The following is a 72,089-nucleotide window of genomic DNA, read 5'->3' as shown; positions in this document are numbered from 1 at the left end:
GATGGCCCAGGTCGAGATGGCAGAAAAAGGAAGAAAAAATAAAAAAAGTAGATAAACATGGAAAAAGAGCAAAGACATGTAGGCGACCTCCAAAACCAAGCCATGGAAAAAAAGCGCAATTTTAAATGAAAGTCGCCTCAAAAAACTCGGAAAACTCTTGTAAAAGAGCACCAGGCTCCCTCCTGTGCCAATTGTAAAATACTAGACGGCGGCTATGGAGGATGGAGCTTGGAGGTGGAGGAGGCTTGAGGATGCTTGAGCTCGCATGTAGGATCGTGGAGCTACCGGAGTGTGTGAGAGAGGAGGCAACTCATATCGGCATCAAGGTAAGCTCACTACACTCATAGGATCGACGACGCGTCGGCTAGGTGAGAGATAGCCATTAGAGCTCGCTTTGAATGCTTGAAACAATAAGCAATCCGTGGGTCTTGGCGGTTGAGCGAAGGCTCCCACATTTTGGTTCCATTGCCGGGACCAACGGATTCAAGCTTGAGCACTTGCACACCTCATATCAAGCATTGAAGTAAGGGATTCATCCCCAAAACAGAGCTTAAGATAGGTAGGAAGTTTGGATGTTTTTGATCTTCGAAACAAGTAAGTATTTTGGTATATTTTGTTTGTTTGATGATTGGGAAACATGGAGAAATTAGTTCAGTTCTTTGCTTTCGATTCTTGTTGCTTTTAGAGTAGGTTAGGATTAGGAAATCGCACCGGAGAAGGGTAGGGTTTACTGTTGCAAAGCAGGGTAAAACATGGCAAGAATCATGTGAAACTTGGCAAAAAGCTCGCTTGTGATGCCTAAGATCAGCAAGTGAGTAATTGGGGGCACCAACACCATACCCAAGAAGGGGCATAAGAGCCAAGAGGCCAAGGTAGAGCTCATTTGTGACCATTTCAGTGAGAGAGAGAGAGAGAAAGAGAGAGATACCGCCCGATTCGATTCGATCGCACCATCGACGAGCCCATCGCCCTATCCAAGTATATGAATCCCTTCCCCTATCCCCCTAGATAGGATCTGGAGGTTTGTGCTTGATACGATTAAGTAAAGCACAAGAAACTATCAAAATCAAACTCTCGCTGTCGACGTGCGCCATGCTCGGCCCGTCCGAATGGTCACTTCTGGGCCGAGTCCCAAAATCGGCCCTCGGCCCCATTTCGCTCGATCCACTTGGCCCGAAACCCTAATCGGCCCTCATCCAGACCTACTCGGCCCGTCCGAGTCAACCATTCGGATCATCGACCAATTCGGCCCGCTGCCACATGTCAAACTCGACCCTCGGGCCAATTGCCTTGGCCCGTCCGAGTAACCTCATCCGAATTGACCGCTCGGCCCGTCCGAGCCAATCTGTCCGAGCACCTTCGTCTGAGTCCGCGCCTCGACCCGTCCAAGCCCACCTTGTCCAAATCCCAAATTTGATCCTCGGCCCATGCGCTTCGGCTCGTCTGAGTAACCCACTCAGACCCTGCAATTCAGACCAGTTGGGCCCAGTGAAAATTTTCATCAAATTCTCATAAATTTGACATGACCCAGCTGAAGCTCGGCAGTGCAAACTGTCTAAAGTCCTTCAGACACTCAGAAGTCGATTCTGGCACTTGGAATAGACAGAATCGGGAGCAGCTGCTTGGCAACTTGAAGTAGGCAGCAGCGAGACCCAGAGACAAAGGTCTGCATACGCTATCATCGTGGGACCTAGAAGAAGAGAGGAAACTAGCCCGCAAGGCTTTGCAAAGCATATTGAATACAATAGGGACCAACATGCTAGGAGCCAAAGGCAAAGCACGGAGTTGCATGAGGTACAGTGACTGCTGAACCTAGCAGGAAGAAACCGAACAGATCACGAGAGAGCCCTAGAAGGAGACTTGACGTTGAGTGAGCTTCTCATGAAGCGAATGTTAGATAACACAGTAGCAGAGCAGAGTGCTACAACACTAGCGACATCTCTGCTCGTAGGATTAGGAGCAAACCAAGGCTCAAAGAGCCAGTCTAAAATCTCCATTGTTGCCAAGCAACTCGACAAATACCAACCCCATGATGATCCATATAGCCTTGTAGAGCAATTTGAACAAGTCTGCGAAGCCAATGGCCTCAACGACCTGGCTCAATGCTCTCAAGCGTTCAGGCTCTGCCTAGGTGACAAGGGGAGGACTTGGTATACAAGCTTAGATTTCGCAGAACAACCAACTTCAGTGGCCTTAAGGATCTCTTCATTAAGAGGTTTGCCGAGCATGGATACTCCGACAATCTAATAGTGCGCTTGATGAACGTCTAGCAGAAAGAGAAGGAGGATATTCGCGACTACGTAACCCACGTGAGGAGTCTCTTTAAGAGAATCCCTATGGGCGAGCGACCAACTGAAAGAGCAGTTTTTACTGTATTCATCAGCGGAATCCGAGATGAGGAGTTATATAAGGCTTTGGCAAGCAATTCGAGCTTGCAACGAGATGCGCTAGCTAGAGTGTTTGAGGAAGCCATCAGAGTCGATGATCAGCTGAAGGAGCGGAGCTCCAGGAGCGCGAACCTAGAAGAGACTAACTCGCAAAGCTCAGAGAGAGCGTCAACCTCTAGTGAGCGATCGGTCCCATCATCCCAAGATAAGGGAAAGGCCACCGAGTTGATGTAAAGATGGAGTTGGCCAGGTTACAAGACATGTTGAGACGACCAACACACCCACACGTCCAATGCATATATTGTGGTGGAAACCACTTGCTAGCCGAGTGTCAAGACCCTAGGTCAAGACCTTGTGCTAACTGCGGTAGGTTCGGTCATGACATCACGCATTGTAGATTACCAAGAAGACTTCCGTATTCGCAACCCTACGGCCAGCCTTACCTAGCAACCAGGCCGCAGCCATTCTTCGGAAGGGGGCTCCCATTAGCCCTTCCTGCGCCTAACGACGTTAAGCCAGCTATTCCTAGGATGGACATAAACACTACTGGCATACCCAGACCACCTGGTCCTTACGTAACCCATCCATCAAGCGATGCTCCAGTCCACTATGTGGAGGAACCAAATGAGGAAGAAGCTTACATATGCCCCTACATCTCACATGACGATGAGGGCAATGCTGTCCTCATGGATTATCGCCCCATACAGATAATGCTGTTAGGAAGAGGACGAGGTAGAGGCCTAGGAGGGCAGATGCAGGATCTAATCACCTGTTGGACTTGTGGTCACCTTGGTCATGTCTCATCACGCTGCCCCGAAAGGGAGCAGCAAAACAGAGACAAGGCTGACCAAAGATGTGCTGAATGCGGAATCACCCATCTCTTCGTCGATTGCCCAAAGAGAAAACCATCTTCTAGCTCAGCCAACATACCATATGTCCCGTTGGGGCTGTTTGGAGTCGAGAACCTTGACTAGGAGGCAATACCTATTCCCTTATAGGTCATGACACGTGCCCAGACAAGGCAGGCCGGCATGTCACTGCCAGGACCTAGCAACCTCGACGTAGCTTCAATAGGGAAGAAAAGTCGCAGGCGGAAGAAGAAGAGGTCGAAAGCTAAAAGCGCACTAAAAACGGAGAGTGCTACAACTCTGCCTGCTGGAAAGAATGTCTCAGACGCAAAGGTAGAGACTTCAGCCCCTAAGACGGCCGAAAAGCGAAGCGCTAAGGTAGGGGAATACCTGCATCCGAGGCGACAGTTACAGGCCATAGAAAAAGTGAAGCAATGGATTAAGGAAGCTCAAGAGCATCTAAAAGACGTTGAGCCCATCCTAGAGGACGAAATCGATGACCTCTCCTGTATAAGCACGCCAACCTCACCTCCTCAACCAAAGTCGGGAGAAGCAACATCACCACAAGTAGTGCCGCTAAGGCCAAGCCTTGGCGCTACAGGGCCGCGGTTCAGTCACGGCCACTAGTTAGGACGATCCAAGTTAGAAGAGAGACGAGCACCCAACGATCTCCTGACCATGTTGGTGACTACCTCGGTAATACTTAGCCTGGGAGATCTGCTTAGGTAGCACCCCACCCTATGGCAAGATCTTAAGCAATGGGTTGAAGGGTCACAAGAGCAAGTCACAGTAGACCCTCATGACCATGATGCAGAGACGCAAATACTGAGTTTGACGCTACACTCTATGCCTAAATCCTTACATGTCAATGCCTTCTGGGAGGGTTCCGAGATGCATGCGGTCTTACCGGTTTTAGCCCTAGGCAATACAACGAGAAAGGGAATCGTGGACACGAGAGCTGGGGTTAGTGTGCTTAGCCATGCGGTGCTTCAAACTTGGGAAACCCTGCCTGTCAAAACTGCTAGGTTTAATCTCACATTAGCAAACAGTATGAGAGTCAAGCCATTCGGGGTGCTTAAGAATTGGCTAGTGAAGATCGCAGGTGTCCAATTCTCTGTGGACTTTATAGTCATGAAAGGAGTGGACTACGATATCCTATTAGGCCGACCCTGGATGCGCAACGCTAGAGTCATTGAAGATTGGGGTAACGGCTTGATCTTTCTTGGCAATAGAACAGATGTCATGAGAATAGAGATGGACACTTAAAAGACCTCACCTGTCAACTTAGATGCCATCTCTGCTATGCTCAAGGGTAACGCCCAGGTCAAGAAGTCCTATGGGCCCTTGACCAAGTATATCCCATGCCCAGAGGATGAGCGGGATTGGATGCATGTCCTTGCTACAATCGACCTGCCGTTCTCTGATCACGAGGCGTATGAGCAAGCCATCAAAACAATCGGCAAGTCTAACGACACGCCCTCCGCACCAGTCTGCATGATGACAAGAACCCTTCGTGGGAAACCTAAGCCTATAAACTTCCAAGTCCCGACCAACAAAAGGGAACTCCAGGAAATATTGGAACACTTAACGGACAAGCTAACTGGCAATCCAGCTGCAAACTTCAAACCACTCCAGGATCTCTTAGATGAATCCAAGTGGCAATGGACCAAAGTGCAGGACTTAAACCTCATGTATAACTGGGCCCTAGTTCTTGACCAACGACAAGAGATATACCAAGCCCTAGGAGACGATGAGCAGTCTAATAGAGAGGACTCTCACGATAAATATAAAGACTGCCACTCCTTCAGTGACAAAAGCGAGGGCGAGGTAGACACCGTGGAATACGACACGGAGGGGCAAGAAATAGAGCAAATACGAGCAGACTCCAAGCCGCAGAAAAAGAGTATCTTCGGGATAAAGCAAGGAGTCATGCGCATGGAATGCGACCGTGCCTGGTTGGAACGCTTAGAGGCCATAGATCTTGGGCAAGCAGGCCTAGCCCAGCCAGGAACAACAACAGTGCTTATGACAGAGTCGCCGTCCGAACTGCACCCACTAGGGGAGACCACCTCTTCTAGTGACAGCGAGGAGTTCAACTCTGAGTCGGAGATTAGTTCGGATAGTGACCTAGAAATCCCTAGGCTGACACACCAAGGGGGATCTACCCGTCCACCTAAGACGCATAAGATTGAGGCAGAGAAAGGCAAACCAACCCAGGATACGCAAACGGAAGAACAACGAAAACCGCAGGACCTCCCTAAATGATTTACGAAATTCATAAAAGGGGATAGGGTAGTAGTTCCGTTAGGTGCCAAGCGTCAAGGGCAAACTAGTGAACCAATTGAGGGACCAGCCAAGGTCAAGGAGATGAACCTAGCCCAGGAAGGGGAGACACCCCAACCAGTATTCATTGCCAATGACTTGACTGGGGAAGAAGAAACAAGTCTCGTCGCTCTCTTGCAAGAGTACATGGACATGCTCGCCTGGTCCTTAGACGAGCTTAAGGGGGTAGATCTGAGTGTCATGACTCACAACATACCTATGACGACAGACGCAATGTCGGTCAAGTAGCGACCATACCCTATGAATCCAAAACACGCTCATGCTATCAAAGAGGAGATTGATAAGCTAATGAAAGCAGGATTCATTTACAAAATTGAACACACAAACTGGGTGTCACCCATAGTCATTATGATAAAGAAGAATGGAAAGATCCAAGTGTGCATCAACTACAAGAAGGTGAACGCTACTACTAAGAGAGACAGCTATCCATTACCATACACTAAGCATATTCTTGAGAGAGTGGTAGGCAAGGAAGCCTACAGTTTTCTGGACGGCTTCTCGGGGTACAACCAGGTGCAAGTGCATCTTGCGGACAGGCACAAGATTGCCTTTGCCATGAGTGGGGCATCTTTGCTTATAGAGTCATGCCCTTCGGGTTGACGAATGCCCTTGCCACCTTCCAATGCCTCATGTGCGCCATCTTCAAAGACATGCTTTGCAAGGAGTTGGAAGTCTTTGTTGACGACCTCTGTGTTCACTCAACCTGGATTGAACACTTAGACAAGCTCCGCGCAGTCTTTGAGCGGTGCCGCTTATATCGTGGGTAAAGCATGGATGCATCTTAGGGCACATGGTGTCGAAGAATGGCATTGCCACTGACTTTTCGAAAGTCAGGGTTATTGTCGACCTTCCACCCCCAATCAACTACAAGGGAGTTCAATGCTTCCTAGGCCATACAGGGTACTACCGGCGGTTTGTACTGAACTATGCATTGATTGCGAGACCCTTGTACAAGCTGATGATCGTCTTCTAATGGACCGAGGCATGCCAACAAGCATATGAGGAGTTGAAAAAGGCTCTAGCCACCGCACCAATTCTACGAGCCCCAGATTGGACCATTACTTTCCACGTGCATATCGATGCTTCTAAATTTGCTGTGGGGACAGTGTTGTGCCAACCTGGTGAACACAACCTAGACTATCCAATGAGCTTTGCTAGTAAACAACTCACTGAGACAGAAATAAACTACTCGACAATAGAAAGAGAAGGGTTAGCCATGGTGTTTGCTGTGAAGAAATTCCGGCACTATCTATTGGCCATACCTTTTACCTTTTTTGTGGACCATCAAGCCCTACTCTATCTAGTAAACAAACCTTGTGCTACAGGACGCATAGCTCAATGGCTCCTTCTGCTCTTGGAATTCGACTTCTTCGTGGTTGTACGAAAAGAAAAACAGCACTAAATGGCTGACCATATGTCGCGCATTCCCATGGGAAAGGCCGCTGGACAAGGCATTGTTGACGAATTGCCCGACGCCCATCTCTTTACCCTGTCCAGTGGCGGCGGGAGAGAGTTATTCAAGGCTGATCTAACGCCATATTAGACGGATGATATAGTCCAAGTGCTTGAACATGGATTACCTGATCGATCGATAGAAAAAGCCTGACTTAGGCGATTGATCCTTAAGATCCAACCCTATCAGCTCATCGCAGGCCAAATCTACAAGCTGGGGCAAGATGGATTGTTGTGCAGATACGTATGCGAATATGAGATGCACGATGTGCTCTCAGAAGCGCACGACGGCATTGTTGGAGGGCACTTTAGCGGAGACACGAGAGCACGAAAAGTGTTGCAATCTCAACTGTGGTGGCCCACGCTTTTTCGCGATGCAGTCCGATTCGTCAAGCATTGTGATGAGTGCCAACGGACAAAAGTCCCGATTTGCAAGGACCAGATGGAATTGACCCCTGTTATCGCATGACAACCCTTCAAAAAATGAGGAATTGACTTCATCGGACCCATCAGTCCTGCTGCCCAGTATTCACAGGCCAAGTACATCATTGTGGCCACGGACTATCTCACAAAATGGGCAGAGGCAAGAGCGACACGGAAAAACAACGCTAGGACGACTGCCAAGTTCTTATGGGAGTAGGTGATCTCATGATTCGGCTACCCCATCGAACTGGTTAGTGATCAAGGCATGCACTTCATCAATGAAGTGATAGCACATCTTCTGTCCACCTTTCTTATCATTCATCACAAATCCTCGCCATAGTACCCTCAAGCAAACAGTCAGGCCGAATCCACGAATAAGATTATTATCAATGTCCTGACCAAGGTGGTCTCAGCCTCACGCAGCGACTGGGACAACAAGCTGATGGCAACCCTGTGGGCTTACCGCACAGCTTATAAGACGGTTGTCGGTCAAACCCTCTTCAGGCTGACCTACGGAACTGAAGTGATTCTACCATTAGAATTTTTCGTTCCTAGCCTGAGAATAGCACTTCAAGAACGATGGGAAGGGAAGGGAAGGAGGCATGGATGCAACGCCTGGTCGAACTCGAATGCCTCTCAAAGACTCGCCTTCTAGCCACCCATGCGCTTATATGTGAGAAGGCCCGACGCAAAATTTGGTTTGACAAGCATGTCAAGTAGCGTGACTTCAAACAGGGCGACTTAGTACTCCTCTACTCAATTAAGGGACACAAGCAAAAAATGAAATTTAGAGGTTTTGGACCTTTCAAGGTTCGTGCGATCAGCCGCATAGGCAATGTCGAGCTCGAGACCTTGGATGGTGAGGGAATATGCTTCTTCAACGGCAGTCGTATCAAGAAGTACTACCCCCCCACCCATCCTTTGCACAAGCCCCCGATGCTAGAACCGCCTGTCAAGATACGAGTGGCCACAATCATGGAGGTTGATGATGAGGATGAGGAAGCTGTAGAACCCGCATATCTCCATATTACAGTCATGGCAAAACAAACATATGCTTTCAATGCCTTGATCGACGAGGGAGCAGACTTCAATGTCTTGACTCACGATCATTGGACGCAACTTGGCAAACCACAACTTCAACCCACTAATGCGAATTAAGCCCATATGGGGCCAATTCCTACGCACTTCTCGGCAAGTGTAGAGCCACCGTTTCTATTGAGTCTGAGACTATTTCAATGATTTTTTACGTGTTGCCAAATGCTAAAAACGCAAGCACGGAGTCGCTGCTGGGGCGAACTTTCAAAAAGTAGACTCACTGTAATGTTGATTATGAGTCACATCTCATCCACCTCGCAATAGGCAACGTTTGCATTGTCACAGCTTTCAGCAAGGGCTGCGCGAACTCATCACTGTCCGCAATGCCATCGGTAGAAATATCCATAACTAAATCCAAGGAGGGGGGTAGTGCACGGCCGCCACCTCCCAGATTCCATGAATCATAGCCCACAATAGCAAAACCTAAATCCCAAAAGCCTAAATTTCAATGGCAGCCTAAGTAGTCGCAATCGCCACCTAGGAGTCAACGCTCCTATCTTCATGAAACCAAAAACTCTAAACTTAGGAGGCCAAGACGCAGTCACAGAAAGCGCCGCATGATCAAGCAAAGATGGATTCCTAAAACCCTCTTGCATGTGCAAGGTTACTACATGGGCAACACCTGGCTGTGGATCCCTAAGGCCTACACGGCCAAAGGTGCTACTCGTATGCCACCCTCAAGCTTGATCAACCCAAGTCCCATAAGCCCTCCAAACCATTCGCCACAGCGCCCTCCAAAACCACAGCTATCCGACCCATCCACGCCTAAACCCAAGGAAGTCACACAAGCCTATCGGCCCAAACAACAGACTCCGTCACATAAGTCATCACCCGACCAAGTCAACCCGACTCCTCCAATCCACCCTGAATGCAACAGCCCGTCCGTCATGGCTGCCCCTAACCTACCCATAATTCGAGCAGCTCAACCCCAGACTCAAACACACACCCAACCGCAACTCGTTGTTGCCACCAGCGCTAGTTCTAGCAAACCGCAATCGCCCGTCGGCCTTATGCCATCCTATGAACACAAATCCTTTTTAGCACTGGTCGCCGACCTCGCGAAGGACATCGAGGATGACGTGGTGAAATGCATTAAACGACTAGACACCACCTTCATGTCGTTAGCACTAAGCTATGACCGCTTGGACTTAGGATTATTAGAGAAACCCTTTGCAACTGAAGTTCAAACCATGCCCTGCTCCTGGGAAACCTTTGAATTAGCATTCGCAAACACTTCCCGCTCCGCTGCTGAATTGATCAACAGCGAGATATCCAAGGAGCAAGCCATCAAGCAACGCCTCATCATGTCATATGATCAGTGAACCACTTCGGCGATCACTGAGCAAGAAATCACAGTGTTATCAAAGCTCGTTGATACCAACTCCCCATTCTTGAAGCATTGGTACACTCTTAGACTGCAATGGGAAGTCGAAGGGTGCCGCATAATGACCAATGCTGAGCAGCGTCGCGCTATCAAAACGGTAGAATATGACCCCACATATGTCGTGCCAACCTCATATCGATTGTTAACCACTATTCGGGGCCGTCCCATAGAAGAACACATCAAAGCACACCCCTACCTCAATCGCTTGTTAACCGAGAAAGAGTTACACATTGCTAACCGAGTCAACTCTGGTGACTTCCTAACAAATGTTCTCACATACATCACACAAGTGGGGATTAAACCCTCTGATCTGGACTGCGACGCTCACTTAGAGTACAACCCCCAATTCTATGATTGGCTCCTTCACAAGTAAATCCTACGCAACCATGCCAAATGCCCTCGCTTTTCTGACTCTAAATCCTAGGAAGGATTCTTCTTAAGCTGGAAGGGGAGGGGGAATTAGTGAAACACATAAACATATATTATGAAAAACACGCAAAAAGTTAAAGGCTGAAAAGGAAAATCTATAATGGTTCTTAATGAACTCATTCAAAAAGCATAGAGTTTCTCTTTTTATGTAGTCAGCAAATTACTATGTGGAAAGCACTAATGAAAATTTCGGTTTATGACAGGAACGAAAAATGTCGCAGCAAGACCGAGCCCACTGGCTCCGATTCACGGAAGAGGAGAAAACGCAGTATAGCATCACCTTGGAGAGCTGCGCCTACAACCAATTGAAATTCCGAACTATTCATAATGTAGAAGGATTAGTGGCCAAGGAAGAGGCGGACAGGAGAGTCGTGCAAAGTTGCAACTTTAAGAAGTACTTGGAAAGATTCACGCAAGAACCCGACCACACGAGCTGTGTGGAATTTCTCAGGTCCTACAACCCCGACAACGAGTGTGGCACTATCATTGTGGGAAGAGGACAGAATGCCAAGCAAGTATTGGTTCGCCTAACCCCGACCTTGGTGGAGAAGGCACTAGAACTGGAACCAAAGGTGGAAAAGAAGCAGAAGAGAGATGTATATGCCATGCTGGGTATGAGAAAGGAGGACGTGCTGACAAACAACGGCATTAGCATATAAGACATCCCCAATGCAGAGGCCAAGTTGCAGGCGAAACTCATACATGCACTCTTTTCTAGCCAGTGCTACAACGCGTTGATGCACCAGATCAGTGTGCCAATATTGGAGAATGTGGCGGCCCATACCCTACACAAAGTCGACTGGAACGGCTACATGTGCAAGACATTGACCAGGCAGCTAGAGCACTAGCCTTAGGAAGTATGCCCACAGGAGGAGAATCCCTAGCGTCGAAGGCCGCAGAAAGAAAGAAGGCTTCCTCCAAAGCCTCGTTCATCGCCTATGGGAGCACCTTAATGGTGCTTATCCAAGAGGCCGTGAAAGGGACATAGGAGGCAGAAGAGGGGGAGGGGGAAACACCTGACAAGTCACCCCCTCACCAACACCAGGAGAGGTCCAGTGATAGGACTGAGACTGAGGAAGAAGGGGAGGAACAGAAAAGTAAAAAGCAGGTCAAGGAGACCAAGAAAAAGACGGTGCAAAAGAAAAAGAAACAGGATGAAGGCCGCAGGAAGGAGAAGGAAGACTTGGAGAAAGCGAAAAGACAATTCCTCAGGGAGGCCGAGGAGAGAGAAAGGAAAAGGACGCATGAAGAAGAAGAAACAACAGAGCAAGTCAAGCAGGCTAAAAAGGCGTCAAAGCAAGAGGTTGAAAAGAGAAGAAGAGAAAAACAGGAGGAAAAAGAGAAACTAGAGGAAGAATACAAAAAGGTCGAAAAGGAAAGAAAAAGAAGAGTCGCGGAGGAGGAAGAGGAGTTAAGAAGAAAGGAAGAGGAGGACTTGGCCGAGGCTACACGCCGATCCATCGAGCAGCAATGCAGGGCAAATGATCCAGAAGCCTGGAATTAGCCGAGGGAAAAAGTGCCTAGCTCCAGCACGTAGGCACCAGAACTCGTGCCACATGCAGTTCCTGAAGGAAAAGGAAAAGCACCCCTTCCATCCTATCCCCACCCTCATGGCACCCCCCCTAGACCCACTACGCTCACCCCTAGCATCCCCACCAGCTTGGAAGTGTCCAACCTAGTGGCATGGATGCAATACTTCATCAGTAAAGAAATGGCCCAAGGGAAGAGCATGGAAACCATGACCATGGAACCAAAAAGGCCAGCCACAAATGCATAATCGAGGCAGGACCAGAAGCGTCCGCGTATGGAGACCTCAACCACCCCCACCCACGCAACAATGATGCCACCAGCCAATTACGACGAATACGTCGCTGAGCTACTCTCCTAACTGGAGAGGGCAAAGGAGGAAAAAAGAATGGCGGTGGCTGAGTTGTGACAGAGAAACAGTCAACGGCGGCCTTCCAACTGGAGAAAACCTGCATCATCGCCATGCAGCAATGCCAAATATTTGAACTCAAGCAAGAATTGAAAGCAAAAGAGGACAAGGAAGAAAGCTACAAATAGCGGCTGGAGGACGAGAATCAAGACTTGTGCAAATGCAGCGAGAACACAAGCTCTTGATCATGCAATATGAGGAGCTCATTGCAAAAACCGCCAGAGTCGAAGCGCTTATGGCTGAGCTCAATGCCAGGGACGAGGAAAGAAAACAGAACATGGAGTAGCAGCAGAACAAGATCGAGTCACTGACCGATCAACTGAACTCCAAAAAAGAAGAACATGAAAAACTGATCAGAGAACAGGAGGACCAAGAGCAACGGCTCACGACCCTGGTCCTAAGGCAAGGAGAGAGCCTAGAAGAGATGAACAAAAGGGCAGAGGAGTGGGCTACGCAGAATGAAAGAAGAGTGAAGACACTGGCACGACGCCTTGCTCTGGTGGAAAAAGAGAAGATCATCGCAGAGAGCAAGGCAGAAGCCGCCCAGGTGGCCTTCGGTGCCCAACAGAAGGCCTTCCTCAACACAATCATGGACACCACCCGCCCAGAGGAGGGAGAATCGTTGGAGGTGGCACAAAAGAAGCTTAACATTGCACGCAGAGCCCTACATGCAGGACTGCAAATGCCACCCCAACCTGCGGCGGTTAGACTGAGCTTGGAAGAGCAAAGGAAATACCTACTGCTGGCCGGCCTAACCCCCCAGGAAGTGGATGCCCTAGGATTTGAAGAGAGAGCACCACAGGGAAACCGGCAGAGGGAGGAAGACGAACTCGAATTCAACATGGGCAGATTCAGAGAAGATGTGATCCCATAACCCCCCTCGTCGCACGATCAGGAACAACAACAACTCGACCCGCCCCTGGACAGACAAGCCACGCTTAAGGAGCAACAAAAAAAATTGATGGAAGAAGCCAGAAGGCAGCTGCTGCAGGCCAAGCCAGTCGTGCGGCCATCCGCATCCCTCCCACCATGCCCCGATGACCTTCCAACGCAATTCCACACGGAGCTGGTGATCTAGGAACGGCAGGAAATCGAAAAGGACCCTTTTTTCTTTCAGCTTCCTTATGCCTAACAGCCTGAGAAGGGTCCTGCCGATCAAAGTAATGGAGGAGGTGATCGCGGCTGGCAGCTGACTCGGCAAAAAATGGCTGGACGATAGGGCAAAGACCCCCACTCTGTGGGGCATGGAGGAAGCAGAGTTTTGGCAAGACAAAGTGTTCGAGGTGCCGCACATTGTAAGGGGCTACAACTACCAACCCCTCTGGAGAAGGTGAATATGCGATATCAACATGCTCACCTGGATGGCATTTTGCAACACTCTACCCTACGAGAGAAATGGCCCCACATTCATGGCGTATCCTCGTAGGGTAGGCGTGGATTTTGTTGCCACCCTCCATGGGCGGCATGACTTCCCCATCATCTACAATTCCAACGCCACCTCCTTTGAGAATTCCCTCCTTTTTTATTTAGGAAGCCTAACCGACTTCATGACTCGCTTTCTCGCAGAATTCTCCTCCTGTCCCGATCCTGCTTTTATAACTACGTGTAACTACCTTAGGCTTCTTAAGCTATTACTCAAGCAAGATCCGGCACCGCACGACAATGACTTGTCCCCCCTCTTTTTTTATCCCAATGCTATTGATAACTGCGCTATGGCACGCTTGATGATGAGAGCTAGCTTACTGCCCTCCTTTTGCCTAGCTCTCCTAGAGGACATGAGTGACAGCCAATTCACTAGGTGTAATCACCCCTTCCTTTCCACCACCTCTCTCCACGTCCGCATGAACCTGAACAATTTTTGCGCAAATCCATCCGCCCTCCTTCCCCTCCTCATTCAGACGAAGAGGATTAGGCCTAGCTATCATTCATTCCATTACAAAAAAAAAAACAAAAACTGACTAGTCAACATCACCCACTGGTAGAAGCACTTACCACCACATAAAGCACAATCACTGCACCTAGGGGTTCTTAAGTTAGGCGTGTCTGGTGGCTTTTGTCGGCCGGCTCCACTCCCAACCCCCTAGCCCTTTTTCTCCCCCACTTCACGCTTAGGGCACATCAAGGGCAGGACACACCTAGGGAGGTAACCACTCACCTATGGTTAGACATGTCACCCTAAGCCACTGGCACCACACCCCCCCTTGGCACAAATGGTGTCCTCAAGTGTGGGACATCACCCAGGCCCCCGCCTGCAGTTAGACCCACCTCCCCATTCCACCAGCACGAGCACAATGCACTAACACGCTGAGATAAACACTCCCCTTAGGAACAACACCGCACCTTCTCCTTCCAAACATCAGAGAGTGACAAACCACCGACCTCGGAGGCCCCGTCAACCACGCAATGCCTGTTTGGCTCCTCCAACAAACAATGTCACAGCTCCTACAAGCACCTAAGTCTCCAAGTGGCCCTCACCATTGCACCACTTGGCCAATTGCCTGCTAACCTACAACAATACAGAAGTGCCATGGGACTGGCACTCGTCTAGGAGGGGGGTAATGTTAACCCCAAATCGAGATGGCGGAAAAAGAAATAAAAAAATAAAAAAAGCAGATAAACATGGAAAAGAGCAAAGACACGCAGGCGACCTCCAAAACCAAGCCAGGGTAAAAAAGCGCAATTTTAAATGAAAGGTGCCTCAAGAAACTCGAAAAACTCTTGTAAAAGAGCACCAGGCTCCCTCCTGTGCCAATTGTAAAATACTAGACAGTAGAGGCATAAGGCTAGAAGATGGACATGGAAAAAAGGCCTTGCCACAAGGGCCAGTCATGTAAAAAAGGGATGGGTGCCCATGGCATTTTAGGGTTTGTATACATAAAGTTCAAAAAGTGCATGAGAGCTCATTCTTTTGGTGTGTGGCAACAAGAGTCTTCTTCTTCTTCTCTCCCCCTCACCTTCTTGCTTGTGTGTGCTCTTGAGAGAGGGAGTGTGAGTGTGAGGGAGTGAGTGTGTGAGAGTGAGGGATCAAGAGGGTGAAGCTCTTCACCATCTCCACTCCTCTTCTTCTTCTCTTCTCTCCTCTGTTCTTGCGCGCGCGGCTATGGAGGATGGAGCTTGGAGGTGGAGGAGGCTTGAGGATGCTTGAGCTCGCATCTAGGATCGTGGAGCTACCAGAGTGTATGAGAGAGGAGGCAACTTGTATCGGCATCAAGGTAAGCTCACTACACTCATAGGATCGACGGCGCGTCAGCTAGGTAAGAGATTGCCATTAGAGCTCGCTTTGAACACTTGAAACAATAAGCGGTCCGTGGGTCTTGGCGGTTGAGCGAAGGCTCCCACAATGGAGTTTAAAGCTTATATTTTATCAAATGAATGTAGGATAGCACACGTGACTAAGCTAGTGGATGTATTCAATAAATCATCCATGGACAGAAGTACCAACACAATGTCACTTTTGTATACCTTATAGTAGAGTATTGTTTATATTACTCTTTCTAAAACTAGTGGCTATAAAGCGCTGATTAATCCTTACATATCATGATCGAGGGACTTATTTCAACCCATGCAAGCTTTTCTTTAACCTGAAAACCAAGTTTTCTTACCCTACTTTTGCATAACTGGATGGTTGAGCCATGTATAACTATTATTGCAATGTCTCATTTAAGAAAGAATTGTCTACATCCATTTGATATATATTCCATACATTTATAGTTGCAAGAAAAATAATAAGCCTAATTGATTCATTTTGGCAACTGGAGCATATGCTTCATCATAATCTACCCCATGATTTTGATAAAATCCTTTTGCAACTAGCCTAGATTTATGCCTTTCAATCTTTTCTTCTTTACTATACTTGCTTGGTACTAGGAGGGAAGTTAACCTCTCTTGGGTGGTAATGAAGATGGAAACTAAAATAAGTCTTAATATTTTTCTGACAACTTGCTCAATGCTAAATTCTTCTTCTTTGAAGTGCATGTCAGCTAATCTTTGTCCTTTTTGGAAAGAAGAAGGAATGAATGAATGCATGACTTAGCATTGATCTCTCTCTCTCTTCAACTTCTTCACATAGATAATCCCCATTAGTTTATGATCATGTTACTTGTTGTCCACTCCAATAAAATTTCATTTGCATTAAATTCAAATCCATGGTAAACCTTCCAATTGTTTTCAACCAATGACTATGTTAATAGGTCCCATTTCTAAGGCTACAAGATTAGCTTGAATAGTACATGATGGTGATAACTCGATAGGAGTGCACATGCACACTTCATGACTAGCTTTGCCCTACCCTTAATGGCACATCCATATCCTTAATTAGTAGCTTCAGCCCGTACAAAGATTTTGGATTCACAAAACTATGTGTGCTTCTCATATCCACAAGAAGATAAGCAACTCTATCATTCAGAAGCCCTTTGAATTGAAGACTATTTTCACCTTTACTATCCATCCATGCATCATGAGAAATAGTGCACAACATCCAATATTTGGGACTTTGTTGTAAGGGTTTTGAAATCTTCTTTCTTGCCTAAACACCTCTCTTTATTGGCCGGAATTCTATCCCAACCTTGAAGACTAATTTGAAAAAATATTATCCACAATTTAGGCTAAAAAGAAGATATATCTCTATGATATTTTTGGATGTACATTGCAACAAAATAAATTACCTCATGTATGGTCTTGGGCTACATGTCACTAACCTTCAAAGAAAGATGAAGATCAAGTCCATATTATATATTTATTCAACTTTGCCAAATCTATAATCCCTTCCACATATATTGGTAAATTGAGAATTATGTTGGAATACCCCCTAATGAACATTCCTCTTCTTTTCAAATAATATAGCCTTCTTTACAACTTCTCTTTTTTCATATAAGACACAAATACATCAAGGATTGGCCTCTTGAGGTGTTACCAAGTGACAAATCTTTCACATGTGCCTCTGCCAAGTGTAAGTATAGCCTTCAAGGTGAAGGGCTACACAATAGATCTTTGATTCATCCTTCCTAGAGTAGAGTCTAAAGTACATTTTCAAATTATTGATCCACTTTTCCCATTTCCATAGGTGAAGATTTGTCACCTTTGAAATTTGGAATACTCATTTTATCCTTGTACTTCCACATTGTAAGGTGGTGGTGGATTTGTATTAGGCTTTCCATAAGATTGCTATCTTTATGACTCTTCATTTCACGAATTTTGCCTATAGAAGGGTTGTCTATTTTGATTGCTACAAAAATCATGAGAAGGGGACTAACTAATTCTATGATTAGAGGTTGATGGATGCTCTCTAGGTGCTTGATCATGAAAATATCTTCCATCATGCCTTTCTTCAATATTTACTTCCACTCTCCTTTGCAATGTAGCAGGATGAGGTAGAAATACTTATAAAATGAATTACACCCATTATAGACATCTTCAGCTCTAGTGTCCTCTTCTTGCATGAAATCATTTATTTGGCTCAACTATGGCCTTGCCTTATTCTTTGGCTAAGAAGTGTCCCTGATTTTAGATGGTTTTTCCTTCTCAAAAATATTTGACTTAAGTTGTCGAGTTGAAAATTGATCATGTGGAGGTGGAATAGGATCATTAGTAGACTAAGGACTCATGCATCTTACTACCCAAACCTTTAATGATATCAATCAACTCATCAAACCTACTATCCATCTTTGCCAAGGATTTATTTAGTAGAGGGCTATTGGGGGTAGAGATGCCTTTGCCTAGTCGCCCATGTATTACTACACTAACAATACCCACACTTGCACACTGCAGATGGTGGCCGCCCATCACCGTCACTTCATTCTTTAATTTTTCAGTGACATTTGAATAAAGAGAAGGCTGATCACACATTGTGACTATTGGAGTTCCCACATTATGTGTGTCTTTCTCTCTTGCTCTTGCTCCTTCCACCATAGCACTTGCTCCCACTAGTGCTTCCACTTCAGGACCTCACCTCCCTCCAACTGATATCAAAGCCTTCTTCTTTGCGATTTGATATCTTCTTCTTTGCTACATTGAGCTTGGTTCCACTCTCAACTTCCATTCAAATACCTACAACAATTATCTCTTTGTTGGTAGCCATAGCCACTCCGTTCGAGCTTCCTATCAATTGCATTCTTCTCGGGCACTCTTTGAGCCTTCTCGAGCAAGTTGGAGCAACCCCCCATAGCCCTCACCCTACTGGTGCAACATCATGTTGTGTATAGTAGGCCCTTTTTTTAGTAGTACCTCATGTTTTTCATATCCTACAGCATATCTTCTTCATTGGACAGCTATATGGGAGCTATACAAGCACTTATACACTTAGTTTTGATGCTTGGCATTGATCCTTCCACTCTTGGCATTTGATTTGAGTGTAAAGCTTCAATTTCGGATTGTTATAACAGTTCACTGACTATCATAAAATAGGGCAGTACTTATGTTTGATGTCTACACTCATTGCCATTGGTTGGATGATGCCCAATTATGCCCGATTGATGCTTATATATTCGAGGTTGCTATGTCATTGCTTGGAGTTGATTTTGGACTTATTTAACCACTTCATTTACTCTATTTTGGCTGAAGTTTGCTAGCTAGAAATACAGGGTAGCACTCTATTTGATGCTTCTATGGTCAGTTTTGTTGGTCCTATGAGGCCCACTTATGCTAGGTGATGTCTACATGTATGGGAATGCTATGCCCGTGTTATGGATTGGATTAGTGTATTCATTGTTGTATACAACAGAGCTAAATCTCTTTTAACATAGATTTTATATGCCTATAGCTCCTAGCCATGATTCGAGTGTTCTATATGCACTACTAATGCGTACCATTGATGCTACTACATTGGTATATCATATGCCCATGATTTGAGGTGTCTTTGAGCTTGATTTGAGTACTGATTTACTCAAATTTGGCAATGAATTTACTACTGTAATAACCAGAGGCTGAAGCCTACTTGATCAGTGTATGCTCTACCTATTGTTCACAGGTGTTTCCCGGGTGACTCATATGACTACACGGATATAGATGGAGGTTGGCACATGTCTTGTATTGCTCCAAAATGCATTTTGAGCTTTGATCGAGCTCCATCTTAATTGGCATTTGATTGACATTGGTCTATAATGGCATACTTTATGACAATCATTATGCCTATGGTTTATGCTTAACCCTTCAGTTTCAGTACATGCTTTGATGCATATGTCAGAAATGCATACTCCTTACATTGTTTGTGTTTTATTGCCCCTTGGAGCTTCAGTTGGGCTTTCATTTGCATACTTTGGAGCCCCTGGATGCTTATTTGGGTTGTCGGAGATTTAACATTGATTGTTGCATATGTACTAGATGTTATAGGTGATGCTTGATTGATCCCTTGCACTAGATGCTCCGTTGATACACAGTCTTGGCTCCATGATGCCTTATGTATTCACATGCTATCTTTGAGCCTGGTTGCTCGATTGACATCGATCTTTCTGCTAGTGGGAGCTTCATGCTATCTCTAGATACTACAAAGCTTGTGGGTTATGCAATTGAGCTTCTTGAGTAGATGAGACTAGGATCTCTTACATGTTTATGCTCTTGATAGATACATGTCTACATTGGATGCTTTTGGGCTAATTTGATCCATATTCTCTTTGAGCATACACCAACCTTTGTCAGGTCTTATCAGATAGGCATTCATCTAGCTTAGCTTACTCTTTGAGTTATTTATGCTAGGGCTTGTATCATTCTATTGGCATCCATTGCCTTGACACATTTGGGTGTTTGGCTCATGGTTCTTGGCTACTATAGTGTGTGTTGCATGCCCGCTTCATGTAGGATCCAACCTAGCAGTCATACTTGACTTTGGATCACTATTAGCTCATTTTTTGCTCTCTTTTTCTGCTGTGATTTATCACAGCAAGTTGTTTTATGCAGACTGTGATGTATTTACTGAGCTTAGTCATGTCATTTTGATGTACTTTTGGTACTATTTGGTAGATAGCTAGTCATTTTAATAGTTTCTCTTATTTTCAACTTGTTTTAGCAGTTGGTTTGGCATGTTTACTACTAATTACAACATGCTATTTTTTGCATAGTCTGCCTTTGTTCAACTCAGTATGGCTAGTCATCTCGAAGATACGACTTTGTTTAACATTGCCAAGTTGGATGGCACCAACTATGGCTAATTGAGGTCTCAAATATGGGAGGTTTTGGTGCAAAAATTGTAGATTAAGCCACTGAGAAACAAAGGTATTAAATCTAAGAATATGGATGATGATGACTGGGTTGATTTAGACGCACTATGCAAGTCCACTATCATTTTATCACTCTTTGAAGAGGTCCACTATAATTTTTTTGAAGATGAAGATCAAAGTGCATGGAATCTATGGGAAAAGATTGAGGAGCTTTATGCAAAGCAAAGCCTTGCTTCGCAGATGTATTGGCTTGAATAGTTGATGGATCTTCACATGAAGGAGGGAACCCCATTGTATGCTCACTTTAGTCAGTTTCATTCTATCATGAAGAATATGCTTCAACAGGGTATTGACTTTCAAGATAATCTACATGCTTTGTTTCTGCTTGGCACTTTACCTGAGTCTTGGGATGTATTTCGCACTGCGATCTATACCAATAAACTCGATGGGCTAAAATTGAAAGATGTAGAGAGTGCTCTTTTGACTGAAGAAATTAAAAGGAAAAACAATGATGCTTCCCACAATTCACATGCTTTATTCGTTACATGCGGTAGAAGTGGCAAGAAAGATAACGATAGTCGTGGGAAGGACTATTAGAAGTCATGGTCTAAGTCACTTAGATGTAGCAAGTCCCATGGATGTAGGTCTGATCTTGCATGCCATTATTGTGGGAAAGCAAGACACATACAGCCACAGTGCCATAAGATATGTGATGCAAGTGAAAAGAAAAGGGGAAAGACAAAGTGCAAGAGAAATCCAATGATTGCAGCATTATACTTGCAAAGTCTAGTATAAAGATTGATGAGATAAATGTCATGCAGCCTGAGGAGTCTGATGGTGACTACATCTTAGCAACCTCTTCACGTGATTCAGCTGATCGAGGCTCATTCTATGCATGCACAATGTTGGCTCTTGGATTCGGGTGCATCTTTTCATGTGACCTCTATCGTGAGTGGTTTCATACCTATCACAATGTATCTAGTACTGTGCGCTTAGGTGATAATCGGTCTCTTGCTATTGTTGCCATTGGTGATGTCACTCTACAATTTCCCTCTGGTAGCACTTTTGTTCTGCATAATGTACGTCATGTACCCACACTGACTAAAAGCCTTATTTCTGATGGGCAGCTTGATGATGTACGCTATAATATATGCTTTGGTGATTTTGCATGGAAGATAACTCGTTGCAGGCTTGTTCTTGTAAGAGGTGCCAAGTTTGGCAATCTCTACCCCTTGGGATTGTATCTGGTACTATTGACCATGTTTTGTCAATGGGTTCTATCACACATGTATCTCTCTGGTGGCATGCTCATCTTGGGCATATGTCGCTTGAGGGAATGAAAATGCTTCGTGCTTTGTAGTATCTTTCGTCTTTTGACTACTATATTTTGAGTCGTGTGATCATTGTTTATGTGGCAAGCAGACTAGGAATTCACATAAAAAGTTTGGTATTCCACGTATGGATGAGCCTTTAGCTCTTGTTCATTCAAATGTATGTGGAGCCATGCCTTGTCAGTCATTAGGGGGTGCAAAGTACTTTGCCGCATTTATTGACAAGTATTCATGTAAGGTTTGGACTTATTCCATAAAGCAGAATTTTGATGTCTTGGCCATCTTTTAGCATTGGTTTGCTCTCATCAAGAATTAGTCTGGGCATAGGCTAAAATGCCTAAGGATCGATAACGGGGGTGAGTACATCTCACGTGCCTTTGATTAGTTTTGTGACGAGTAGGGTATTAAGCATTAAAATCAAATATTTGTGTCTATCCAATGTTGTCAACATGGGCTTCCTACCAAAACAATGTCATTGCGTGTCTTCAAATTAAATTTCAATGCTATTGCTTGAAGAAGATGAAAAATCCGCAGTGTCTAATCATCAACCAATGTTCCTTTATTACCAAAAAGGATTGTCTTCATGGGAATTGAAGCATTTAGGTTGGCTGCTCTCGGCCAACCTCTAATTTTACTCTAGACCATCTTGACTTGAGGACACTCCCATAAGAGATGCACTATGGTTTCTTCATGCCTGATGCGCTATGCAGTACAAGGAGATAGGGATAAAATTTGACAATTTGCCTCTCAAAGCTAACCTCTTACTAGGATGCTGCTTTCCCTAGCCGCATGATTCTTGCCTTCCATGTACTTAATCTTGTCATGGGAAACTAACTCTTTCATCATGAGCTACCAACCTACATGAAAACACATGCTAAAGTGCCACTACCATAGCTTCTTGCCACCTTTGGTTTCCATGACCTTGGCTAGGTGCAAATCTCTTACTTCAAAGGAGATCAATTGATCACCTTTAATCCTACATGCCAATGTGGAAATCCATTCCCTTTCCTTATCATTCCATCTATAATGTTATTGAATCCACCTATTATATGTTCCATGAATTTGCATCTTTATCCCAAATGTCAATCCACTGCCTAAGGCCTTTATAATGAACAACTTTAGACAGTTTTGGCTTTTCCTTCATAAGAGCAAAGGGATGGTCATATGCAAAGGGCAACAACTAAATTCTACTAAAAAGCAAAGGGTCCTCTTTCCTATTCCAACCATATCAAGCCACTTGGTCTCTTTAAATAGCCTAGACCATGCCTTAACAATAGTTTGAGCAACTTGAGATTGGGCCAATTCAGATCCAACTACCAAAGCATTTCTATCCAAACTACTATTCACATTTCCTTCTCTTCTCTCTTATTAATGATTTTTAAGAAAAACACATATCTCTTGTCTCTCATCAATAATTAATTTTATCTCCTTTTTCTCTCTCTTATACGATAGTTATTTTTATCTCTCTCTCCTCCCTCTCATCTCCATTGAGTCCTAATACCCTTCCAATAGAAATTCTTTATATTCAAAGTATCTAGACTATATTTTGATTTTAAAGACTAGGCAAACCATTGATGAATTACTTAGTCAAGGTGGATTAGAGTTTGTATGAGCAATAATCTTTAAAGCTATGTCTTTAGTCCTATAATATACACTAAACAAACCTACCTTGATTGTTTTTTCTATGTGTATGTGTGTGTGCATACATGCACACATGTGCGTGTCTCATTGAGAACTTTTTTTTGTCTCTCTCTCTTATTCAAAAACTATTGTCACTAAAAATCTCTCTTTCTCTTTCTCTCTCTCATTACTATATATACATATTAATGTGTGCATGTACTTGTGTGTGTATATTGGAAGTCCTAACGTGTGCACACATGTATGATTAGTTCAAAGAAGTATAACTATATTTTATAGCGTATGAATATTAATATTACAACAATATGACGTCAAGTTAACAAAGACATACACGATGAGAGATTAATATGATTCTCTCTCTCTCTCTCTCTCATATTAAGCATATTGATTGAGCATCAAATTCAATATCATTTCTTACCACCACAATAAATAATCCACAAATGTGCAAGCTTTAATAATGAGTTGTTATTTTTTAACTAATGTTTAATTAGGTTGCTAGAGTCATACATAAAGAAAAATGTTTATTGAATGTTTGGAATGGATGCAAATGTAGACATGTTTATACACCAACCCCTGCTTACAGAAGAAAACTTACATCTCATATTTGGAAAGAGAATAACTTTCCCAATGTCGCCCATAGTGTGACCAGCAAAGCAAAGAATTTGCTAATTCTTAGAGCAAATGCATTTTATTTTGTTGAGAAAATATAGACATACCTCGATTGGTTAGCTATGATCAAAATTATGATAATCTTTAACTACCATTGTCTACTAGTTTGTGAAATACTAGTACTCTTGCTAGAGGTCAATGTAATATAGATCTAGATTCAGATTGCTTGCAAAAATTGTTTTGTATTGTAAATGAGAGAGAGAGAGAGAACTATTAGTTTTTAAGGCTATGCCTGATGGATTAGTCTAAGAGCACTGCCACGCCTTAGGGCAGAGGGGCTTTGACGGGCAAACACAAGGTGAGACTTGTGTGGACCCCACACTATGACAATTTTAAAAAGCATTTACAAATAAAGAATTGAATTAGAGTAGATTAATAATAGCATTTCAAAAGGGAGGGAGAGAGAGAGAGATTGGTGGATAGCTGCCATGTAATTCTACTTCTTGAAGTAGAGCTAGTAGCTCTAATTTTGGTGATGTAAGCTTGCTTTACTTGCTAGAGTCCCATTTTTTGAGGAGATCAAGCCTGAGCTACCCTTGGTGCAACTTCACCCCATTGAGGTGTGCAGGTAAAAAATGTGGCATGGCTCTAAGTAGTGTTTGTATACTCTTTCACTTTATGACAATATATTTCCACTTGATACCGCATTAAATACCTATATATAACCTTAGATGCTGCGTAGGGCAGTGTCTATTCTATGCTTTTGAGTGCTCTCGTCCGAAGAGGCCTGTACAGGGACGATGATATTCAAAAAAGACGTATGCAGTCTTCAAGCTTGCTGCCCGCACCAGAAAGCGGGGAGTACAGCTTGAGACGATGAAAGGACAATGTCTGCTACAGCTTGGAGCTGTGACAGCTGCATGGCATCCCGCCTCTTTCCATTTCATAGCAATCGTTTCATCACTGTCTCCACCTCTGACCAGGCCTCGTCCTTTTTGGCGCCTCCAGTCAAAGACCTGAGCCTCAGAAGAGCTAGCCTTCGATCCTTATGCAGGTCGAAGACACTGTTGGAGCGAACCGGCAATACAGATGCTTCGGGGGCTGAGGACATCCTCCCTGCATTGCGGAGGTCCCTCCTTGAAAGCCAGTGGGCAGCCCACTACCTGCAACACATTGGTGAGTCCATGGACTGTGCGGTACAAGCTCATGATGTTGCAACGTTGGAAGAATCCAGAGCAGCTCATGAGTGCTCATGGCAGCAGCACAGATCGAGAACACGCCCTTGTGTGGAGGGCTCCCGAGGAATTGTCAATTCAACCGAGTCTTCTGTTTGGCAGCATTCAGTTCACATTGCGCGCTTGGAGGAGCTGTTGGGAACTGATCAATCGGAGTTGGGAACTGGTCAATCAGAGTTGCCAGAGTCAGGCACCTCGTGTATTCATCAGCAGAGACTGAGTGAAGGATCATGCTCAGATCATTCATGGACAGTCGATCAGCCACTTAAGATTAGTACATGTTCTGAGGCTTCTATTAAACTGTACAACTCAGAACGAATGCCTATTGTGAAATCTGGGCAACCCTCCGCACGCCAGCGTAGATTGAGAGGCCGGACGAGGACAAAGCTAGTTGCCAATGTTAAGTCGGAAATACAAGCCACAGAGTCATGTAGGACTGAGTTGGATGATATGCTAGTACATCCACACAACAGGAGGAGGAGGAAAAACGATGCAAAACTTGAACCTGTGCGGTCCTTTGTATCATTGTTTCTCAGGCCAACAGATAGCTGCAAGATATTATCAAAGAAAGAGGAGCAAGTCTTCACAAAACAAATAAGGATTTTTCAAAGCCTTAAGAAGGCCAAACAAAAGTAAGTTTTTTCCTGGTATTTGAAATATACTAATAATTTCAATGATTACTCCTCACTTGTTAGGAACTTGGGGCCTTAGGCATTGCCGTACTCTCGAGATTATGGGTAGACATGGATTGTCCTAGCCTTTTGACGGACATGGGGAATGTCTTCTATTAATGGCCTTTCATGTTGGGGCAGTTGGCTAGTGACTTGACATTTTAGGGTTGTTCATGGTTGGTGTTGCCTATATAGATGCATGATCTTGGACACACCCTTTATTTTGGCGACTTTATGCTACTTCAGGTTGATGGCTCGCTTATGCATGAGTGTGTGAGTATACCTCTTATTTACCATGCAATTCTACGCCCGATAAATTTTTTTGTTTGATAGATATGGATAAGGTGGCTTAGCATGGCTGATGCAGACCAAATAGGAACTTAATCCATGTTGAGAATAGCACCATGCTAGAGTGGGATCCTTGCAGCATGCTTGGGTCTACTTTGGAGCATAGTTGAGGGAAACGGAATGGGAACGGAAACAGGAACGTGGGCGGGAATGGGAATTTTCAAAGGGGATGAAACAGGAATGGAATTGCTACATCATCAAGGGAAGACAAGGGTTATGTGATAGCCTAGCTAATAAGGTTAAAAGACTTATACTTTAAAAACTTAAATGTATCAATATGCAAGAACTTATGATTATAAGTTGTGAATATGCTAATGAAGCCATAAGATGGTAGAAGTTATGAGAGAGAGAGAGAGAGAGAGAGAGAGAGAGAGAGAGAGAGAGAGAGAGATCAGATTCTCTGTTGGTCAAAATTGATGGTCATCAGTGTTGGTCTTGATCGATGGAGTGCTGTAGTTGGAACCAAAATTGTGGCCTTGGTTGTCATTTTTGTTGTTTGCTTTTGCATGTAGAAGAATCACAATTTTGCTTTCATGAATGGTCATGATTGAAAGGATGGAGGTTGTGATTGAAATGGCTGATCTGATTTCACTTAATCAACACTCAAAACAGCACATCTGTGGCCTAAAATAGATTATCTTTTCTTGAAAGGGCAAAATCTTTCAATTTTTAACCATAAAAGCATTCTATTCCATGCAATCTTTTTATGTCCCGAAAAGTTTTCCAACATGTTTTGATTTTGGCCTGAAATGCCACATGGCACCGATTCAGGATTATGAAATGTTTCAGTCTAGGAAATGTGTTGAAGGAAATTTTGACCTTGTTTTGTTGTTTTGCCCCTTCCTAAGTGCCGTTTCAGGTTGTTTTGCATAACTATGCTTTGGAGGCTACGAATGTTTGGAAAACTCATAATTACTTTCAATGGGCAGGTCACAAGGGAGGGTTTGGGCTCAAAAGATTGGATGAGCCTATGGGTAGGAGTGCAATGCCTGTATGGGTGGCTGCCAATTCATTAGCACCGTGCTAGAGTGGGATCTAGGTATAGCATGCTTGGGTCTACTTTGGAGGCTATGGCTGGCTGGAAAACTCATGGTTACTTTCAATGGGTTTGTCATATTGGTATCAAAGTTGTTGTGATTATTGTCGCAGTTAGGTTGAGGAAGCCCTTACTAACTGCTTTGTGCCACCTGCTGCTCATCTTCACCATGACTATAGCAACTCCACTTAGCTGCTAGACCATCATGGTCACATAGACACTTAACAAGGATCAACAAAGCCAGCCAATGATCACATTAGACAAGTGCAACATTTCAAATTGCCTTGATATTGACAACGTTGGATGAAACAAGTAGATTGATGTGCTAGAGACGTGAGAACGATCAGAATGTCAGAAAGGTTCCTACACTATGTGAACATGTGATAGTTGGAACATTAAAATGGCCCTAGACTGTTGTTTTAATAATCATAAAGTGGATCTAGTAATCTGTCCAATTTTTTATTTTTTTAAAGAAAGTTTGGCCTTCTTTATAAATTATTCAAGAGTTTTTGGCTATGTAAAGCCACTCTGGCCCTCATTCAGTCAGCCAGATTAGTTTGTCTTTCACTTCGGTGCTCAGTCTTCTACCCATTTCATGGTCTTTATTCAAGTAGCCAAATTAGTTTAGTGTTCAGTTCAGATTTAGTTTAGCAGACTGGGCATTAGCCCTTGTGCCATTTTGTAATGTTCTTATTGTTCTTTTTCTTCTTTGTTGGTGTGTTTGAGTTCAAAATGTTTATTTTGTCTGCATAACATGTTCACACTCTCATTGTTTAGGAGGTGTGCCATCCTTGGCAAATGGGTAGCAAGCTACAACTGGATTAGAGCTGACCATCATAGATGAAACCAGGCTTTGTTCTTGGCAAGGGTGGTGATAACCTGATTTGACTCAAATTATAGCAAGCATTAAACAAATAAATCTGGAAATACATACTTTAGCACTCAATCTTGTATAGCCGACACTTGATTGGCTCCAACAAGTGCCCCTTGTAGTATTTCTTTATCTTATATTGCTATAAGGTTGAAGTACACTAAGATACAGGTTGATCTCCTTCAATCTTCAATTCAAATGATTGTCATAGATGACTAGCTCTGCTTGGGCAAAATTTTTCCCTTGATTGCATAACAATCCACGCTTAGTTTGGATCCTCAATTTCTTGCATGTAGGCTACAATAATTTGGGAATGGGCTTGTCAAAAGTGGATGTAGTGATGGAAGTGTGGAAAACTGCTATGAACACAAAAGAGAAGGGAAAAGAGAATCACGCGAAAGAAAGAAGAACATTGCACAAAGAACTTAGAGGAATAGAGATGCTCGGGAAATGGAATCCGTGTACCAAGACATGAATGGTATTTTTACCTTGTTGGTTGAATATCAAATTGGAGGGGTTAGTTGTGAAATATAAAAAAGCAACGTATCTATAGAAGAGGTCACACAAAAAATACAAATTTCGATGGAGATGCAATTGTTGCCACACTCACCACAATTGATGCCTACGATGGTCGCTACATTTAGCAATTGTCATGACAACAACGAATTGGGGGTTGCAACTTGATACATGCGACAATAGCTCTTTTAAACAATCCCAAAACTCAAATATTTTCAAAATTTCATTAAAAAGAGACGTATCCTTAGAGAGTTTATGTGTTCCATTAGCAAAACCCTAATTTTGGGAGAATCCTTGTACATCTATAAATAGACAAGCTGCCCACCATTCAACCTATTTCGATTTACAGGTCATATCAGTTCTTACTTGCCACTCGTTGATGCTATTGACGCCCTATTTCTTGGACTGCTGATCCAAGCTCCTAGGATGCTGTGGTCCTACTCCATCCTCCTCTGCTACTAGTCCAACTACTGGGCAAATACACAATCACCTTTGTGCTCCCAACCAACGAGGTTGTAATGCATTTTAAGCTCAACACCCCCTCTTAGGCCCAAAATTGGGACAAAAAAGAGAATGTTGGAAAATCTCAAGTCTAGTTTGTATCCCAAGATGTCCCACCCCAAAGCAACTAGGGCATTGGACAAAGGGTGCACTTCGATTGCTTAGTGGCCTACCAAGACTTTAGAGATAATGGTTATCTTACTAATGGAGCCCAAGTGATCACCCCAGAGAGGCCAAGGCATCAGACAAAGGGTGCTCATCGGCTGCCTAGTGGCCTATTAGGACTTGCAAAGGTGGATGGAATCACATTGAACCCCTTACTTCCCTTTTCTTTTGATGATTGAGAGTTTCAAATAAGGTTTTCGTCCTATTAAGTAATTGTGCCCTAGGGGTAGAATGAAAGGGATCGTTAGATCGACCAGATTGCAAAACAAACAAGCTATCATGACCATCCATTGGTGTTGATGACGGAGTACAATCAAGGGAAAAGAGATAAAGGGGTGAAGATGTATGGAGGTGTGGGAGTAAGATGGTAAAAGAACCATTGGTGGAAATAATTGAGGATCCACTCAAGGGTGCTCTACACAATGAGATGCAAAAGAGTAATGCTACATGATGAGAATGCACATGTAGTAAGGTGCTACTTGGATATTGTCCCTCGTGGGAAAATTGTTCACTTGTCCAAGGACTCTTTTACAAAGATGACGGTGGTCATGCAATGTAAAGGGAAGGTTACAATAGGGAAGGGAGGTTGATGTCAAAGGCAAATGCCGAAACGTGTAGAATACCAATGAAGGATAGAAACCTCCTCTCAACCATGGATGTTGATGCCAAAACAAGAAGAGGAGCATGATGTTGGTCTTCTATGGCGCTGAGAACCATGATGAATGTAGACCTAACACCCCTTAGCCGGAATAGCCAAAGGAGAATTAGTGGGTATGTGGAACATGTCCATACTTGATCTTGGGAGAGGGCTCTAATGCTGACCAAGTGGTGTAGGCAAGTCAACCTTGGAAGAGGGCTCCATGCTAGTCAAGAAGCACTAAGATAGTAGTCCATACGAGGCACCAACTTCATTCTAACTACGTGATGCAAGTGAAGGAAAAGTTGAAGAAGGAAAATTGGAGTTTTTTACATGCTCACTTGTTCTTGTGTTGGTATATAGAAATCGGTCCTCTTTGGGTTTAAGTCCGTAATTAATAAAGTGGAATCTCTCTTCCTTATAACTTATTCCGGAATCTTGCATGGATGGAGAAGCAAAAGAAGGGTTAGAAGTAGAAACTTGTGTATCTTGCAACGGAGTGGATGTATTAATTTTGAAGAATGGAATATACTTTGAATCTCTTTCACTAATAGGGAGGGTCCATCCCTAGTGAAGGCTTCAATGATCTTGCAATATCTTTAGATTCACGTGAAAAATCTGAAGGAAAAAGGTCATGTTTACTACATTCAATGGCTTGTTGGGCTTGATGGATGAGAATCAAGTTGTACTCAGCTTGTGAAATCTCAAAAGATTTGTGGACTTCGTGATAGTTTGAAGTCTCTCCACTAGTGTTAGAACCTCGTTGGGCAAGCTATGAAGCCCACTCCTGCTTGGTTCTCGGCATAGGTTGTATTGGAGCCCAAAGTGGTGTGAAAGTGTTTGAAGCTATCTTCTCTTAGATAGTTCTTGTTTCTGATGACGAGCTTTTTGATTGATGGCCTAGGTTTCTTGAGAGAGTACCTAGATCTGATACCATGTAAAGAAATACTCCTCTACATATAACAAGCACAATCGTACGACAAAGCACAAGCGGATAGAACAACTCAATAGAGTTACGGTAACTCAGAGATAATGAACATTGAATATGAATGAATGAATAATGAATAAATACAATGCTCAATGTAGCAAACACATTATGCAAGGTGAATATTAAGCCTCGAACTCCCCTCTCTCTAGGATTGGGGTAGAGAGTATGAGCTAGAGGGAGAATCACTCTTGTGGATCTTGAAATGCAGCAAGCAGCTTCTAAATGTGAGCAGTAGCTGCAAATGCAGAGTTGTAGAGTTTAGATCAGGCTGAACACTTAGTGGCAGCATGGAATAGTGGGCAGCAGGTCGATAATTATCAGGGAGATGAAGGCAACTGCTGTAGACAATGAACGTAGCTGTCAGAATGCTCTTGAAGGGCTCGCATCAGTTGTATGCTGCAAATGTAGATGGTAGAGCGTCGTGCTGCAGCAAATGTAAAATGCAGTAGCTTCTTTGGTAGATGGCGAGGGTTGCTGCCAACAGGCTGTAGATTTGTGGCTAGATAGCAAACACATGGTTTTGGAGGATTGAAGGCTGATTTCCGGTTGATGGAGAAGGTTGGTTACTGTCATGAATTGAGGTATTTGCCGTGGAGGGGTGTAGACAACAGTGGAGAAGTTGGCGCTAGCAAATGGAGGACTTGAAAATATGAGATAGGGTTGAGTGGTGTAAAGAAATACCCTAACACAAAAACAGAAACAGAAACCGTACAACAAAGCACAGATTGATAAAAGAACACAGTTAGGGTTAGGGTAACTCAGAGACAATGAACACAATGAATAAATGAAGCGATATAACTATTGAATAATACGATGCTCAAACAACAAACACACTATGCAGTGAATGAATACTGAACCTCGAACTCCTCTATCTCAAGGATCAGGGTAGGGGTAATGAGCTGGAGAGTGTGTTGTACTCCAAACGGATCCCGAATCGCACCAAGGCAGCCTTTGGATGTCGAACACTAGGAAACGCAGGAGTGAGAAGCTGGATTTGATGCAGACAGTAGTGAGGAGAGAGAGAGACTAAAAACGCAGGCAGGATAGCTTGCAGGAGAGAGAAAGACTAAAAACGTAGGCAGCAGGATTGTGATGATGTGGTAGGTTGTACGGCAGCAGGTGTGCACAGGAATAGCAGTCACCTTACTGGAATCAGCTTCAAATTGCGTGAAGAGGGCTGGAAATCAGGTGCCAACTAATGGAGACAGCAATGGACAGCTTCAGTTGAGATGTTCTCTGTGAATAGGGTATGGGTATCAAGTTGAAACACTTGAAATCTACAAAAACGAGATTATGAAAAGAGTGGAGGGCTGGCTGCCTATTTATAGAAAATTAGGGTTCTAGATCCTCTCCCACTTAACTCTCTCGATCCACTCTCGGGTTTTGGCCAAAATAAGCATGTTTTGGGGCTATTTAAGTGGCTAAGTGCATTTCTGAGCACAACACCCCCTCTCAAGCCCAAAATAGAGCTAGAAAAGTAGGCCAACCTAAATTTTGATTTACCCCAAGGCGTCCCATTCCAAAGCAGCCAGGGCATTGGACAAAGGGTGCATGTCGGCTGTCCAATGGCCTACCAAGACTACAGAGGCGATGGTGATCTTACCAAGGGAGCCCAAGTGATCACCCTAGAGAGGCCATGGCATCGGACCAAGAGTGCTCATCGGCTGCCCAAGGGCTACCAAGTCCTACAAAGGCGGATGGAGACAACAATGGAGTTGTTTGTTTTCTTTTGTTTTGGTTTTTTTGTTTGAAAAGTGTTTTGAAAATACATAAGTAATATAGGGGCAGCGGCTAATTAAGTGACAGATAGGAAAAGATAAATAGAGTTTTAAACCCAAGTCATTCACAAAACTAGCAAGCCAATCCCTCACACTGACTAGGATAAGTGTCTAAGAATGATAAAAGTGTGTGTGTGTGTGTGTGTGTGTGTGTGTGAATCATATGGTGAATATGTGGAGAGGCAAAAAAAGATGATGGTGGGCTTAGCAAGATAAGCAAAGCAACCAAGCAAGCAAGGGTATGGAAACTGCCTTTAGGAGAACTGCCATGTGCTATGCCATGAATATGGTGGATCCTAGAGTCGACCACTCCGAAAGACTGAAGAGGGATAAATGCGCACAGATGCATGTTTACATGAACAGAATGTCAATGCATGGGGTAATGCAAAAGGGAGATGCAAGATGTTATGCTTTTGCAATATGCTATACAACGGTGCTACTTGGACAATGCCCTCACAGGGGAATTGTTCTCTTGTCTCAATACCCTTTTACAATCATGTCATTCTGAGAGTGCGGATGAAGTTACAAATGTCCATAATACAAGACAAAAGAATAAATGAATGTAATGTCTAAAAACTGTAAGCATTATCACTGTCACTATCAAGAGTAGAAGCCATCCCCTCTCAAACTGGAAGGGAAAGCAAGAGGGAAGCATTCTCTCCCTGTCAAGCGGAAGAAGTAGGGGAGGGTGTACCCAAACTGATCCTGGGTAGCAGGTAGTACTGAAGAACTGGCCGGTTGACTGCTTTGGTCAAAATGTCTGTAAAATTATTTGATGAAGACACAAACTCTAGGCGAATAGTGCCTAGCTCAACCTGCTCTTTTGAAAAGTAAAAATGGACTCCCACATGCCGTGTCCGTGGTGTGATGATTGGATTGCCCGCAAGGGCAATGGCACTTTGGTTGTCGCAGTAGACAATTATGGGAGAGACACAAGGAAAATGAAGTGCCACTAGTAAATTCCTCAAATAGATGGCCTCGGTGGTGCCATCGAAGAGAGCCCGATACTTAGCCTCGGCCGTGGAAGCCACCACCGTCTCCTGCTTACGGTTGGATCAAGAAATGGGAGTCGTACCCAAGGTAAAGAGGTATCCGCCACGGGAATGTCGGGTGTTAGAATCTCCTACCCAATCAGAATCAGTGTATCCTTGCAAACATAAACCATAACCATATGTCACGCCATAAGAATAAGTACATTGCAAATAACGCAACACACGAAGATATGCAATCCAATGTGACATCCTAGGTGCTGTGAAATACTGATTGAGTATGCTAATTGAGTAAGCTAAATCTGGCCTAGTGTGAATTAACCAAAGAAGTTTTCCTATAACAGAGCGATAGGTATGTTCATCGAAGGGCTGTCCTAGGGGATCCTTTGACAAGTGGACAGTAGGATCAAGAGGCGTGGCCACTGGTTGAGTTTGATCCGTAGTGTACTGTTCCACGAGTTGAAGTAAGTACTTTTGCTGTGACACAAAAATACGGCATCTAGAACGAATCACCTCCATCCCCAAAAAATAGGACAACAAACCAAGGTATGTCATTTTAAATGTAGCTTTAAGCTTAGCCTTAATTCTCGCTATGGTAGCAGAATCTGAACTTGTGATGAGTAAGTCGTCAATGTATAGCAGGATATAGCTAAACCCTCTCTAAAGAGGAATTCGAATGACATTCATCGAACAGCCGTGCGTAACGCAATAGGTGACACTCAAATTTATAGAATGTAGGCATGGTAGGTTTTGAAACTATGCCTTCCACAATATTAAAGTATTTCTTGGGGAGTTTGTTGAGGAACAATGTGACATGATCGTCAGAGGACTTAGGAGTCCCCGTAGTGGAGAATTCAGCGAGGAGATGCCAATACTCAGCCAACTTGTCTTTCAAGTCATCCCGGTCAATGACTTTGAAAATCTGAAGCGCATGGTCAAGATTAATATGATGGGTCCTATCTTGAGCCGCATAGCGGTTAGTCAAGTGTGCCCATCGCTCTGACGCTAAGTCAAAATGTTGAAGCTGAGAATGAAACTCAGGCATTAAGCCTTGAATCAGCTCGACAATAGTGGAGACATTTCTAGCCTTCCATGAGCGGATAACCTTGTGTGGACAAGATCCCATAGGTTCTGGGAGTCAAGGACATGTCTCATAAAATTCGACCAAGTAGTAAAGTTGATCTGTTAAAATGAGTCTTGTCATTAAATGCATGCTTGGCAGAAGATGAGCTAGAACCATGAGGTGTCGGGTAGGTAGGGTAAGATGGACGTGGGGGATAAGATTGTGGAGGGTAAGATGGTGGAGGTGGATGTGTTTGATAATAAAAAGGAGGGGGAAAAGATGGGTAGGTAGAAGTAGGCTGTGAGTGTTCAATCAGTGCCAATTGAGGTGGAGGCACTGGAATATGAATGTTTCCATAAGGTGCCGGTGTAGGTGGAGGCACTGGGACACGGAAGCTTGGTCCAAAGTGAGGCTGGGACACAACAGTACGACCTAAAGGTCCACTAGATAAATCCATGGAGGCAAACTGTGGAGTCAACCGATCCATACTTAGGAGAGATTGGGGGGGATACCCAGGTTGCAATGATCCCGAAAGTGTGTGTGAAGTAGGTGGAACACCACCCAGCAGAGGTAAGGATGAGGTCCTAAAGGACGTGTCTATGTTTCCATAACCCCTCGGTGTGATGTGTGGTGTGACATGAGGTGTTTGAAATGGAAATGTAAATGGTGTGAATGGAAGTGGAGAAGCAGCGGAAGAATGTGGTGGGATGGGTGGGTTTTGAAAATGTGGTGTGCGAGGTGTAGATGCATTTTGTTCATTTTTAACATTTAATGATTGGAAATGAAAGTGTAAAGATGATGATGTACCATGCAATGAAGAAAAAGGAACACCAAATTCATTCTGATTTTGTGAAGTAGACTGAAAAGAAGGAAGGTTAGAAGAAGAGGTACTTGGCTTTTTCTTATAATCCCCACGACATGTGTTAACATACAAGAATCGGTCCTCAAGAGGATCTTTTCTGTAGTTAACAGATTGGATTCTTTCTTCCATAGCATCTCTACGAGAATATTGCAAAGCAGAAGAGGTAAAAGAAGAAGGAACAAAAGATGAATCTAAAGTACCTTGCACCGAGTGGACGGAAGAGAATGAAAGAAAGGAACATACTTCGGATCCTGTTCTCCAAGAGGGGGGCCCATTGTTGTACCTCTACGCGCACACCATGTAAAAAAATCTAGAGTGGGTTCCTTTTAGATTTAGAGAGCCAATGCCATTTTAGACATTAGTGTTAGTGTCCATGGCTCAAAAATATTAGATTTTAGTCAATTTTTAATATTCTAGATATTATCTCTTGTAAAAAAAATCTACAAAACTATAGACAACTTCTAGATTAGGATGACATGTAAAAGAAAGCATGTAGCTTTCAGCTAATTTGAGAGGATTTATGTAAAAAGAGAGATTAGCGAAATTGCGCGACGCGCGATCGCTGTTTTCAGGCAGTGAACATCACTCCGAAAGTGGGAGATGAAGAATGAGTGATCTGGCAGGATTCTGGCCAGGTGTCCTGGCATTTAACCCCCCTTTCGGAGCCATTGAAAGGATCAGATTGGCGATCTAAGCAGCATAGAGGAATGTATTATTTTGTACACGTTTTTATCTATTAGAGTTATATTTTCTCATAATGCTGAAGGAATTTGACAGGCTTAATCTCTATTAGTATTCTTCTATATTTTCTTATTCTTTTTGGAAGTATTCTTCTACATCTTTAATCTCTTCGAATCCCTTCTCTTCTATCTACTCCTCTCCTTGAATTTACCTCCACCCTACTGTCACTCATCTTCAAGAACTTGGCTTGAAACCTCAACCCTTCTCTTATCTCTACCATCTCTGGAGTCTAAGCTCTTGAACCCCCATATATTCTTCTCTTGCCAAACCCTTGTGGTAACCTTCAACCCTACGCGTAGCGACATTGGTGAACCCGACATGAAGGTCGGTCTAAGCAAACTCCAAGATGGGGGGTTCTTCAGGAGATACTCTACAACAATTGGTGTGCATATTGCAGCAGACTCAACAACAACAAATCCAAATGTTACAACAATAACAACAACAAAGGCAAGAAGAAGAGAAGATTGATTCCACAGCTATCAAGGCCCTAAAAGAAGTTGGGCGTGAATTAGACTAGCTAAGCATGGTCTTCAAGAAAGAATCCATGGTCTTTTCCAACAAGATGCGGATTGGGCTGCATTCAAAAAAGCCCTACGCGAAGAATTCTTCTTAGAAGACTCTGGCCTTATGACGAAGAAAAGTTTCACTGAATGGGTTGAAAAACCCAACAAAGGTTTAGCTGCAACATCTCTATACCATGAATTTGAAAGTAAATTTGGACAACTTGATGTTGAAGAGTAACAAAGTATGGAAGGTCAAAAGATTGAATTATTCCTTAAGGTTGCAAATCCCATTATGCAAGAAAAGCTTGTTGATCGCCTAGAAGATGCTACCTCTAAATCAGGAGTCGAGACTGCATGGATAGATGTTACTGATGCAGTTAACATGATTGCTCGAAGAGAGCGGATGTAACTAAGATTGGGCTCTACTTAAACTTCAACAACTCCATTGATGGAGCTTGTTTCACCTTTAAAATTTCCTATTCCTTTGACTAATCAATTAACTCTTTCTTCTTCTGTTCCTTCTAAAAATGATGTCATGGATGAACTTATTAAAAGCATGCGTGACCTTCATTTGAATCTTACAGAAATTAGTTTCAAAGTAGAGAAGTTGGATGTCAAAGTTGAAGAACGAGGATGATCATCAACTCAAAGACCCATGAGAGAAGGCTTTAAGAGGCACTGTATTTGGTGGGACAGCCAACAACATGACAAGAGGGAGTGTTCTGCCTTCCGTGAGGTTGAAGCACAGAAGCTCGTCTTTTGGAAAGACGGAAAAATCCATGCAGCTGAAATTGGTCTTCCATTGGAGCCAAATTTTGGCAATGGTGGAATGAAGAAAAGATTAGAAGATTTAGCTGTAAAGAATGCCTATGCAGCAATTAATGCAGCTACCTATGGGCTGCAAATTGAGCCAACTAAATCAAGTTTGAAAGCATGTAAATCTAATATGCAATCTAAAGTATGGATGCATACACAAGATCAAATGGAATGTGGTAAAGCAGCCAAAGAAGATTTGGCTAACGCTAGTCAGTGCATTCAAGAAATAACTTGTTGGAAAGAATCGGTAGATTTTTTTTTCGCCTTTGCACATTTGGCTGACGTCAATTATAAAGAAGTCTTGATTGAAGAAAAGAGAAGATGAACCAAGGCCTTCCTCTTCTAGCCCTCCAAAATAGGTAACTAAAAGAACGCCTAAACAACCAAAGCTTGCTGAAAATATAACCCCAGATCAAGAGATGGAAGATGTGCCACAAACAAAGAAGACCGAAGGAAAGAAGAAAGGCAAGCAGCTAGGCTACAAATTGCAGTCTGACATAGGATATGCAACCGATCTCAAACGAGTCCTAGAAGAACGAATTCTAGGAAGTAAAATTGAATTCACCTTAGGCAAAATTCTTGGAATTGCCAAACGTAAATTCCATGATGTAATTATTAATGTAATCAAAAGGAAAAGACAATATGTTGGTGATGAAGCTGAAGCAACAGTGCATGCTTTTTTGCAAGTTTTTCGAGTTTTTGTGCAGGAAGAAGAGAAGTTGACTTCACAAGGAATTCATCTTGAAGCAGTTAAAGAATTAATTGCAGCAATTGAAGTTGAAGATAAAGAAAACATGAATGCAAAAATTAAAGAAGTAAAAGCTAAAAATGTAATGGTCGGCTGGTCCAAACGAGTTGGGTAGCCCACCTCTCATAAAGAAGGCCGTCTATAGTACATGCATGAGGAGGAAGAGGCTTGGTTCATTCCAAGTAGTCACTACTCCCGTACGCATTGGGCAAGAGCAACAACAGAGACAGTCGTCAAAATTGGAGAAAAAGAAACACCATGTATTGCACTCTTAGACCATGGCTCGGAGATAAACATCACGGCAAGGAGTCTCTATGAAAGTGGCGGATAGCCCATAGATGTTGATCCAGATTGGCGATTTGAGCAGCATAGAGAAAGGTATTATTTTGTACACGTTTTTATCTATTAGAGTTATATTTTCTCATAATGCTGAAAGAAACTGACAGGCTTAATCTCTGTTAGTATTTTTCTATATTTTCTAATTCTTTTTGGAAGTATTTTTCTACATCTTCAATCTCTTCGAACCCCTTCTCTTCCGTCTACTCCTCTTCTTGAATCTACCTTCACCCTGCTGTCACTTATCTTCAAGAACTTGGCTTGAAACCTTCAATCCTTCTCTTATCTCTACCATCTTTGGAGTCTAAGCTCTTGAACCCTCATACATTCTTCTCTTGCCAAACCCTTGTGGTGACCTTCAACCCTACGCGCAGCGACACTGTCCCTGATGGAGGTCTCGATGGCCTTGCAATATCATCAGATTTTGGAAGTGGATTATTTTTAATGTTTCAGTATTTATTTGACTTTTGCATATGTCTACCTTAGAGTGGGGCTATTACCTAACTTCTGACTATCAAAAGGAGCTACAGTGCATGTTGGGTGTAATATTAATGAGTGATGATATCATAAGAAGGATGCTTGTAAGAGTTGTTGAGCATTTACATGATGATGTTAATATAGACATTAAACTCATTGTTTTTATTAAAGTTGTACATTGTGGATACACACAATGTTCTCGAGTGCATATATATGAGGTTGACCACAAGAAGAGGTTTCAATACTCTCATACTAATAAGAGGCATTAGTCTGGCCAGTCACACTGGTATTCTGTGCAGTTTTGATGGATGCATGGCTATTTTGGGTGTATAGGCTACTGCCTGCGAGACATCATGGTACTGTTATAATTTCTGGGCATGAATGTACTGGTTTGGGTTGTTATGTTGGCATTTGACACCAGGATGTTTGTTGATTGGCATGGCTACCGTAGGTTTTTCCCTCTCTCTTCTAGCTTATGCATTGCAGCAGAAGGATGCTCTAGAGACTAGTTCCTAGGTGAGAGCAGCGAGTGGCAGTTGCAGGGTTGAGACATATTTGGCCACCTTGTGTTGTTGAGAGTATGCCAGTGGAGGACAGCTTGGCTCTTGTTCTTTGTATCAAGGCTTCCTCAAATTAACAAAATATTGCAAGGGGTGCCAAGGTTTGGGGTTGTGCTCTGGTGCAAGAGCAATCTGGCTGCCTTGTGTTCTCTTTGCTTGCTGATTTGAGAAGCGTGCTGAAGTTGTGTGTGATAGTTTTGGTACTTATTGCCTTTTAACATATTGAAGCCAGGTTTCAGTTCCCTATACAAAGGCACCTCTTATTCATACTCTTAAACTCTTCACTTTGGTTAGTGCATCTCCCTTTGTTTTTTATTTGCTCTTTCATACACGAGCATGAGTGTGACCCAGTTTGTCGTACTTCAAAATTAGAATGACAGTAAAAATTAATGAGACATAGTTTGGGTACTTATTGCCCTTTAACATATCAAAGGCAGGTTTCAGTTGCCTATATAAAGGCACCTCTTGTTCATAGTCTCAAACTCTTCACTTTGGCTAGAGCATCTTCCTTTGTTTCTTATTTGCTTTCTCATGCATGAGCATGAGTGTGGTTCTCAGTTTGCCCTACTTTAAAACCCAGAATGGCAGTAAAAGTTAGTGAGACATAATGACATATTGTAGATTAAAACTATTAGTCTATAAGATGGCATGTAATGAAACAAAACTGAAATATGAAGCATGAGGAGTTTGTTGATGCTCACTTTTTTTTTTTTTTTTGAAAATGAGTTATGTAATTTGTATTAGTGTTTGAAATTGTGTTTATAACCACAAATATGCAGCTAGACTCGTTCTGGTCATTCCTTGTGCAAGTTATTTTAAGAAGCCTTAAGATTACCCTTATTATAGAAATTGATTTATGGTACTAACCTAAATCAGGCTACAAAGGGAGCTAGGCTATGAACCATCATTGGAATTTTGGGCACAGTATGTACGATTGTCAACTGGAGAGCTGCTTTTGAAGATGGCAGAAGGAGAGAGGGCACGGAATACAATGCTTAAAGCTCATTTACGACTTGTTATCTCCATTGCCAAGGGGCATCAACACTTTGGACTTGATATGGATGATCTTATCCAGGTACACTCACAGCTTTGGGACATGCATAACTATGCGACTGGACCAATGTTCTACTTTTTTGGATAATGTAAACCACTACTATTTTGGTAGCACATCTTTTATATACAGGAATCCTGCTCAGCACTTGCCCATGAGTTTTTGTTCAGGTAATTAATCAGTGCTTGATCCTTTTGCCTCATGTGCTGTACTTTCAGATATGGATCTATTGATGAGCACACAATAACTCTTACTAGGGAAGACAAATGAATTAATTGGATTCACACCTGTTTTTCCTTGGATTGCAGCTGTAGAATAACTGTTTGGGCGTTTATTTTTGATTGTCACAAAAATCCATTCTTCAGTTCAGATAGAAAATTAAGCAAAGAAGACTTTTATAGAGACACTCAAACATGAAGATTCTCAAATGAAGAAATTTGAATGCTTTTAATAAGAGAAGAGAACTTAAAGTTGAAACATGACAATGAAACCCAAACTCAAAGGCAAAAGCTGAAAACTGGAACTCAAGAGGTGGAGATTCAAAAGCAAAGCCAATCTAAATCCAGTCCTTTAAATGAAGGTGAAATAATCTGGCAGTCATCACAACCATTCGGATAGCTGTAGGCCTCCTTGCCATCACGATCAGTTCTGGCAATAGATCTCTTGGCATTCGGTTTGAAGAAAATCAAGGAATACCCTTCATGTGGTGGGACTGGAGAGTGAACCCTTTTCACTTTTGTTTTGTGTCGTATGTTTTCAAGATGTTTTAATTTAAGTTAGTCTCATTCAACTGATTAGTGCTAAGAGTAGTGACTATCCAGTGAACAACCCTTGCCAAGCTACAATTTGATGGAGCCACTCTGTATATATGGGAGTAAACTTGGCTGTGATAACATGAAATCTAAACCGGCATATATCATGTTTGGGGATAACAAGGTGATCTTAAGTATTTGCAGGGTTGTTTTTTTTTCGAGGGGGTGTGGGCCATTGATTTCTGACACAAAATTCATCCTCAAGCCCACAGGATTTATGTGATACAGTTGGTTCCTACTTGTAGATCTAAGCCTCTCAGCAAAGTTTGCTTATTGCCTCTCATAATTACTCCCAAATCTTTTGGAACACTCCTCTGGGTTTTTCTCCAAACTAAGCAAGTTAGACTTTCACCTATGAAAATCAAGGCAACGTCCGTGTCATACAAAAATATGATGAAGAATATACTTACTGTCTCTCTTTTTTCACAATTCCCTTAATAGTTTATTTTATATCTCTTTGCACAATACCAAGAGGCCATCCCAATATTTGTATTTCATTCCCAATAATTCCTTCCGTAAAGGTTTTACAATCAGCTACCACATGAATAACTTCTTCCATTTGTTTCAACTATTGTCTTCACAGGTTGTTGCCCATCAAATCACTTGTGAAAGTTATCATGCATGATATTTAACTCTCAGGGACAAGGATTTTCTGTTAGTCTTAGACAAGTGCCTTAAATTCTTATAGAAGCACATTGTTATTTTTGAAGCTAGCTGATTTGTTCATGTGGAAAATGATCTTGCTCCTTTTTTGGCTTTTATTTCTTTTCACATTTTGCACAAGCTTTTTGGATGAGGCCATTTTTGCGGAACAGTACATTGTTATCAAAGTTTTTGAATTGTAAACGAAGATACATGAAATATGCTATTTTATGTGATTTCCTTTTAAAACTGAATACTACATAACTGTTGCTTCACATATTGCTTTCAGGAAGGCTCAAAGGGATTGCTTCTTGGGTTGGAGAAATTTGATCATACTAAAGGTTATAAACTGTCGACATATGTTTATTGGTGGATTAGACAGGTACCAGGATTTGTCCGTTGGATCTCTCTCTCTTTTATTGGTAAACTTGTATGCCATCATGGTTTGTTTGTGAATAGTAGGGTATGATCAGTGCAATTGCACAAAATTCAAGGTTGATCCGAATCCCAAAATATGTCCACGAGATCTTGTTTTTGGTGAAGAAAGGAGAAGCTGAATTGAGCCTGGAAGGCAAACCTGCTACTAGTGATGTAAGTTGAAATTCATGTCCAGTTTCTTTTAGGAATTAAAAGTTTGAGATTTGAGCTTGCTATTCACAACATAGAAGCAAACATCAGTATCCAAAAACAGGCGAGAATATGCAATGATATAGCATTGTAAAGGGCATAAAGGTGAAGTTTCTCTTCAAGTTTAACATGTTGAATCACTTTGATTACTGGACCTGTATATTCAAGTTTAGACTCGTTTGGCCCAGAACTGCCATCCACTTGGATCCAATGACTTTCTAATGCTTAGTAAAGTGGTATCTAGAGCACTTCAATTTGCTCCAGACTATCTGCTATCTCAAGGCTGTCAGATTTGCAGAGTCTATAGAGCACTTCAATTTGCTCCAGACTATCTGCTATCTCAAGGCTGTCAGATTTGCAGAGTCTAGACTTGAGGACTTCCTAATGGTTGGTAAAATCATATCCAGGGTATGTCAACTGGTTGAAGACTGTCTGCTATCTCGAGGTTGTCAGTTTCTAGAATTAGTGACCTACTTTTTGGGTTTTTAAGGGTTGTGTATGGTTGGATTTTTAATATAATCTAGATGTGGTAATGGCAGATTGATGTTGATGTGTGACATATTTGTAAATGTCCTAGGAAAGTTCTTATGCTTATTAAGTTATCTGCCAATATGGGGGTAAAAGGGTAGATGTGGATTGGAAGCCGTCCTATACTTTTACACATATCTATTGCAAATGGCCATATGTTATAGAATGCACCGCCAATAATCAATGATATTTGTGCAAGCATTAAATGTCTCAATATTCATGCACAACACCATAATACATGTTGGATACTCCCTTGGTCGTGTATGTAAAGTTGGATAGACCAGATTTATGATTATATATGCAAACATCATTACAGACAAGGTGCATATCGAGCGCACGTTGACTAGTTGATACTCAACATGCACAGAGTGTGGTTTGGTATTGAAGTGCTGTGTTATGGATGTTTGGGGACCTTACACTATATTGGTTAATCCATTATTGTCTTGTTAGAGGGATGCTTTTTTTGAAACTTTGATGAAATGGACTTGAAGAGCTTCTTAGCACACTCCCAATGGAATCCATTGACTTGATTGTAGGGATTTACAAGCTATGACCATTTATAGTTTACATGAAAAAAGATGTTTTGGGTGGGAACATGTTTTGTACACCAAGGTTCTTATGCACCCTGGGGGAAAGAATGAATAGAGAAGATGTCAAGAAAATCTGGCTTGCCATAATTGCCATGAAGTATGCCCATCACATGGATCTTGTAGGTTTAAGCTTGTGTTACGCTTAGCTTTTCTTAAACTTAGGTTAAAGGCATTGACTACTCTTGTTTTGGGCATGTGGAACATTTAATTTTTTGGGAGACTGGGAAGTTCTCATCTTTGAGCATGTAGAAGAAAGAAAGAAAGAAGGTCATATTAATGTTTGTTGTAAAGTGAAGCCATCCTTCCTTCTCAGCATGGTGGTGATAACCTGATTTAATTCAAAATACAGCAAGCATTAAGTACACAAATCTAGAAAGGCACACTTTACCACTTAATCTTGGACAGCCGACACCCGCCCTAACAAATGGCATCCCTTGCAGTATTTCTTTGTCTTGTATTGCTATAAGATTTAAGTACACTGAGAGATAGATTGATCTGTTTGAATCTTCTGTCATAATTGACCAGCACTGCTTGTGCACAATTTGCCCCTTGATTGTACAACAATCTGGGCTCAGTTTGGGTCTTCAATCTCTTGCATGTAGGCCACAAAATCTTGAGGATGGGCTACTGCTCTGATCACCTGAAAATTAATGCCTTCAGCTGCTACACTGAGTACTTGGCTCTTCATCAATAATTGAGCATGGATCCGAAGGTGGCTGTTGAAACCTGAATAGCTGCCGCAAATTAGGGTTTCAGCAGCAATTTCTTCAGCAGTTCTTCAACAGTGGTTGGAATACGTTGAGAATTATTGAGGAAATGTCAAAGGATGAGAAAGAAAATCAGCTGAAAGAAGTGTCTTTTGAACCGTAGCTCTGATGGCAATTTTGACAGTGCCAATAACTTCAAAAGGGGGGCAAAACCCTAGTGCGATTGGTGAGCCATCCTCTTTCATCTACGCCCCTCACGGTGGAGAAGGAAACCCACTGCCCATCTCTTGATGTGTTAGTTGAACTGCTATTGCCTCTCTTTGAGCCCATCCGGTGGTGGCTCCTTTCTCCTTGAGCCTCTGAATGTTGGAATGACCCAGCCTCCAAGTAGACTTCTCTCAGCTTGGATGGGTAATTTTGACAAGTGGCAGCTTCTTTTACTACTTGGGCAAATTTCCAGCTTGAATTTTTTAATTTTCAGAATTTAAAATTTGAAAATTAATTAGTTATCAACTTGCCCTTCCCAAGAATTGGCTAGTGCCCATTCATAAATAATGTGCTAACCAACCCCATGGGACATTTAATGGTGCCAACATTAATTGGCCTTGGACTAGCTTTACTTAATTAATTAGTGCCTTGTCTCATGATGTCAATACTAGACATCTAATGACCCAATCAATGACCTAGATTCCAAACTGGCACTAAGTACAAACAAGTACGTGTTAGGCATGACTTTGTACAACTTTTGCTAATGTCACCCACTATTCACTTGGGTTACGTAGGTCATTACTATGACTTAACTGGCTTGCACTTCACATGTGCATAACTTAATATTGCCAAAGTTGAGAATTGAAAATACATATCCTATCACCACATCCTTGTAATAGACCTCCCCTTTTAAATGTGAGAGGTGGAATAGAAGAGAATCATGAACAGAGAGAGAAAAGGAGAAGAGAAAAGACAGCAGGAAGAGGAGAAATTTGCATTGAATGTGAGATGAATGCTGAATACAAGAGTGGACTGATTAGTCCCTGCATGCAACCCAAAGTGTCAGTGGCAGCACTGGATCAGGCTGAAAAATGATGACAACAACTATGACGGTGATGGAGATGGAGAGTGTGCAGCTTGCAATCCTAGATGGAGACGGAGAAGATTGTTACAAGCTATCAGAGTACTTGTAGAAGATAGAAGACAATGATCTGCCCCTCCTCGGCGACGAGTGCTATAAATAGTAGAAAAGACAAAAAGCTGGCTGACTGTTGACTGGTCTGACTTGGCAATCTTGACCGACTGCAATAAATACAGTTCAAGCGCATTTAATGCAGCAAAAATGATGACTTGGTAGGTCTTGGGAAAAATCGTAGGAGTTTGGGGCTAGGCAACATTTGATAGTGTAACATAAGCTATGAAATTCTTGACAAACATTGGAAATGCACACCAAAGTGAATGAAGACATAGTCAAAGCTCCAATGTCTCCGTGAGACTCTAACAAAGCTCATAACCAAGAGATAACGGACTAATAGACTAAATAAGGCGCACTAACATGCCCTCTCAGATCTTGGGAGTGTTTGAAGACTTGACAATCTCATGTAATGAAGCATAGGAGCCTTGGGCAAAGGCTTCATGAAGAGATCCATTGAATTGTTTGTCAGGCGATAGCAGGCTACTACTAATTTGGAATCCATGATCCGCTCTCGTACATAATGATAGCGAAGCTCTATGTGCTTCATGGCATGAAACTTGAGGTTTTTTGCTAGAGCTAAGATACTCTGGTTACCCCGTGCAGGTGAGTGGGTCTTGTCTGTGGAAAGCCAATCTACACCACTATCCAGCAGAGCCAAATTGTCTCCATAGTTGTTGATCTTGTAGAATCGATGTTCCCTGTAAAAAGCACAAAATGCACAAAGCAACCCTCTAGCAAGCATGAGTAGGAATCTTTATAAAAAATGATAAGAATGCCACCACAAAGGTAATGTTTGGTTGAGTGTGAATAAGCCAAATCAATGAATCAACAAGGCATTTGTATTAGGTAGCATCTGGAAGGGGATCTTTGATAGCCAAAAGCTCGGATTGTGGATCCATGAGTCAAGAAATAGGCAAATACTCTATTGTACCAAACTTCGAAAGTAACTTAGAGATCTACATCTACTAGGATATGAAGATGCCTTGTGTCATATGATACATCTCTAAGCCAAGTAAGATTGTTGCCTAGCTTCTAGTTGTTGTCAGTGATTAGCTAGCTCCATCCTTGGGTAGTTACAGTACTGTATTTACTAGTTTTAAATCTCTAGACTTTTGCGTTTTGGTTTCCAGCATGCTGTCATTCCACATTCAACATTATCTCAGGCTTGAGTGGTGGTTATAGACCTCAGGATCCGTCTTTGGTGGACCTCACTCTCCAATTGCTGTTATTGCTCTACCTTTGAGCATTTGTGCACTCATTCATTCATTTACAACATTGATTCATTCACTTCAGAGTCCTCTTTTTTCTCTGTTTGTATTTTGTATTTTTGCGTTTAGTGTCTTCGTGGCCGATTCTTGTGTTTTAGTCATGTTTGTACATATTTGTATAAGGAGAACTATGTTGAGTAGCCTCATGGGTTCTCATGTTTAGATGGTAAGGTATACAGGTTCATGAAGGCTTTATATGGCCTTAAACAAGCTCCTCGTGCGTGGAATGAGAAGTTTGATTTTTTCCTTAGAGAGAAGGAGGGGTATTGGCGATCTACTTTTGATCCAAATCTTTATGTCCATACTTTAGTTGGAGGGTGTGTTATTCATATTCTATGAGGACGATCTCATCTTGATAGGAAATATAACCAGCCTTCCTCCTGGGATAGGGTGGTAAATATCTTGATTAAGCACTATTTATTGCAATTAACAAATTCAAAAAACTGAAATGCACACTTTACTATATAATCTTGGACATTGGATACTTTGTTGGCCCCAAAACTGGTGTCCCTTTCGGTATTTATTTAACTTAATTGAAGAAGAAGTTGATGTATAATGGGATTCTTCCAATCCCTTGGACAATGCCCCAAATTCAACGATTTATTGGTCCTTCCACTTGAATAGGCTAAAGACAACGTCAACTTTGTCGAATCCAAGTCTTGGAGCTTCCAATTTGTGGCACACTTCTCGAGTTGCTGCTAAACCCTAATTTCTTTTGCAAATTAGGGTTTACAGCAGAGAAATCTGAAATTTCTCAGCCTCTGGTGATCTGAATGCTGTAATCTTCAAAGCAAGGCTGTAGAAAGGTTGGGAGATGAGAGAGAATACTGAGGAGAGAGAAAATTCAGACTTTCTTTGCGAAGAACTGAAGAAAATCTGTCATTTACTGTTGCTGCCCTGTCTCAACAGCTTGTAGATGCAAAGGATTGAAGAAAATCAATCATTTACTGCTGCTGCCCTGTCTCAACAGCCTGTAGATGCTATCACTTGCTATTGATTGGTCTTCTCCTACCCTTGGTTGCCTCTCAGAAAGTCCTTCAATGGCTGCAAATTAAACCAACAGCATCTTCTCTCTCTCTCTTGCAGGATGAACATACTAAAAATGCCTCTCTCCAGAAATATTAAATTTCAGTCTTTAAATACTGAAAATTAATCTAATAACTATTTCAGTGCCTTGAAAAATAATCTGACTGGCCAATAATGAAATTGGCTAGGCAACTTCCATTCCCGAGTGTCTTTGCACTATCTTTGACCATCAGATTGTCTTTAGGTACCATTAAACGCCACTTCTCTTGTGTCACCTCTACTGACACTTATGGCCAAATGAATGACCTAGGCCAACAACTGGCACCAGATACCACCAAGTGCTTGTGCAGCATAATTTATAGTAACTTTTGTCTTTGACATCTCGCGATTTCCTTGAGTCCGAGGCTCGTAAATTTATTTTAACCTGTGTTACACCTCACATGTGCAACATTTACTTAACCATGTGATTAAAAATTAATCCACGTGTTAAGTGAGGTTTCAAAAATACATGTTCTCATGACAGGAGACCATGCCCAAATGATCAAGCAGATTAAGGAGGCACTGAATGAGCACTTTGAGATGATAGATATGGGACTTCTTCATTTCTTTCTAAGTCATGAGATATGAGAGGGGGATCTTTCTCTCTTAGCAGGGGTACGTGCAGGAGCTCTTGACTACTTTTGAGATGATAGAGTGTCGCACTATCTCTACTCCTATGGATTCGAATTGGAAGGCTACTACTCATGTTGATTTACCAGTAGCAAATCCGTCCCAATATTGACAGTTGATTGGGTCATTGATTTGGCTTCTTAACATTGGGATTGATTTGTGTTTTTTAGTTGGTTTGCTTGTAGGGTTTATGAGTGAGCCCAAGCAAGTTCATGGTAGGTTGCCTTGTGGATTCTTTAGTTCTTGAAGTGAACTCTTGACCTTGGTCTATTTTATTCAGCAAATATAGGTGATTCAGCTTTGGTGCTTTGAGGTTGGACAATTGAGATTGGGGGACTGTTGATGTTGATAATAGGCAATTGTGCTATTGTTTTCTCCTACGTGTAGGTGCTTTCTCATGGAGTAGCCTATTGTTGCCCTTTCTTTGACAATGGCTGAGTACCAAACGCCATCTTGTACCACTTGTGAGACTGTTTGGCTTTGGAGATTATTAGGTGAGTTAGATGTGTGTGCTAAACTTCTATGTGAAAATGAGAGTTGCATAGCCTTGGCATGGAATCCAATATTTCATTTATGTAGGAAGAAAATCAAGACTTAGTATCACTTCATCCATGAGAAGATCTTGGATGGGACCATTGATGTGGAGTATTGTAAGACAAAGGCTAATTTGGAAGATTTGATTGCCAAGTCGCTTTCTCAAGGTGTTCTTTGTTAACATTCCAAATCCTTGAGCCTTATGCCATGTCCAAGATTTTGAGAGGGGATTTTAGAGATTTGGTCACCTCTAGGACAAGTAGTGTTTCAGACAAGGTACAGTGTGCAGCATTGTGGCCATCAGAAGCAGGTCGGGCAGGTAGGTGATTGGCAGCAGGAGCTGTATGGGCAGCAGACACTGCATTTGGGCAGGCAGGCAGGCAGCACATCTGGGCAACAGTTGGGCAGGTGGGCAGGCGGTTGGACCTACCACATGGAAGGTTGGCCACATCTGCAGCAGTTGGCTGCATTAATGCTGTCCAATTGCATTCTTTCTTTCATTCTTTTTGGGTCCTTACACCTTGCTGCTCCCCAGTCTTCATCACTTGAGGTTTTCATGTCGACATTGAGTAGCAGTTGATAGAGTTGAGGACCCAGCCCAGATGCTACCCTCATACTATTTCATCAGGGATGTATGACATACTCTACCCACTGCTCCTGACTAGATGAAACTAGATATACGAGTATCGTTCAGCCACACAGCCAGATATGTACTATCTCATCCTCTCATTGTACCCCTATATGAGCACCATTTGGTCTTGTATACCGCCTTAGCTTCTTTTACAGTATATCACTTCTAGCACGTCACATTTTGATGTCTAGTGATGATTGACATTGTATATGATTTTGTCCCATAGGCTGATTTTGGCCTCAAAAGACATTAATATATCTTTCTTTCTTTCTGTGTGTGTGTGTGTGTGTGTGTGTGTGTGTGTGTTCATTGTTTTCTTTCAGTCAAGTCATATGCTTTTGTATTGCACCACCTTGACAACATGGTATGGGTCGAACTTGCAAGGATTCTCATGCTAAGGTGGCTTGGAAGACCATCATCTGTCATCGCTTCGAGGGGAGCTTGGGATCATTCATCTAGAGTATTAGAGTTTGCCATGTTGGGCAAGTTAGTTGTCCTAGGGCGCACCCAAGGGAGGTAGACATGGAAAGTCCTTTTCCAGGAGGGGTTTCAAGAGCATAGACCTGAGCTAGGCACGGAGTGGAGACCATCTTTGGCATGGATTTTCACAGTAGCACCAACTACTCTACCTAGATCTTCCTTCCTTCACAACTTGCTATCTTTGGCAGTGTTTGCATAAGGCTCTAGAGTGGTGGCCACCAATAATCCACGAGGAGATTTAACTGACAACCTGTCCTCTAGAACCCGATGATCTGAGATTGTGACAAGATGCAGCTAGGAAATCACTGCCACATCCAACCACCAGTGGGCTGGTTGGGAGGTTGGCCCTGCCCGCTTTGTCAAGGTTTGGAGGGATGTATATAGGTTGGTGGATTTGGAGGTTCCACCATAAGTTCCAAGGTGCTTGAGAGGGGTTGAGGCAAGGAGGAGGGAGATTGATGCGACAATCCTTGAGGATTGGGTAGCCCCTCTGCAAAGAGAGAGATTGCAGCCAAGGTGGATGTGGCTAGCATAGTTCTCACTTGTGGGAATCCCCTTGCAGGTAGCAAGGACTTGGGAGACTTGGTGGTGGAGAGGAGTCTGCCCTCTTATTTGTCGAGTTGTGCCTAGCATAGGATGTCTTTTTTTTTTTTTTTTTTTTTTTTTTGGGGGGGGGGGGGGGTGGGGGGGTGGGGGAGGCAAACTCTTGCATTGGTTGACACTGGCGCTTTGTCCAACAATTGGGTACTCGAGCCTATAGTGTCACAATTGGAGGTCTAGGAGATCATTGGGAGCCTCACAGAGTGGCACATCTGGAAGGCATGTTGTGAGATGATTTTTGCGGCAAGAGCCTCTTGGTATACAGACCTTGGCAGAACTTTAGACATCCATTATCCACTCACCCCATGGCTGTTGGGATCAGCTATAGGGCGAGTCTTGAGCCCTTGAGGAGCTCAAACAGGTGGCCATGCCTTGTTTGTTAGGATGCAGGCAGGCAGTCTTAGGTGGTGATACATCCCTCCTCCATGGCTTTTCTTCCTATCCTCCCCAGACTGCCTTGAGAGGCTTGTATATAATTAGCCATACTTTTTCCAGGAAAAAATTATCGAGCCTCCATTTTGGAATGTAAGATTCAGTGCGTGCTATGGCATCATTGCCTTTGCTGTAACCTGACCAGTTTTTAAACTATATTTCCCTATTCACTTGCAATTTTGTCTGTGTTGTTTGTTAGCCAGTAACTAAGTTGGTGCTAATTGGTCATCAATATTCTGCTTCTGATTAGTTTGAGGGAGTAAAACAGTGCTACTCAAATATTAGGATTTCAAACCATATATTGCTAATTTGCTAATCACGAGAATGGAAATCTACAAAAGGTTGAAAAGACGTGCAGAATCAACTGTGCAAATCACTTCCTATCATGACAGATTGAGTGATCATATGTTATTTTTATCCTTGGTTTTAGAGAAGTATAGTTTAAAAAAAAAAAGGACTTCTGTGTTTACAGCACAGACACTATCATGGCATCATTGCCTGTGAAATGTTTTTTAATTATATTTCTCTATACGCTTGCAATTTTGTCTGCGTTATTTGTTACCTAGTAACTAATTGGTGCTAATTGGTCATCAATTTTCTGCTTCTCATTAGTTTGACGGAGTAAAACAGTGCTACTCAAATATTAAGATTTCAAACCATATTTTGCTAATTTGCTAATCTGAGAATGGAACTCTATGAAAGGTTGAAAAGACATGCAGAATCAACTGTGCAAATTACTACCTATCATGACAGATTGAGTGATCAATGTTATTTTTATCTTTGCTTTTAGAGAAGTATAGATTTTGAAAAAATGAAGGACTTCTGTTTAGTTGTTTATGTGCCCTTGTACCTGGTGCAGAACCTGTCAGAAGTGCTTGAAATATCTAGAGTCAGATTAGAAAGGGCTTTGCAGGTAAATCAGCTTCCATTGGTCATTTGCAAAAGGTTCTTTTTCTTTTTCTTCTTCTTGCTTTTCCCCATTTTTTCAGTGCTCATCCATACTGATATTTCACTACAGGCCACGACTAGAATGCTTTGAATTGACATTGTTGTGAAAGATGATAGCTCCTATTATTTGCCAGCGTTTCTTTTTTGGATGGCCCTTAAGCTGTCAGGATTTTTTCTGCAGGCCAGGAATAGAGTGTTGTCGATTGACAAACCTGTAACCTCGTATGGTTTGAAGAGAGAATTCAATGGGATGCATGAGGTAGATTCCACGTTTCGGTGTACTTTATCTTTACCTGTTTGCATTTGTTGTATCAAGTTTGAATCTTTCAAGGAGTGCTTAATTTGTGGCTTTAAGTAACGACGAAAACACAAGCAAAACTTACCTATCCAATAATGATGGATTAGTCAAAGGTCTAGGGAGAAAATCATTAAGGGATACAAGAGAAAAAGGGCATTGCCGAGGCACAAAACTCAATACTCTTGGTACTTGTAGAAACACAGCATGTGAGGATGAAGGTAGAAATATGGACTGATTTTGAAAGAGAGCGTGTCACACAACCTTCTAAGAGTACCATTTGAGTTGCACTTGAATGTTTGCAAGTGGCTAAAAAATTGAATGTCCCCACTAATGATGAGGAAAATGTCCTTACTTGAAAGCTCTCATGGATCTATATTGGAAGATGTTCATTATGCACTTATAGAATGCAATTTTCTTTATCCGGTTGTCCTTGCCAATGGTTGAGGAGGAGCAATAGAAAATGCTTGGAGAAAATTGGGAAATTCAGCCTCAGCTCCTCCCCACCATCCTATCATAACATGAGGCACTCTTTGTTTGACAAATGCCATGGAGGGATGCATGTGAATAGGATGATCTTAAATTAACTTGACATTTTAGGATACACAATCTTTAATTATGGTTGGTCCAATTAGCAGCGCACCCAATTATTAACATAATACTTGTTTCTAAACTCATTGCCAATTGGTACAAGGGATGACATGGAATGAATTAGAAACCTTGTTGATGAGTATTGTAGAATAGTTTTGCGCTCAATCGGCAGTGAGTCTTGGATATTGCCAAATCTGCATGCATTTTGTGCCAAAGCTGCTGGCAGAGATTATGTTTTTAATGCACTTTTATACCTTGGAGTCTTTCTTGAAAAATAAAGATACTATTAAAGAGATCTTCTTATGCACACTCTTTATCTGAAGTGGGAGGAAGTCAAAGGAGAAAATGCAAAACAAGAGTGTAGAACTTAAAAAGCTTATTAAAAAAAAGTTATTTTGGGAAAATTAGCTAATGCATATCATGTCGTGATGCTTGTAATGTTTGTTACAAAAGCCCTTGATACAAGGGTGCTAAATGTTGGCAAAGTGTGGATGACTGGGTGGGGTATGTAGTAGAGCGAAGTCTACAGTGTTAGGTTAGGATTTCGTAGTGCGCACACACACACACACACACACACACACACACACACACACACTCATAGACGCTCATAGTGAACAAGTGAATAGCAAGAGAGAAGAGAGTTGTTGGAACATATACAGGTTTCATATATTGAGCAATCTTCAGCTTCGAAAAGAAAATCTCAAAATTTCAATGAAATTTGATGGTGTGGTGAGAAAAGCCCAAACTTTAGGTCATTTTGGGAGAGAAATTAAAGATTTCTGAGCCATCCAGACATGGTTGATCTCAAATCTCTAGTGGGCAATTGTGGGTTTATTCGGCACCTTCCCAATATGCCAATCTTCTTGACAAATGGACTAGGTGCTTCATCCTCTATCTGAAGGAACATGCATTCGACTATATACATATGCGATGGGATAACTTGCATCAGCTTAGTCTTAAGCTCTTGGAGCTCAAAAAATAGGAAGGTGACATTGATAAATGAAAGAAGAGAAAAACGTGTTTCTAGTCCCTGTTGCTGTAAAGGTGTTTGAAGGTACTTTAATACCATTTTCTCTCCTTCACAACTATTGTACCATTGTGAGAATTGGTTATATACATTCACTTGGGAATGTACCTCAAATCATGGTTCCCATGACTAATCAAGTTGTAGAGGTGTACATGCCATATCCAACACCATCACAATACTTACAGCATGTTCTTCATCAGTGTTCTCTGATATGATTTTCTACTCCATATGGTGTGTGTAGTACTATCCTTGACTAGACAATTGACATTGACAACACCACAAACGCTTGTCTTGCATCCTGATCCACCAAGGTTTTATGGGGTTCACGCCCACCTTCTCTCTATGTTGCATTGTTAAACGTACCCCTATTATTAAGGGGTGTAGTAATTTCCATCTAGAGAGGGGAGGGATGGAAGTTCCAAAAATATAATTATTGCATCCTATATGTATGCATAACACTCTTTTGTAATGGGACTAGCTAGACACACTAGGAGTAAGAGCTTTCAAGTGCATTTGCATATAGTCTAGGATTACACTTTGATTTGCAAAATGTAAGACCTTCCTATTAGGATTCGCATTTATGTTTTGTGTCACTATGTACACTTCCTTTAGGTGCATTTAATAAAAGTAAACGTAATTGGTGCATCTCTTGGTCTATATAAACAGGACCATGTATCTAGTATCGTAACTTCTTTTTCATTTTATGAAGCACTCTCTTGAGTTTTTTTCCCTCATTGAGTCTCACATGCTGTGTTTCACCCTTCCAATTTCCAACAGGTTAGAGATGGATTGGGACCAAAATTTGAAGATGCTAAGTGGAATCTAATCCTAAGCCATTAAAGAGATGTGGAAGAGAATCTAAAAGCAAATCTGATGAGGGAAGAATGGAAGGGACTTGAGAACAAATAGAACCAAAATTTTGGGTATCCAGAACTGTTGTCAGAAATAAAGACTAAATGCATAGATGGATGCTTTATTTGCGTGTAAGCCAATGGAATCACAACTCCCAGGTTTATCTGTCATATGATTCACTGCATTCTGTCAAAAAAGAGCCATGGATGCCTCATTTTACTGGACCTAAATGCTTAGATGGAGGCTTTGTATGTGTATAAGCCATTGGAATCACAAAGTCAGGCTTATGTGTCTTATGTTTCTCTATGTTCCATTAGACAAAGAGGCATGTTTGCCTCATTTCACTGGGGTATGGAATGGATTTTCGTAATCTCAATTCTGGAGGATGAGCTATCAGATTGAAAGTTGTCATTTCAATGTTGAGGAGCGGCATCACTTAAAAAATCTAATCTTAGAGAGGATCATAGAAATTCAGGATCTTTTTGACATTTCCTGCTCACTGTCAGTTGTCCAAAAGCTTGTCATTTAGATGTTGAGGAGCGGCATCACTTGCAAAATCTAATCTTAGAGAGGACCATAGAAATTCAGGATCTTCTTGACATTTCCTGGTCACTGTCAGTTGTCCAGAAGCCTGTCTACGGAAGCTTCGTTTTGTTATTAAGTCTTGTTTGGTGTGGTTTATAAGGTTCAAGGCTCATATATTCCTAGTCATGAGCCGAAATACATTATCAGCCCAAAGAACAAAGTTGATCGTCCATTGGATTCTGCTTATATTTTTCTGTGAGATGTGCACTTTGCTTGTGTGTGTGATTTCAGTAGGTTGTTAGGGTGATGTAAGACTGTAATTATGATGAGAGTTTGGACGTTTCATATTTTTTCTCTACACAAAATGACACACAGCTTATTAAGCTTTTTAGATTCTTGTGGCTGTGAACTGGTCAAAGGACTTAGTACATACATGGTCCTGGGTTGACCAGTTACTTGCATATATAATGGGTCGACTCTAGACTTTCCAGCTTTTATTCAGTCTAACACAATCTAGACCGTGGAGCACATACAATACTGCAGAGTTTATTTCTTGGACTGCTGACAAAGTTCCCTTTCACATGTGCTGGATTTTTGTAAAGCTTCCATAGTTTGCTCACGAATTCTAAGCTCCTTTTTCTTCCTGAAATGGTCACAGATTATTCCAGATATGGAAAATCAGCCTATGGACTTGCTGTGTGAAGAACAAATGAAAGTAATCTCCTATACACTGGCCGTGCCTTGCAACAATGATGTGTAAAGCAAGTGCATTTTTGCAATAAGGGTTCCAAGTCACTGTTAATTTAGTTAATCTCTCTGCTTCTTTGGGGGGACTTTTTTTTTGGGGGGGGGGGGGTGGTTTCCAGCTTGATGTGAAGAAAAGGATGGCAAACTTAACTCCAAGGGAGCTGATGATAATCCGGTGGTATTATGGATTTGATACACAAGAGGGTACTTATACAAGCTCGGCAGCAATTGGCAACAGGTTAGTCCTTAGTATAGGAATCTCCATTCTTGTATATTTTGTGGGATGTTGAAAGGAAGAACTGAAGCTTGTTGACTCGTGCGGCTTTTCATGTTGTTTTCCAGGTTGGGGATATCTAAAGGGCAAGTGAATAAAATAAAGCGTAGTGCGATCAAAAAGATGCAGGTTGAGATTGAGGATGACAGCATCATACATGACTTTCTGAGATGTCAGCACCACAGAGGAGAATTTTCTGCAGGCCTATGATAGTTCGCTGCTTCATTTGCAGTGGTGACAAGTTTTTTAAACATTTACCCCTACAATTAGAGTGTCATAAGCACATCGGTAGCATATTGGGGCATCTGTCATAATCCCCACATCTATATGAGAAGCTAAAGTAAGTTAACTTTGGCTCCTTACATATGGCCTGAAATGTAGCTGTAAGCTGGACTGTATGTTACCTTGCATATCTGAGACCTACAGACTCCAAAGTTGGCTTTAACTTGAGATTGTTCAAGCCTTGTATATATAAGATTGACAGGAATACAGCGTGAAAAAAGTAGGTTACAGTCTATGCAAACATGAAAAATAGCTAATGGATGATCTTTGGGAGCTCTTTGTAGCCGGTACAAGCTGGCAGCAGATGTTGGCCTAGCGAAAGCACTTCTAGTTCACCGTCTTGATGCCATTCTCATCTTCCAATATTTCAGTCTTCTTGATTTTCATCATTTTCTTCTCTCACCTACAAAGAGTAGAGGATCCTTATCACAAGTGGTGGTTTCCTTGAAAATTGGCCAATGGCAGCAATAAAAGCTGGTGCTGATGGAGAAGGGTCTGCAGAACTGAGGTGATGGTGCTTTTCCTGACATATGAGCTACTGTTCAAGTGCCCCACTTTGTGCACTCAGAGCTTCGGAACGAAAGATCCTATAGAACACGTTAAGGGTTGCTTGGACCTCCCCATAATGGTTGGATTTCCTCGTCAGCTGGTGGCATGGCATGTGAAGGAACCCCCTGTTCTAGAGATGGAAACCGCCATGTGGTGGTGGCTACCGAGTATTTGACTGAATGGTGTGATGGTAAGGCCTTACCTGGTGTAATTTCTAGGGTATTACCACCCGGATAACCTTGTTTTGGACTCTTAAGATGGCATTACCACCCGGTAACTGCCCACTTGCCATCTTTTCTAGTTACCTTCGTATTGACAATTTCACACGGTCGTGCTTTGAACTTTGTTGGTGTAAGTCCATGTGGCATCCATGCTTTGGTTCCCTTCGAATTTTTGAATTGCTTTAATACTTCAGCTTTCTCTTGCATGCTTCCAAACTCTTGAGTTCATTGAATTCTTTCCTCTTTAATGATTTCCCATGGCATCATCTAACATCCCTAGTGATAATCATCATCTAGGATTTTGTACCAAGGATAGCAGTTAAGTCAAATTGTGCCTAGGAACTGCTTTCTTGGGAGAACAAAAAAATCCCCAAGCTCTATTGGATTCGGGTAGCTCTATCTCATTGGCAAAAATTGAAGTGTTTAGGTACCAATACATATCAACTTGTTTGACAATAAAGTCTCTAGTTGAAGTTCTCTCTCTCTCTCTCTCTCTCTCTCTCTCTCTCTCTCTCTCTCTCTCTCTCTAGATTTTGCCATTAATCAAATTTCTTCTTGAGGACTCCCATTCTGCAACCTCTCACCATAGCTAAGGGGTGAGCATCTTGCTCTGCCATTGTAAGAGGTGTGTATTTTCTTGCCATTTCCATTTTGCATATTGCATTTCTTCAACTCATTAATTTGAGAATTGGCTATGGTTATTGATCATATGGTTTTCTAATATTTTAGGAGTATTTCATGGTTAGGAGATACTACTTCATTACATTGATATCAGAGCAAGGCTTTGATCCAGTTGCAAGGTAATTTTCTGGTCATAATCTAGTCATAGACATTAAAGACAAGTAACTCAAGTGGAAGGCTTGGTCTAAAGTAGTAATAATATGGCTTGAGGCATGAATTTCAAAATCTCCACTCATTCACTATGCAATAGGATTAGTGTAAAATCTATCAAAGCAACTAGCATGCCAGGTACAACCAATATGCTTATTATGTGAAGTGCAAGCAAGACCCTTAGCACTCTACTTTAGTAGTACTAGATCATGAAATTCATGCTTGCACTCAAGCTCATTCCAAGCTTCCCACTCAGCTTGAAGCATGCAACCACCTTCATGGGAGTGATCCTTACCCCTATAAGTCATGTTCCACTCATCTACAATAAAAACAAGTCTATTGGAAGGTTATTCAAGAATAGTCTTCCATTGCCAAGCCCTAACAATAGAAATATTGAAAAGTTATTCATGAATAGTCTACCAACAAAATGTTCGCAACCTAACTTCCATCCCCATTTTTCCATGCATGAGCAGGCATGAGCTCTTATTTGATGCCAATTGTGTGTCCCTTCCCCTCCATAAGCAACATGAGCAAAGGTTTCATAGCCCTTGAATTGCACACTCCTTACACGCTTATTGTCTACCTGGAATTCCTATAAGCCAATGGTTATAGGCTTACATCTTCATATGAGTTCGTGAAGGACTTGCTTATGCATCTCCATACCAAGGCCTCCAACATTCCAAGTCATAATAATGAGTTTGGAGGTGGTTTTGGCTCTCTCAATAGTATATGTCAACATAATCAAATAATTCATCCACTCTATCAATAGATGCATAAGCTTCTTGGGGGCTTCTTGAGAGAGTTTTCCACCACCCTTTGATGCTTTTCCTTTGTGGTAAGGTTTTTAATGCTAGATTGTGCTTTCACACATCATTCTTAGAGGCTTTATTAGTTTTGGCCTTATTTGAATTCTCCTTGTCTTTTTGTAGCTAACTGCTTGATTGCCTAGGTTAATGTTGGTCTCTTTGTAGCTTGTAATGTGATGTTGCTTAGCCTTCTCACAGGGTTGCTCATTTGCCTCAATCTCTTGTTGTGGTTTATATGGAGCTTCCTTGAAGCCTCTTGCCTTTCAGTCTGATGTGGAACAATAGCCCTCGTGGGATAGGACCTTGCAAAGTGCCCATTTTCCCTATAGTGATAGAATACATTATGGAAGGGTGAAATTTTCTCTTCAACCACAACCTCAAAGCCCTTGGGGTCAACAAGCTCAAGTATCGTGGGGGTTCACTTTGCCAATCCCAAAGTATACATGCTTTGTACTCAAGCTTGAGTTTATACATGGGCAAAGCAATAGTAGGCACATACATTTTCTCCCTAAAGATTTAGCAAGCCTTTCAACTTCATTGTCTAGTCAAACCAGTAGGTTGACAAAGGAGATCCACATTAGACATACTAGAGGGATCCATTTATGAAGAAGTTGGAGCTCCATGGGAGCATTTACACTAGGTTGCCTTTACAGTCCATTGTCAAAGTGAGCACATAATTAGGTTCCATTCGAGACACAATAAAAAAGGCCAAATAGAAATCAGGCCACCCAACAAACTTGTATTACATCAAAGTGGCTCTCCCTTGAAAAGTAATGCCCAACCATTCGATAAACTCGTCCTTTTAGGACATGTCAACCTTAGACACTTCAGTTGCTTGGAGATATTCCATGCATGATTCATCATATATTTGCGACCTATCCTATCTCATTGCATCATTCTCTTTAGACACGAGTCACTTTATTCCCTATTGGCTCCATCTTGCATGCATACATGTAAGCCACATGGCACATTCATTGGAGAAGTAAGTGTCATTTACTTCACACATGCTATTTTAAAGCATCACTCTCGCTTCACTAGCAATCCTCCTCCTAGAGCAACTCTCTCATGGCAAATGCAAACGAGTATAGAAAATATTACCCAAATTGTGGGGAAGAAATTGGATGACAAAATTTTGCTTTGTGGAAGTTTAGAATGTAGAACTTCATGATTGGAAGAGGCTATTGGGACTTATGTACTAGAGATGAAGCTGAACCAAAATTGCCAAATATAAATCTTACGCTACCTGAACAATTGAGAGCTCATCTATAGTGGATGGAAAAGCAAGTAAGGTCTTACATTGGTCCTGATTATGCATATCAAATGCTATGGCCATGCAAATAATTGACTGTCAGTCTCCAAAGGATGCATGGGATACCCTTGTGTGAAATTATGGGAATGTAATGCATGCAAGAAAAATTTAGCTTAGATAGCAATTTAACAACATAGTGGATATCTTTACCAAATTACTTAGTAGAGATAAGTTCATCTACTTCGAAGAGCTACTTGGAGTGTAGCAACTGACTTGAGCTTGAGGGGGAGTGTTGAGAAAAGGCAAATCAACCCATAGTCACAAACCTCTATAGTGATAGTATATGCATAAACCCCTACAAAGCATAAGAGAGTCTTCCTTGACTTAAATGAATCAAGCTCTGCAGTGTAAAAATACCAAGGACTCCCATTGGAGAAATTAAGAGCATCCAAAGTAGTATAAAAAGCTCAATGTAAAGCTCTCGCAGCATTCAAGTGTCCAAAATACATCATGTATATATCTTGGAGCATATACATTTAACAAGTCCTTAAGCTCCCAAGTGAAAATCACTTAAGTAATCAACCATTTCCCAAATACAACCAATGAGCTCAAATCCAAGGGGAAGAGCTCAACATAAGCATATCCAGGCATAAACAACAATGCCAAGCATCACATGTAGCATATCCAAATAGCATGTAACCATTCAATACATAAACATTAAATGTGAATGTGCTACTGTCCAAATAAAAATTGAAAGGGAAGTGGAACCCAAGAGGAAGAAGCTTGGCGGTGAGAGCTATGGCGGATGGAGAGCAAGAGCCAAGAGAGAGAGATACTCAAAAGTGGAAACTCCAACCACCACAATATATGACTAGGCCTTCCTTTATTCGATCTGTCACTAAAAGAATAAAGAATAAGAGACTGTGACGGGCGCGTGCCACTTGCAGTGTGCAGTGGCGGGTATTGTCAGTGTAGTAATACATGGGCGGCTAGGCGGAGGCGCCTTTACCCCCAACAACCTTCCACTTAAAGGCGAATCTGCCCTAGTGAGAGAGAAAAAGGAAAAGACAATACAACATGTACACATGTACAACAGGATGAGGAAAAAGATGTTATCTCATCCAATGCCTATCAATCTCTTGAGGAAGGCAAAGCGCTCAGTAGTGAGGCTCTTCGTGAGTAAGTTTGCAGGATTCTGCTCAGTTGGAATCTTGACAAGGTCAACAGATCTGCCCTCAACGACCTCACGAATGAAGTGATACCTCACCTCAATATGTTTCGTCTTTGCATGGAAGAACGGATTCTTGGCCAATTGAATGGCACTCATAGAATCCGAATGCAGTGTAGGCATATCATTTGTCATACCAAGGTCTGCAATCAAACGGCCTAACCAGATAGCCTCCTTGCAAGCCTCTGTGGTTGCAATATACTTAGCCTCTGTAGTAGAAAGGGTCATACACTTTTGCGTCGTGGACATCCAAGAGATAGCCCCTCCAGCATAAGTGAACACATAGAAGTGGACTTCCTACTATCTGCATGTCCTGCATAATCAGAGTTAGTGTACCCCACGACTCTTGTATCCTATTTGCTATTACAAAGACACATATCTGTTGTGCCCTTTAGGTACCTCATGATACCCTTCACCGCATCCCAATGTTTCTTGCCAGGTGTAGCCATATAACGTGCCACAATCCCAACTGCAAAAGCAATATTTGGATGGGTGGCTATCATGGCATACATAAGACTGCCCATGGCTGATGCATAGGGAATCTTGGCCATCTCGGCCCTCTTCTCATCTATTTGCGGACAATCGGCCTGTGAAACCTTCACATGAGAAGGTAATGGACAGCTAATAGGCTTAACATTATGCATGCGGAAGCACTCAAGGACTTTATGAATGTACTTCCTCTGTGACAGATAGAGTAGTCCTTGAGATTGATCGCGCGTAATGCGCATACCAAGTATATGAGAGGCCTATTCCAGATCTTTCATCTCAAAGCTCTTCTTAAGCTGAGCCTTAAGAGCATCTAGCTTCTCATGAGCTGTCCCTGTTAAAAGCATGTCATCTACATGGAGGACTAAAATCAGTAAGAAACCGTCATGGGCTTTCTTCGTCTACAAGCACGGATCCATAGCACTACGGCTGTAGCCTTGTGACTGCATGAATGCATCAAACTTATGGTACCATTCCCTAGGTGCTTGCTTCAAGCCACATAGACTCTTCTTTAGCTTGCACACTAGGTGTTCCCTGCCAGGGTTTGCAAAGCCCTTAGGCTGCTCCATGTAAATCTCATCATGCAAGTTCCCATGTAAAAAAGCCGTCTTGACATCCATCTGGTACAAGTCCAGGTCAAGTTGTACAACCAAGGCCAAGACTAAGCGTAGGGTAGTCATCTTGGACCAGAAGAGAAAAGACTTCATCAAAGTCAACACCATGCTCCTGCTTAAAACCCTTAGCAACCAATCGAGCCTTGTATGCCGACTTCAGGTGTTTAGGGATACTTTTTAGCTTGTACACCCACTTGCATGGCAAAGCCTTCTTACCTTGAGGCAAGGAAACCAAATCCAAAGTCTGATTCTTATATAAAATGAGTCAAGCTCAGATTGCATAGCCCTCTCCCAAGAGTGACAATCACCCATGTGTATAGCCTTATCATAAGTGAGAGGCTTTCTTGCATCTGTAACCAGTACATAATCCATAGAGGGCGCAAAACGGTCAGGAGGTCGTCTATCTCTAGTAGAGCGCCTCAACCCAGGTTCTTTTGCTTGACCGACATCCTGTCTAACATCATTTTGTCCTCATGAAAGATGACATCATGACGGTGGATCACTTTCCGCACCTGCAGATCCCATAAACGGTAATCCATCTCCCCTGCATCTCCATAGCCAATAAAAATGCATTTGACACTTTTTGGATCCAGCTTATTGCATTTGTCCTTGGGCACATAGCAGAATGCCTCACATCCAAAGACACGCCAATGATCATAAGTGGAGGACTTGCCTGCCCATACCTCCTCTGTAACCTGAAAGTCAATGCCATTGCTAAGCGACTTGTTAATGAGATGCAATGCAGTAGTAACTACCTCAGCCCAAAAGTGTTGTGCTAAGCCAGCATGGCTAAGCATACTAAGGACCCTTTCCTAAATGGTCATATTCATGCGTTCAGCCATACCATTTTAGGGAGGGGTGTAAGGAGCGATCAAGTGACGCTTAATACCCCGCTCATCACAAAACTGCTCAAAAGAACGTGATGCATACTCACCCTCATTATCTGACCTTAGGCATTTTAGCATTTTCCTAGATTGGTTCTTTGCTAATTCAAGCCAACACTGAAATGTGTCAGACATCGGATTTTCTCTTTATGGGATAAGCCCAAACCTTATGTGAGTAATCATCTATGAAAGTAACAAAGTACTTTGCCCCACCAAGTGACTGATAGGGCATGGGTCCACATACATCTGAGTGCACAAGAGCCAAGGGCTCATCCATGTGTTTCTTACCAGACTTTTTATGGGTATTTCTAGTATGCATGCCATACAAACAATGATCACAAGAATCAAAATGTGAAGAGTCAGAAAAAAGTGAAAGATATTGCAAAGCACGGAGCATTTTCATTCCTTTAAGAGACATATGCCCCAAACGAGCATGCCAAAGGGATACATGGGGAATAGAACCCATAGACAAAACATGATCCAATGTAGCTCCAAATACAAGGAATAGAGGCTGCCAAACTTGGCACCTTTTGCAAGCACAAGCCTGTCACGAGTAATCTTCCATACAGAGTCTCCAAAAGATACAAAATACCCTGCATCATCAAGCTGTCCAACTACATAAGGCTGCGAGTCAACGGAGGTACATGGCGTACATGATGCAAAACAAAAGAACAATCAGAAGGAAACTGCAGCCTAACATCTCCAATGCCCACAATATCAAGAGACTTGTCATCACCAAGACGCACAGAACCAGGCATGGTACGATAGGTATGAAACCAATCTTGACAGGGTGTCACATGAAAGGACGTATCTGAATCTAAGAGCTAGCACTATGTATACATTATACATAGAATGTATCTAAGAAGCTTATAAGGCATCGCACGAAGAAGCTGCAAGTATGTAATCATCATCTGAATTAGTGGCCTGCATGACATTAACCTCTTCTATCTTCACACTGGACTTTGCAAGTACAATACTGCGCTTAGAAGACTTTTTCTGTACTTTTTCTTTTCCCTTTTCCTTGCGCTTATCATTAGGCATTTTATGGCACTGCAGCCTAATATGTCCTGCTTTCCCACAATAATGACAGGTAAGATCAGACTTCCATCCATGGGACTTATTGCAATCACGTGACTTGGACATGGGCTTCTGAGAGTCCCTGCCCTTATGATCATTATCATGCTTGCCATGTCTGCCACCTCTAACGGTCAATGCATATGAAGAGCGGGAAGCATCAATTGTTTCTCCTGTTGATTTCCTCAGTCAATAAAGCACTCTCAATATCTTTGATTTTCAGCCCACCAAGCTTGTTCGTGCATATGGCAATACGGAAGACATCCCATGATTCAGGCAAGGTGCCAAGCAGAAATAAGGGGTGCAAGTTGTCTTTGAATTCAATACCCTGTGACAACAGACTCTTCATGATAGCATGAAATTGACTGAAATGAGATGAAAGTAAGGTCTCCTCCTTCATGTGAAGGTCCAGTAACTGCTTCGGCCAATACATTTGTGACGTAGGACTCAGCTACGGATAGAACTCCTGAATCTTCTCCCATAAATTCCATACACTCTGATTCTCATCTTCAACAACATTATGATGGACCTCTTCTGAGAGTGACAAAATAATTGTAGACGCAATAGCTCATCAACTTCCATCCATATATCATAATACATATCCTCAGGTTTAACACCCTTGAAACATAAGGGTTTCATCTACAACTTCTGCACCAAAACCTGCAATATTTGGGACTTCCAATACCCATAGTTGATACTATTCAACTTGGCAATGTTAAAGAGAGTTGTGTCTTTCAGACAACCAATCATACTGTCCCAAATCAAAGCAAAAAAGAAAAATTACAAGTTGTTGTAATTAGCAGAAAATACACTAAAACCACTGCTAAAACTGGTTGAAAGAGTGGATATCACCAAGAGAAGCACTTGCCTACCAAATATGACCAAGGTAAGATCAAATAGTAAGCATTACCCTCATAGAAGTGCTCAAATATGCTCCAAATCAGTCCCAAATCATAGACATAGTATCCCATATCCGGGCATCACTGGGCATCAAAAGGTATCAAATGGGCAATGCCAAGAAGCATCAAATAGTAAATGTCAAGTGCTGCCTTGTTTTGACAGTCCTAGGACTGTGTATACATCAAAGGGCTGAAGGGGGAAGCACTCGAATTGATCACCGGGAGCCTAACACTAATGCTGGGGAGTGCAACAATGCTCGGGAAGATTACCAAGAGTGCTGGGAAGCCGAGGAAGAGTAGGGAAATGCTAGGAGCAGGTTAGCCTAGCCCCCTAAAAATGCGCCAAAATTTTTGCTAGATGTTCTTGGGGGTCTTCAAAAGGCCTTGGGGGCACTTTGTAATGTCGAGGGGGCTCCAATGCAGCCCGGAAAGAAGCCAATGAAGATCCGGAAGCTCGGAGGGGAGGTGAGAGATCAAAACATACCTGCAAATGAAGGTGTCATGGCTGAAGCTCGGGTTGAAGCTCTTCAAATTTGGGCTGAAGAGAATGTCGGGCAAGCTCCAATGCCTTTGCGCTGATACCAATTGAAAGGGAAGTGGAACCCAGGAGGAAGAAGCTTGGCGATGAGAGCTATGGCGGATGGAGAGAAAGAGCCAAGAGAGAGAGAGAGACTCAAAAGTGGAAACTCCAACAACCACAATGTGTGGCCAGACCTTCCTTTATTCAAACTATCACTAAAAGAATAAAGAATAAGTGACTGTGACGGGCGCTCGCCACCTGCAGTGTGAAGTGGCGGGTACTGTCATTGTAGTAATACACGGGGGGTTAGGCGGAGGCGCCTTTACCCCCAACAAAAATTACTCTATTCTATGTGAAATAAAAGATTGAAAATTACACAAAATTAGTTGTATGATTGTCCATCTATATAATTCTTGTCATGCTTTTCGTTTTGAGCTATAAAACACCCCAATCCAATATAGTATGCAAAAGTTATGGCCAAAATATAAGTGTTGTCAAGATGCCGTAGGTGTCTACAACTTCCACAACATGCTCTATATCCACTGAAAATGGATAGAATGGCTCAAAAGTAAAATCTTGAAATGTACTTTTATTTTCTCCTTTGCTATGTATATATTTGAGACGAAAAAATGGAAGAGATTGCTTATTTCTCTTCTTTTGAACGGCTTCAATATTGCTTAATCTCTAAGCATCCAAAACATCTTTCCAAGTATCCAGAGCCAAGCTATTTTTCATAATTTCCAACCACTAATGGCTGCCCAAATCAAAGCCAAAATGGACTATTGCAATCCTAAGCCTCAATGCTTTAAGCACTTGCTTAATTCAAATCTAGTACTCGATTATGAGAATAGTATCTCTATGAATGTATGAATATCAAGTATCAATGTCAAAGAAGAAGCTTGAATTCTCATACCTTCACAAAAAAGCTCGAATTCTCATATCTTCACAAAAAAGCTCGAATTCTCATATTTCTCACTCCAAGCATAAGCTTGTACAGACCTCGAGTGTCACTTTGATACCAGTTGAAAGGTGGAGCAAGAGTGGAAGTATGAGCGAAAGTAAGAGAGAAGCAAGAACTATGGAGATTTAAGCAAGAGAGAGCAACACTACGTGCACTTCTAACATGTTTTGAGAGTCGTGTTTCTATTCCAATGTATAATGAAGATAATGTACACGATTATGAATGATTCTATCATATCTCTACAATGAAATCAAGATGTTGTGGCTTTTGTTGGGGGTAAAGGCGCCTCCGCCGTGCCGCCCCGTGTATTACTACACTGACAGTACCCGCCACTGCACACTGCAGGTGGCGGGCGCCCGTCACGTCACTTTATTCTTTATTCTTTTAGTGACAGTTTGAATAAAGGAAGGCCCGGTCACACATTGTGACTGTTGGAGTTCCCATTTCTTGTCTCTCTCTTTCTTGCTCTTGCTCTCCCGCCATAGCTCGCGTGCAAGCTTCGATCCTTCTCACCTTTCAACTGGTATCAGAGCTTGGCATTCTCTTGCTCGAGCTCGACTCGGTGCTTCCCGACCTTCGCATCGACTCGCTTCACGCATTTGGGTCTCCATCCCGGCAGCCATAGCCGACCTCTTGAGCTCCCGACTCGCCCCGGCTTCCCGAGCTCCATCCTGGCCTTCTTGAGCTTCATCAGGGCCTTGCCCTTGAGGTATTGCTTCAGCATTTGCAGGCATTTGAGTGTATTCTCAGATTGAAACAGGGCAGGAACAGAGGGCAGCCACTCTTCTTGAGCTCCATAGCTCATATCTTCCCTCCCCTTTGCATTGGGCCTTCATGGCTTGGTATGTGCCTACCTTGGGCCATCATTGAGCCCCCCATTACCCCCTTTTCAGCCCATGTGGAGCAACAGCAAGTTCAGCACCAACAGGGCAGATTGCATCATTTTTTTCCAGGCTGTGAGCACTCATCTACTTCAGCTCCACACTTGGCCATTGCTTCTTGCTCTCTACCTTGATCAAGAGGGCTATAGACTTCATGTTTGATGTCATTCAAGCTTTGGGTATTGGTCTTGATCTTTCGGGGCTGATTTCTTCAGATTTGGGACTGTCATAAACTGTCATAACAGGCTGAAAACAGGGCAGCACCATTGGCATTAGCATTTGTTGCTTATACTCCATTCCGGTTGTGCTATTTGATGCCCGTATGCGGTCTACATGATGCCTAGTGCCTTGGGAATGTATGCACATGATTATGCCATGATTTTGGCTTGAAATATTGGCTGATTTAGGACTGTTATTTACTGTTATACAGTGCTGGAAACAGGGCAGCCACACTTGGCATTGGCATTTAATGCTTATACTCTACTCCGGTTACCTTGTTTGATGCCCGTATGCGGTCTACTTCCTACCCGGATGTATTGGGGATGTATGCATTTGGTTTGACCATGATTTTGGCTTGAATTTGGGGCTGAAATCTACTGTTTAGAACAGTAAATACATGCTGGAATAACAGTGGGCTGAAGGTACTTTACATGCTTTGGCACTTACCTACCGATACCGGATGTATGCTTTGAGCTTTGGCATGATATCTCTGACATTTGGGGACGACTTGGAGCATATGTATGAGATTATGGGATGCTTTTGAGCTTCGCATTAGCTCCGTCTTCACTGGCATTTGGACCGACTCGGCATGCTCATGGACCGCCTATGCCTCATGTCTCTGCTTGACAGTTAGGCTTTTGCATTACATGCTTTGGTTCGTGACATATGCTATTTGGTTCGTGTATGCCATACCGACATTTGGAGCTTGGATTTGGATGTATTTGAGCATTCCCGGCTTACTTGATCACTGATCTTGGTTGCTATTTGGATGTCATTGAGTTGACCGAGAGCTTATTTGGGCTTATGTATTGCTTCATGGTTAATACGACCGGTGCTTCATGTATGTCATGCTCTCTCGGATGCGCTTGATGCATTGACAGGGTCACTTATCACTGGTGCTTTCTCTTGGGTTGTTTGAGCTTCTGAGCTCGCTTTGTACGCCTTTTGTGCCAGTGGGAGCATTTTACATGCTTTCTTGACCTTTGACAGTTGGATGCTATTGGAGCACTTACATGTATTTGGAGCAGTTTATGTCTTGAGCAGCTACATACGCATTGAGACTTTGGGATCATACTCCGATCTTTATGGATATGCATTGATGTACTATTGGTTCACAGGATGCTTATGAGCTGAGTCTCATATTTGGATCTTTCTCTTTGAGCAGACACCTATTTGTGTCAGGTTTTGGCAGTTATAGGAACACTTTGCCTAGAGTGTCTGGGGGTGTGCCTTTCACTGGCAGATGTTATTTTGACATGCTTTGGTGTTGAGCTCTTGTTCTTTTCACTGTCATTGGCCTTGCTTATGTCCGTTTCATGCCGGCTTTGGACCTAGCATTGTTTGCTTGACATTGGATCCTATTTTGGGACAGTTTGCTCTCTAGACTGCATACCTGCAATTTATTACAGCAAGCAGTTATTGGTGGACTGAGGTGTACTTTTCATGCTGAAATATCCTGATTTGGTGTACCGCACCTAGTACTAAGTGGACAGTAACTTTTGGCACACTTTGCTCACCCTTTGGACCCCGTTTTGATCATTTTTGGGCAGTTTCTGCAGTAAAACAGCAAGCAATTTTGGACTGTTTGGGCATTTCCAGCCTGCATAATGGCGTCATCTTCGCATGATAGTGCCATCTTTAACATTACAAAGTTGGATGGTACCAACTACTCTTACTGGAAGAGTCAAATATGGCAGGTTTTGGTGCAGAAATCTCAGATTAAGCCACTTCGGTTGAGTGGGGAGCAGCCTGAAACTATGGACATTGACGACTGGCTTGAACTTGATGAGCTATGCAAGTCCACGATTGTATTGTCTCTCACTGAACAGGTACATTATAATGTATTTGAGGAAGCACAGAGTGCATGGGACCTATGGAATAAGATCAAGAATCTTTATGATAAGAAAAGTCCGGCGAGTCAGATGTACTGGTTGAAGCAGCTTATGGATCTGCGCATGAAGGATAATGCGACTATGTCTGCTCACTTGAGCCAGTTCCATGCTATACTGAAGAACCTGACTTCGCAGGATATCACCTTTGGAGAGGAAGTAACTCCTCTTTTCTTGCTTGGAACTCTGAATGAGTCATGGGATGTATTCCGCACTGCTCTTTGTGCCTCTAGTGCTACTCTAAAATTGGCAGATGTTGAGAGTGCTCTTCTTCAGGAAGAGGTGAATCGCAAAAACTTGGATGCCTCTCGTGGTAGTCATGCTTTGACAGTTAGAGGCAGGAATGACAGGTATGACCGTGGTAATGGCCGAGGCCGTGACTCGCAGAAGGGTCGGTCTAAATCTCGTGGTGGCAAGTCGCGTAGTAAGTCGCGTGGACGCAATGCAAATGTCACTTGTCATCATTGTGGGAAAAAGGGCCATATTAGACCACAGTGTCATGAGTTGCGCAATGAGAAGCGCAAGGATAAGGGGAAAGATAAAGTGCAGGAGAAGTCCTCTGATCACAGCATAGTACCTGCGAAGTCCAACGTCAAGATTGAGGAAATTAATGTCACGCAGACTGAAGAGTCCGATGGTGGTGATGAGTTTATACTTGCAGCTAGTTCTTCTGATGCTTCACACTTGACTGAGACACCTAGTATGTATGCACAATGCTGGTTATTGGATTCAGGTGCGTCCTTCCATGTGACGCCTTACCGTGAGTGGTTTCACTCTTACTGTACTGTATCTGGATCAGTCAAACTTGGAGATGACAGGCCTCACATATACTTGGGATGCGCATTAAGCGCGATAGGCATCAGGGACTTTTGTATCTCTCACAGCGGGAGTACATTCATAAAGTCCTTGAGCGCTTCCGCATGCAGGACGTAAAGCCTATTGGCTGTCCATTACCTTCTTATGTGAAGGTATCACAGGCCGATTGTCCGCAGACAGATGAGCAGAGGGCCGAGATGGCCAAGATCCCTTATGCATCAGCCGTGGGCAGTTTGATGTATGCCATGATAGCCACTCGTCCAGATATTGCACATGCAGTTGGTGTTGTGGCACGCTATATGGCTACACCTGGCAGCAGACATTGGGATGCCGTGAAGGGTATCATGAGGTACCTGAAGGGCACAGCAGATATGTGTATTTGCTATGGCAGCCAGGATACAGGGGTCGTGGGGTACACTGACTCCGATTATGCAGGACATGCAGATAGTAGGAAGTCCACTTCTGGCTATGTATTCACCTATGCTGGAGGGGCTATCTCTTGGATGTCCAGGGTTCAGAAGTGTACGGCTTTGTCTACCACTGAGGCCGAGTATGTTGCAGCCACTGAGGCTTGCAAGGAGGCCATATGGTTAGGCCGTCTAGTTGCTGACCTTGGGATTGATGCTATACCTACACTGCATTCGGATTCTATGAGTGCCATTCAGTTGGCTAAGAATCCGGTCTTCCATGCGAAGACGAAACACATTGAGGTGAGGTATCACTTCATACGTGGTGTCGTGGAGGACAGGTCTGTTGACCTTGTCAAGATCTCCAC

At 42.6% G+C, this 72,089-nt stretch overlaps 1 protein-coding gene across 1 annotated transcript; it reads left to right on the top strand.

Moving 5' to 3' along the window:
• Nucleotides 1-24,766: 24,766 nt before the first annotated feature.
• On the top strand, nt 24,767-58,221 carry LOC148023268 (uncharacterized). The gene is made up of 9 exons (XM_087696309.1): nt 24,767-25,892; nt 40,743-40,941; nt 42,661-42,753; nt 42,834-42,962; nt 52,506-52,559; nt 52,776-52,853; nt 56,543-56,599; nt 56,751-56,869; nt 56,974-58,221. The coding sequence occupies exons 1-9, from the start codon at nt 24,913-24,915 to the stop codon at nt 57,113-57,115; spliced, it is 1,851 nt and encodes a 616-aa protein (XP_087552435.1). The 5' UTR covers nt 24,767-24,912; the 3' UTR covers nt 57,116-58,221.
• The last annotated feature ends 13,868 nt before the right edge of the window (nt 58,222-72,089 follow it).

This window comes from Lygodium microphyllum, chromosome 16 (genome assembly GCF_053477565.2).
Source record: "Lygodium microphyllum isolate KBCC chromosome 16, Lygodium_microphyllum_v1.1.10, whole genome shotgun sequence".
NCBI classification, from domain to species: domain Eukaryota; kingdom Viridiplantae; phylum Streptophyta; class Polypodiopsida; order Schizaeales; family Lygodiaceae; genus Lygodium; species Lygodium microphyllum.
Note: the sequence above shows the minus strand (reverse complement) of the source record. Positions and strands in the feature narration are given on the sequence as shown.

What these genes read in the sequence shown, in the direction of transcription:
- LOC148023268 (XM_087696309.1), top strand. Translation starts at nt 24,913, where the DNA reads ATGTCTGCTACAGCTTGGAGCTGTGACAGCTGCATGGCATCCCGCCTC. An exon ending in CTTAAGAAGGCCAAACAAAA is followed by an intron (nt 25,893 to 40,742) that starts GTAAGTTTTTTC and finishes AACCTAAATCAG; the next exon opens with GCTACAAAGGGAGCTAGGCT. An exon ending in GCAAACCTGCTACTAGTGAT is followed by an intron (nt 42,963 to 52,505) that starts GTAAGTTGAAAT and finishes TACCTGGTGCAG; the next exon opens with AACCTGTCAGAAGTGCTTGA.